General features: G+C 44.0%; 1 protein-coding gene across 1 annotated transcript; it reads left to right on the top strand.

The window, feature by feature from the left end:
• The first annotated feature begins 26,841 nt into the window (after window positions 1-26,841).
• LOC141221831 (acidic mammalian chitinase-like) lies at window positions 26,842-46,815 on the top strand. Its single transcript, XM_073666598.1, has 11 exons — window positions 26,842-26,934; window positions 27,153-27,182; window positions 29,204-29,405; window positions 29,569-29,625; window positions 29,704-29,869; window positions 34,798-34,922; window positions 35,112-35,235; window positions 38,134-38,319; window positions 39,232-39,348; window positions 43,673-43,802; window positions 46,412-46,815. The coding sequence occupies exons 1-11, from the start codon at window positions 26,910-26,912 to the stop codon at window positions 46,741-46,743; spliced, it is 1,494 nt and encodes a 497-aa protein (XP_073522699.1). The 5' UTR covers window positions 26,842-26,909; the 3' UTR covers window positions 46,744-46,815.
• Window positions 46,816-72,089: the final 25,274 nt, after the last annotated feature.

The raw sequence follows: 72,089 nt of genomic DNA, 5'->3' as shown, positions 1-72,089 counted from the left end.
GCTAGTAAAGGCTATGTATTCAGCTGGGGGCTGATATTAGTAGCCTGGGAAGCTCCGTGGGTATTACCCCCTTCCCAGGCTTCAAACATCTGCCCCAGCCGTCTGCTTAACCTCCGCTAGAGCCTAAAATTAAGGGGAACCCCACGCCAATTTTTTTTAATAATAAATCCTTTATTTTAATACTAAATGACAAGTACAGTAACCAACACTATCACTGTACTTCATATATATGTGACTGACATGTTTCTATCTATCTAATCTATGTGTGAAGCTCTATTCTGTCTGTTATAAATTGTCGGGTACCGCTGCTGAATTGCCGGCCGGCTTTTTTAAAGAGACGGTGCATGAAAACACTATTATTTTTTTTGATAAATCCTTTACGCTAAATGAGAAGTACAGTAAGCAACACTGTCACTGTACTTCGTATATATGTGGCTGACATGTTTCTATCTATCTAATCTATGTATGATGCTCTATTCTGTCTGTTATAAATTGTCGGGTACCGCTGCTGAATTGCCGGCCGGCTTTTTTAAAGAGACAGTGCATGAAAACACTATTATTTTTTTAAATAAATCCTTTACACTAAATGACAAGTACAGTAATCAACACTGTCACTGCACTTCTTATATATGTGACTGACATGTTTCTATCTATCTAATCTATGTGTGATTCTCTATTCCTTCTATTCTAAATTGTCGGGTACCGCTGCTGAATTGCCGGCCGGCTTTTTTAAAGAGACGGTGCATGAAAACACTATTATTTTTTTTGATAAATCCTTTACGCTAAATGACAAGTACAGTAAGCAGCACTTTCACTGTACTTCGTATATATGTGGCTGACATGTTTCTATCTATCTAATCTATGTGTGAAGCTCTATTCTTTCGGTTCTAAATTGTCGGGTACAGGTGTATGCCGCTGCTGAATTGCCGGCTTTTCATGTTTCACTGTTGGCACTGTTCCCATCGATTTGGGCAATCACTGTAATGCCACAACCACCATGGCTGTGGCATTACAGTGAGTGGCAGACAATCCCTGCATGATTGGTGCTCTAAATAGCGCCAGACATGCAGGACACGCTTTTGGTGCACGAACAGTTATCGAACATAACCTCGAACAGCCGAATTTTTTGCAAATCGTTCGGGTTCGTCGAACAACTCGAACACCGCCCAAAACAGCTCGAATTTGAGATTGGCGAACAGTTCTAGTCGAACACCGCTCATCTCTACTAAAGAGTATAATTATTTTGCTCACTTATATAGCACTATTCCACAGACATCACTGTCCCCATTGGGGCTCACAATCTACATTACTTATTAGTATGTTATTGGAGTAAACTGAAATACCCTGGCTTCAGAAATACATTACCAGAGGGCAACAGCCCCAGTAACTGCTGAAGGCCACATTCACAGTTCAGTATCTGGTCAGTATTATACATCAGTATTTGTAAGCCAAAACCTGGCGTAGAACAATCAGAGAAAAAGTATAATACTAACATTATAGAAACAGTATTTTTCACCCACTCCTGGTTTTGGCTTACAAATACTGATGTAAAATACTGACCAAATACTGAACGTGTGAATGTGGCCTGATCGGAATATAAGGGATTTTCAAAACTATTAAACAACTCTTAATAAATTAAACTTAAAACAAAACTTATTAAAATAAATACTAGACAACTGGTTGGAATATCAAGGCCGCAGTGCATTATTAAAGATATCATAAATCAACGAATAATATTTAATAATATATAACATAACTTATAATAACACATCAAAAAACAACACGACTCAGTCCTTACTTGACTCAAGTCGGTAATCCAGACCATTTATAAATTAATTAAAACCACACAGCCAGAAGGCTGAGTGTTACCTCCCTTCAATAAAGCAAAGCAACAGTAGAACTTGTAGTAAAAAGGGGTGGATGGGACCGGAAGCGTTCAAAAAGTTCTTCAGACAGACACCGCAGACAGCGCGCCTCAGTTTAAATACAAAGGATCGGACCCACATTGCTGAAGTAAAACACCAATCAGCTGGTCCTGTTTGAGCGGGTGGGAGAGGAGTGGGGGAGTGGGGGGAAGCATCACCAGGTCTGTAAATTCTGCCCTGCAACCTGTTCAGCTTTATCCTGCTGGCCTCATTAACCCTTAAATAAATCAAACAAGAAAAACAATAGTTAAGCAAAACAAGCTGATAGGTCACAAAAAACAGTAACTAGTCCCATGAGCCCCCTTTTCTCATTCTCGGGGGCTTTACATTCTGGTTAAGTTTTCCTTCTTGCAAAAGAATACGGAATTGTAGTAGTCTGTCCAATCAGGAGTTTCAGATATTGACCGAAGATTCATACAATTTATCTAAGATGATTGGATTAAATAGGCCATTAGATTTATAATGTTCAAATCTCTTAATCTTCTAGAGCCCACTCTAGCGTACTGTCCTCTTTGTTGAACTAATTCTGATCCCGCTGAATCAGATTCTCCTGTCCACAGAATCTTTATCAACAAGTATAGGCTGAATTTTTCGTTTTCGGTAAAGATGGCTTTTTGTGGTCAATTTGAAGTTCCTCTTCATTGGGTTTCTGCTTGCTAAGCCCCTTTGGTTGTGCTGCTGGTAAAGATGCATAGGTTTTTAACATTAACCTATTTTCACTTGGTCCTAATAGCAGCACAATTCTTCCATCCTAGTTTTTACTTTATAATAAACACAAGGGATGAGAAGCAAAAGCATCCTTTTATAAGACTGGGGCACTAGTTCATTAAAGTTTAATTCCTTTTAATTAAGGATTCCATCTGTCCTATTAGTTCACAGGGGCAGAATTACACTAAGGACGTGCTCCTGTTAGGGCTAAGAGAAAACACTTTTCTATAATCATTTTAAAGTATGTTTCTATATGAAATCAGATTTAAAGCACATATATGATTTCATATACTGTAGAACAGGGGTGGGTAATCAATTTTCCCAAGCGTCCACATGGAGACCGTGACTGTTGTGAAGGGCGGAACTAATAGGCTGAAATAAATTCTGCTCAATATTCATATTAGCATGTCTGTCTCAGATGCTGATTGGTGAAAGAAGGCAATGTAGAGGATGCAGGTAATGGTGACAGAGATGACAGACAGGCAGGGTAGGGCACTGTGCGGTCTAGGGGCCACTGTTTCAGCCTTGAGGCTGTCGTGGGCCGGACTGGCACAGTCAGAGGGCCGGATGTGGACCACGGACCGCACTTTGTTCAGGTATGATATAGACACACAAATAAAGAAAACTGTATTATAAATTAGTATGGATTGGGTGTAGTGAAATAGACGAAATCACAGAGGAGATATAATGGCATCAATGAAATACAAAAAAAGGTCACACAGACATTACACACTACCTTAAGCCTCCTTCACTTGTCTGTGTTTCCAGTACGTGTGGCATCTGTTTTTTTCATGGATATCACACTTACTCATTATGAAATATGGTGCAATGCACATGTCCGTATTCTTACATGGACGTTTTTTTCCAGCAGCACGGATGATAAGGGTCAATACAAGTCTATGGGTCCGTGAAAAACATGTACAGCACACGGATGGCATCCATATGCCATTCATGTGCTATCCGTGTTTAACATTGCAAAATATAGGAGAAATTTTGTAATGTAATTGTTTATTTATCCATACTGGAAAAACACTGATGACACACTGATGGTGAACACGGACATGCTGATGACATGCTGATTTAAACACATACACACTTATATAAAACACTGAATACATTTTTCACTTACATGTTTTATACGGATGTATGAAGGAGACCTTAGACAGACATCTGAGCTGTGGAAGATGGGCTGGGCAGCTTTAATGACATACAGAGATATAAACACACAAACAATATGTATACATTTCTCAATTTACTTCAGAAATGATATACTTTAAAAATCCAACCATGAATGAGACTAGTCCAGTGCTGCCCCTGACCCACTTCTCCCAGTGACGCTGGAGGGGATCTCCCATGGCAAGAGATCTATCAACCAGCTTGAGCAGCACTGGGAAGATGCAGCCTGGAGTGACGCTGGACTAGTCTGGTCTCTGACCGTGGTCCCCGATCAGTGAATAATATTCCTGGCTGCAATCGTGCAACCAGGATCTGAATTATACTTCCCGTTGTTTGGGCAGCATGAATCAACAGGTTCTTTTTAATAGGGTTTTATTGTGAAAGTGGGATTCCTCTGAAGAGATCTCCACTGATAAGGAGAATGTATGTTACCAATTGCAGTTAGAAGACTACAATTGGAAGGAGAAGCATGTGAGAGTTGACTTCTGACTTGCCCTCCCTGAGCGGTGGGGTTACTCGGAGCCGGGTCAGTGTAGATGTTGCGGGGATGGGGATGCAGTCATGGCCTCTACCCGTTCCGTGCCCAGGGCTGTCACATAAAAAATATGGGCTTTTGAGGATGAGTGGTTATTCGACTACGCCACCTGCGGTTCCTGGTGATGGCCACCAGCACTGTGACAGTCCTCTGAGGCCGGTGTCCTGGCAGCACAGTTGGTACTACTACCCACAGGCGGAGTAGGCCTCAGGGCAGTGGGTTGGAGGGCTATGTGGAAGTAAGGTGGGTGCAGTGCCGCGCAGGAATAAACAAGCGGAGGCGGTGTATGAAGTCATCCGGGTCTTTACTCACTTTAGATGAACTTTCAGCCGCAAAGCTTCTCTCTGCTACACACGGCGTACTGCGGCCACCGGGTAGGGGGTTCAGCACTTCCCAGGTAGATCAGGAGCACCTGTCGAGACCCCGCTGGTGTGTTCCTCTCCTTAGCAAATTCTCCCACTGAGTCTTCTCCTCACTGTGCGTGGTATGAACGTGGTGTAAGGCCGGGTCCCACTGGATAAACGCAGTGTGAGAGATACAGGTGGTGACTCCGCTCCGTCCATATCCCCCTGGGATCCACTAAGCCTCCGGGCTTTTCTGACTGAGACGTTAAGTGACAAAGTCAGATATCGGGGGCCGGTTACCCCTCTTGCAGCAGGAATCCCTCTGGCTAAGCCAGAGTGAAGAATACAGGTGGCGACTCCGCTCCGTCCATATCCCCCTGAGATCCTTTTGCCTGTGGAGCCTATCTCCTCTGCTCCCCTCCAAGGCCTTCTTAGAACAGGACCCTGACCAGGTAGAGACACTGGTTAACTCTGACCCGCTCCTCATCTCAAGGCCAGAGAACGAGGACCGCAAATCTTCAGCCAGCTATAGCCTCTTGCTGGACCCTGACAGAAGACCACAATCAAAGACCTTGAACTAAAGATGACCGGGTATTATATAGATTCTATAAGTGCTTCCTGTAAGTGTGTCCTCCACCCTCACCCGCTACTTGGTTCCCCCTATCTTTGGTTCCCCCCATCTCCTCTATCCCGGGGCGGGGCAGCACCCTGGTGCATTTAGGCCCCCTACAGGACAGGAGTGGTGTAGTGTTGAGTGATGAAGTGGGGTCCTGTGAGATGCTCCATCCATACCTGGAAGAGGAGATACCACACCTCAATCTGAGGTGCAGTACCCCTGTGGCGACTGAACCCTCAGGGGCGCCACACTTCACATACACGGGAGTCTCTTCATTATTGTCTATGGGAGTCAAGTCAAGCCGAATTGCAACCTCCTCTAACTTTTTTTTTTGTTAAGTGGAAGTATATTGGGTAAGACAATTTTTTTAAAGGTATAGCACTTTAGAATCTCAAACACAAAAAGTGTATATATAGAATTTCTCTTTGTGACATGCAATGATCTTTATTAGTGTTGAGCGAGCATGCTCGCCACTGCTCGGTACTCGCCCGAGCATCACGCTACTCGGGATGTTCAGCGAGCACCGAGCATTTCCGGGTTACTCGGGCGGAAGCTCGGGTCTCCGCCCTGCATGTTTGGCGCTCTTTACAGAGCCAATGAACATGCAGGGGTTGCCAGCCAGTCACTGTAATGTCACAATCATGTTGTTTGTGGGCATTACAGTGATTGGCTGGCCGCACAGCGTCACCTCGAGTATTTAAACTGGGCGCCGCCATCTTGGACACAGTCGCACCGGATCAGACAGTGTAGGGACAGAGCTGCTGATTTAGGGAGAGATATATCCTGCGAAATAGTTAGTGTAGGGTCTGTAAAGGCTGCCAGATCAAACAAACAGTCCTTCTCAGTAGAGATGAGCGTTGTTCGACTCGAACTGTTCGCCAATCTCAAATTCGAGCTGTTTTGGGCGGTGTTCGAGCCGTTCGGCGAACACGAACAATTTGAGAAAAATTCGGCTGTTCGAGGTTATGTTCGATAACTGTTCGTGCACCAAAATCATAACTGGATTTTTTCTCAGTAATGATGAAAATTAATGTTAATACGCAGTTTGAGTGTACAGCGGGGTGGGGGGAGGGGCAGGGGATGGATCTCTGCAGGAATAATGAAGATCTCCATTTTTTTTTCTCTTTCCCGCATTTACAGTGGGGAGGTGCAATCTGTCAGCCTATCAGCAGCGCACACACGGAGCGAAGTGCTTTTTTTCACACAAGCAAGGGCATGTGTCATTGGCAGTGTATGTCACATGTCCTTGCCCTATAAGACCAAGCCATTTTCCCCGTCGCCACCATTTTCTCACTGCTGCAGCTGCGTGTTAGACGGCACCGCTGTTGCTGTGTGCGCTATACCTTGTTAATTTCAAGCCAATTTTCGCACAAATCTACAGATAGCTTGGGAGTAGGGAATAGTTGTGATTGCAGTCCTTTTAAGGACTAGGTTACAGCATTTCCTACGACTTTTATCAGGCAGGTCTGTGCTCTTAAATAGATAGATTGTGGGAGTAAAGGCTAATTGTAATTGCAGTCCTTTTCAGGACTAGGTTACATCAGTTCCTATCAGTTTTTGCCAGGCAGGTCTGTGCCAGTGCTGTGCAAGTTTTTTTCACAGCATTTGGCTGAATCTAGCAAAGCTAATCCTTTTTGGCCTATTGCAGAGTGTGTTAGTCAGTGGAGTAGCCTATCTGTGTTGCAAGATATACCACCTGTGTATAGAATACCAATTTTTTTACTGCACCTAGTGAAGTAAAATCTTTTGGGCATAGCATCATTCTATTAGTCCATCTATACTGACCTCCATCAGGTTGCAAATTGAATATAATTTTTTTCTGCATCTAGCTCTGAAAAAATATTTGGCCTTCTAGCAGTGTGTGGGACTTGTTCTATTAGTCCATCTATACTGACCTCCATCACGCTGCAAATTCAAAATAATTTTTTGTCTGCATCTAGCTCTGAAAAAATATTTGGCCTTCTAGCAGTGTGTGGGACTTTCTCTATTAGTCCATCTATACTGACCTCCATCAGGTTTCAAATTAAAAATAATTTTTATCTGCATCTACCTCTGAAAAAATATTTGGGCTTCTAGCTGTGTGTGGGACTTGTTCTATTAGTCCATCTATACTGACCTCCATCAGGTTGCAAACTGAATATAATTTTTTTCTGCATCTAGCTCTGAAAAAATATTTGGCCTTCTAGCAGTGTGTGGGACTTTCTCTATTAGTCCATCTATACTGACCTCCATCAGGTTGCAAATTAAAAATAATTTTTTGTCTGCATCTAGCTCTGAAAAAATATTTGGCCTTCTAGCAGTGTGTGGGACTTTCTCTATTAGTCCATCTATACTGACCTCCATCAGGTTGCAAATTCAAAATAATTTTTTGTCTGCATCTAGCTCTGAAAAAATATTTGGCCTTCTAGCAGTGTGTGGGACTTTCTCTATTAGTCCATCTATACTGACCTCCATCAGGCTGCAAGTTAAAAATAATTTTTATCTGCATCTACCTCTGAAAAAATATTTGGCCTTCTAGCTGTGTGTGGGACTTGTTCTATTAGTCCATCTATACTGACCTCCATCAGGTTGCAAACTGAATATAATTTTTTTCTGCATCTAGCTCTGAAAAAATATTTGGCCTTCTAGCAGTGTGTGGGACTTTCTCTATTAGTCCATCTATACTGACCTCCATCAGGTTGCAAATTAAAAATAATTTTTTGTCTGCATCTAGCTCTGAAAAAATATTTGGCCTTCTAGCAGTGTGTGGGACTTTCTCTATTAGTCCATCTATACTGACCTCCATCAGGTTGCAAACTGAATATATTTTTTTTCTGCATCTACCTCTGAAAAAATATTGGGCTTCTAGCTGTGTGTGGGACTTGTTCTATTAATCCATCTATACAGACCTCCATCAGGTTGCAAACTGAATATAATTTTTTTCTGCATCTACCTCTGAAAAAATATTTGGGCTTCTAGCTGTGTGTGGGACTTGTTCTATTAGTCCATCTATACTGACCTCCATCAGGTTGCAAACTGAATATAATTTTTTTCTGCATCTAGCTCTGAAAAAATATTTGGCCTTCTAGCAGTGTGTGGGACTTTCTCTATTAGTCCATCTATACTGACCTCCATCTGGTTGCAAATTAAAAATAATTTATATCTGCATCTAGCTCTGAAAAAATATTTGGCCTTCTAGCAGTGTGTGGGACTTTCTCTATTAGTCCATCTATACTGACCTCCATCAGGTTCCAAATTAAAAATAATTTTTTGTCTGCAACTAGCTCTGAAAAAATATTTGGCCTTCTAGCAGTGTGTGGGACTTTCTCTATTAGTCCATCTATACTGACCTCCATCAGGTTGCAAACTGAATATATTTTTTTTCTGCATCTACCTCTGAAAAAATATTGGGCTTCTAGCTGTGTGTGGGATTTGTTCTATTAATCCATCTATACAGACCTCCATCAGGTTGCAAACTGAATATAATTTTTTTCTGCATCTACCTCTGAAAAAATATTTGGGCTTCTAGCTGTGTGTGGGACTTGTTCTATTAATCCATCTATACAGACCTCCATCAGGTTGCAAACTGAATATAATTTTTTTCTGCATCTACCTCTGAAAAAATATTTGGGCTTCTAGCTGTGTGTGGGACTTGTTCTATTAGTCCATCTATACTGACCTCCATCAGGTTGCAAACTGAATATAATTTTTTTCTGCATCTAGCTCTGAAAAAATATTTGCCTTCTAGCAGTGTGTGGGACTTTCTCTATTAGTCCATCTATACTGACCTCCATCAGGTTGCAAATTAAAAATAATTTTTATCTGCATCTAGCTCTGAAAAAATATTTGGCCTTCTAGCAGTGTGTGGGACTTTCTCTATTAGTCCATCTATACTGACCTCCATCAGGTTGCAAACTGAATATATTTTTTTTCTGCATCTACCTCTGAAAAAATATTGGGCTTCTAGCAGTGTGTGGGACTTTCTCTATTAGTCCATCTATACTGACCTCAATCATGCTGCAAATTCAAAATAATTTTTTGTCTGCATCTAGCTCTGAAAAAATATTTGGCCTTCTAGCAGTGTGTGGGACTTTCTCTATTAGTCCATCTATACTGACCTCCATCAGGTTGCAAATTAAAAATATTTTTTATCCGCATCTACCTCTGAAAAATATTTGGGCTTCTAGCTGTGTGTGGGACTTGTTCTATTAGTCCATCTATACTGACCTCCATCAGGTTGCAAAGTGAATATAATTTTTTTCTGCATCTAGCTCTGAAAAAATATTTGGGCTTCTAGCTGTGTGTACGACTTGTTCTATTAGTCCATCTATACTGACCTCCATCAGGTTGCAAACTGAATACAATTTTTTTCTGCATCTACCTCTGAAAAAATATTTGGGCTTCTAGCTGTGTGTGGGACTTGTTCTATTAGTCCATCTATACTGACCTCCATCAGGTTGCAAATTGAATATAATTTTTTTCTGCATCTAACCCAGCCAATAGTTTTGGCCTAATACCACAGTTTGGCCACTCAGCTCTGCTCGGTTCCCATCCATTGTTTTTTTGTGCAAACAACTCCAGAGTTGTGAATTAGTTAACCACAAAAATGAGTGGAAAAAGGCCTGCTGCTGGTGGAAAGGGGAATAGGCGTGTTGGGAAGGGGAAAAAAGGTTGTGTCCGTGGGGTAGGTGTTAAAGCAACAGTAACATCTGCAGAAGAAAGACCATCTTCCAGCCAAACTAAAATGTCTACTTCTTTTAGCGGACAATGTGATAAGATCCCTTTCTTACGGCCACGCCAATCGCTACAAATTCCAGATGAGGCACAAAAACAGCAGGTGCTTCAACGGATATCAAGTGCTCCTTTAAGTGGGCTCTCCTCCACATCAACTTCAACATCACAAATACTCCAGTCCTCAAAGGTGTCACCCCAATCGCACTTGCTTCCTCACAGCTCCCAAATCTCCAGCTGCCCGTCTGAGTATGAGGTAGAACAGATGGTTGAGTCTGCAGAGCTGTTTACTCATACTATAGCCTGGGAATCAGAGGTCGACTCCAGCGCTTCTGTGAATCCAGACGAGGAAATGATCTGCACTGATGCCCAGAATCTTTATGAGTCGGATCCAGGACCAGACGCAGAAGGTTCTGACCATAATGTAGACCCTCATTCCCAAACTGTAACTCCTGTTGGTGGAGACAATGAGGAAGACGATGATGAGACTCAAATACCTGATTGGAGCGACAACTTTAGTTTTTTGTCAGGGCAGGAACAGGTTGGCTCTGAGGACGACGGGTGTGATAACGCACAGGGTGATGATGATGAGGTTGGAGATCCCACTTACTGTCAACCCACAGTCAGCCAAGAGATGAGGTCAGCAGAGGAGGTGGAGGAAGATGCTAGTGACGACGAGGTCAGGTTGCACCTTCCTGGACAGAGACGTAGTACTGGAAGCACGTCAACAACTGCATCCTCAAACACAACTCTGCCTCTCACCACAAGTCGTGGTGGCTCTTCAGGTCGCATGGGTGCTAAGCCTTGCATAGCCTGGGCATTTTTTCAGATCGATAAAGATGACCCAACTCGTGTTATCTGTAACATTTGTCAACAAAAGCTAAGTAGAGGCCAAAAAATACATAGTTTGAGTACTTCATGCATGAACCGGCACATGGACATGAAGCATAAGTTGCAGTGGGAAGCTCAGTGTGCTACAATGCGGCCTAGCCGGCCGGGCCAACCACCGTCTGCCATATCTTGTGCATCCGCGGCCTCTTCATCCTCTGTGACTGGGGGGACAGCAGTCACACCTGTTTTGGGGCGCAGACCTGCCACCTCTTTACCCGCAACAGCCAGCGTGATTGGCAGGTCATGATTTTCTTTGGAGGTGGTAACACCAGCTGGTGTTGAGCGCTGTCCGACATCGATAGCACCACCTTTGGATCAAGGCAACCTAACATGTCCGCCTGCATCTTCCTCACAGACCGGCAGTTTGCCGGGGACACCCTTATCAACCCCGTCTAAGCACAATAGCCAGCCCTCGGTCCCTCAGATGTGGACAAGTAAAAGACCATTTCCTCCTAGCCATGAGAAAGCTAAGAGGTTGAATTTCACCATCTGCAAGCTCTTGGCTACAGAAATGCTGCCTTTCCGCCTGGTGGACACAGAGGATTTTCGAGACCTTATGTCCGTCGCAGTGCCCCAGTACCAGATGCCCAGTCGGCACTACTTCTCAAAGAAAGGTGTGCCTGCGCTCCACCAGCATGTCGCACACAACATTACCGCTTCTTTGAGAAGCTCTGTGTGTGACAGGGTGCATTTCACCACAGACACTTGGACGAGTAGGCATGGACAGGGGCGTTACATGTCGCTGACTGGGCACTGGGTAACTATGGTGACAGCAGGACAAGGGGCTGCTGTCCAAGTCTTGCCGTCCCCACGAGTTGTGCGTCAATCCTCTTTATTTCAAAGTTCCTCCACTGCTTCTGCCTCCTCAACCTCCTCTCGGTCTTCCACCTGCACCCAAAGCCTGTCTGGTCATGCCACAAGCTTTCTAACTGCGCAGAAGGGATCCTGCACACCTCCTTACTATGCTGGCAGTAGGGCTCAACGTCATCAGGCGGTTTTTACTTTGAAATGTCTGGGAAATGTGAGTCACACAGCTGAGGAGTTGTGGTCAGCTCTGGAGAACCAATTTCATGAATGGTTGTCTCCACTGGACCTGAAACCAGGAAAGGCCGTGTGCGGCAATGCTGCAAACCTGGGTGCGGCCCTTCGCCGGGGCAATGTCACACACGTGCCTTGTATGGCTCACGTGTTGAACCTGGTTGTCCAGCAATTTTTAGCCCACTATCCCAGACTAGATGGCCTTCTGCAGAGGGCACGGTCGCTGTGTGCTCACTTCCGCCGTTCTCATCCCGCAGCTCAGCGACTTACATCTCTACAGAAGTCGTTGGGCCTGCCACTTCACCGGCTAAAATGCGATGTGCCTACCCGGTGGAATTCAACTCTGCACATGTTGCAGCGACTGTGGCAGCACCGACAATCCCTGGTTCAATACGTTCTGACGTATAGCCTGGGCCAACGAGATCCAGAGGTGGGGCAAATCACGCTGGAGGAGTGGTCTCAGATCAGGGACCTATGCACCCTTCTGCACAGTTTTGAAATGGCGACGAAGATGTTTAGTGCTGACGATGCCATTATCAGCATGACTATTCCGGTGATTTACATGCTGGAGCACATGTTAAACAGAATTCGGAGTCAGGTGGTGGCACAAGAGGAGGTGGAGGAAGTAGAGGAGGAGGAGTTGTATGCGGAAGGGCTAACATCTGCAAGGTCCAGATGGTCGGCAGCACCAAGGCGGCAGGCATGTGAGGGTGGGGGAGATGGTTTTACCAGGGCGCATGGTAGCAGCCAAACTAGTGAGGAAGGTGCAGGAGCCCAGGAACAGGTGGAGGACGAACTGATGGAAGACTCATCAGATGAAGGAGACCTTGATCACATTTCTGTTGTGCGAGGTTGGGGGGAGAGGACAGAGGAGGGAAGCATGATTGTTACCTCGCCACCAACACAACAGGGACTTGGTGCTCCTGGATGTGCAACACACATGAGTGCCTTCTTGCTGCACTACCTGCAACATGACCCTCGAATTGTGAGAATTAGAAATAATCCTGACTACTGGGTTGCCACACTGTTAGATCCCCGGTACAAAAGTAAATTTGCAGAAATTATTCCTGCCATAGAAAGGGATGCACGCATGCAGGAGTATCAGCAGAGACTGTTGCAGAATCTTACATGTGCTTTTCCAAAAAACACCAGTGGTGCACGTAGTGAATCTCACAGTTCCAACTTGCCAACCGTGGGACCGTCAAGTGTTCAGCACTCAAACCGTAACAAAACCACAGTATCTGCTGGTAACATCAATTTTGCGGAATTATTTCACCACTTTTTTAGCCCATCCTTTGCAAGGCCACAGGAGACAAGAAGTCTGACACATAGTCAACGCCTAGAGACGATGGTACAGGAGTATCTCCAAGTAAACATTGAAGCCATGACTGTGTCACTGGACCCTTGATCTTTTTGGGCTTCCAATCTGGATAAATGGCCGGAGCTAGCCACTTACGCCTTGGAGATCTTGTCATGCCCCGCAGCCAGCGTTCTGTCTGAACGTGTGTTCAGCGCTGCTGGTGGTGTGCTGACAGATAAGCGCACGCGGCTCTCCACTGATAATGTAGACAGACTCACGTTCATAAAGATGAACAAATCATGGATCCGAAACGACTTTTCTACCCCTGTGTCATCCTGGGGAGAGTAAAAGCTTGATGATTGGTTAAAATCACCCTACCAACCGTTTTAAGCTTTCAAATTACTAATCATGTTTATCTGTATCTTGGCTGGAAAATAATTTGGGCTTTGTAGCAGTGTGCAGCACTGATTCTATTAGGCCATCTATACTAAAGCTCCACCAGATTTAAAATTACTAATCATGTTTATCTGTATCTTGACTGGAAAATAATTTGGGCTTTGTAGCAGTGTGCAGCACTGATCCTATTAGGCCATCTATACTAAGCTCCACCAGATTTAAAATTAATAATAATTTTTAGCTGCATCTAGCCCGGAAAATAATTTTGGGGCTCCGAGATGCGCAAGACACATAAGTGCCTTCTTGCTGCACTACCTGCAACATGACCCTCATATTGTCAGAATTCGAAGTAATCATGACTACTGGGTTGCCACACTCTTAGATCCCCCAAACTTTTCGATCAACCTTTTCATTTTAATAAAGACCAAAAAAATGGTCATTTTTGAAATTATAAGCATTAGCAGGTTATTAGAAACTGAAATCAAACAGTTTTCAACTCAAAACTTTATTCTAGGTGATGTTACATTTTCACATAGGACCCCTTGTTCGAAAGGAGCTTCTGAACTCTCTCGTCCATTGAATTTGTCAGGTTTTGGATGGTTTCTGATTCAATTGTTTTGCATGAGGACAGAATACCCTCCCAGAGCTGTTGCTTAGATGTGAACTGCCTCCCGCCATCATAGACACTCCTTTTGATGATGCTCCAGAGGTTCTGAATGGGGTAGAGGTCAGGGGAGCATGGGGGTCACACCATAAGTTTGTCCCCTTTTATGCTCATATCAGCCAGAGATGCAGATGTTTTATGTGCAGCATGAGATGGTGCATTATCATGCAAAAAAATGATCTTGCTGTGAAATACACGGTTCTTCTTCTTGAACCATGGCAGGAAGTGCTGTTTGAGAAAATCCACATACATTATGGAGTTCATCTTTAGCGCCTTCAGGGATCCTAAAGGGGCCGACAATCTCTCTCCCCATGATTCCAGCCCAAAACATTACTCCACCTCCTCCTTGTTGGCGCTGTAGCCGTGTTTGCGTGGGGTGTCCATCAACCAGCCATCCTCCACTCCATCCATCTGGACCATCGAGCGCTGCACGGCACTCATCCGTGAACAAAACAGTTTTGAAATCAGTCTTCATGTAATGTTTGGCCCACTGGAGCCGTTTCTGCTTGTGTGAAGTGGATAGAGGAGGTCGACAGGATGGCGTATGCACAGCTGCAAACCTCTGAAGGACCCTGCATCTTGTTGTTCGGGGGACGTTGGAGGCACCAGCAGCTTCAAAAACTTGTCTGCTGCTATGACAAGGCTTTTTTGCCGCTGCTCTTTTAACCTGACGTAATTGCCTGTAGAAAGAGTCCTCAATTTGCCCTTATCAGCACGCACACGTGTGTACTGTGAATCAGCTACATACTTCTTGATTGCCAAGACACTTCATCCTGATCATCGCACAATGTTGATTGTAGTCATGCCTTGACCTAAACACTCCACAATTTGTTGCTTCTCAGCAGCCGACACATCCTTTTTCTTTCCCATTTTGGCAGAAAATGTAGGCTGCTTAATAATGTGAGACAGCCTTCTTAAGTAGTCTTGCCTTTCATTGGACACACCTGCCAAACTAATTAGCACAGGTGTCTGCAATTGCTTACAGTGATATAAAGAGCCCTGACACACATCACCATCAATGAGTTTAACTGACAAACAAACAAATTCTTCCCTTATCACTCCTAAACACTTTTTGCATAATAATTTGGAACACAGTGTACATGTGCTTTTCCACAAAACACCAGTGGTTCACGTAGTGAATCTTACAGTTCTAACTTGCCAACCGTGGTCTGTATGGAGTTGTTCAATAAAGGGCCCAAAATTAAGATAACATAGATGGGAGAGGTCTCTATGAATAGGAATTCCTAAGTATTTGATACCCTGTGAGGGCCAGGCAAAGGGAAAGTTGGACTGGATGGAATCCTATATGGATTTGGGGAGGGAGACATCAAGGGCCTCAGACTTCGCTGCATTGATTTTAAAATTTGACCATGTAACAAAGTGATCTATTTCAGCCATAACAGCATGGATGGATATATGTGATTGAGTGATATATACTAGGACATCATCAGCAAATAGAGAGCACTTGTACTCGGTGCCTCCCACCTCAATCCACCTAATATTGGGGTTATGGCGAATTGATGAGAGCAGGTGCTCCGTCACTAGGATGTATAAGAGAGGGGACAGAGGACATCCCTGCCTTGTCCCATTGGTGATTGTGAAAGGTGATGAAAATGTTCTGATGCACCCCCTGGGCCTTGGGACACCTGGAGCCGGACCCTTTTTGGTGGTTGCTGGTGGTTGTAGTCTTCGTGGCGGCGACCCGGTTCCGTGGCTCAGGGTGGTCAAACCAGTGGCGGAACTATTTATGTGGTTTTGATGTTTAAATGTCCGACTACGCCACCCGTGGATTGCGGTCAGAGTGAACCGCCGCTGCAGGGCAGACCGCTGAGGCTGGTGTTGTGGGTGCAGCAGAGCGTAGCATAACTCCCCACGGGAGGAGTATAGCCTCAGGGCAGTGTATGCGGAGGATGGGGGTGATGGTGCAGGGCAGCAGCAGTAACGACACGGAGTCAGTGATGCAGTCCAGGGCCTTTACTCACAGTTCTTATTATCCAGACCACGTCTGCAGGTAACGGCTGCCCACGTCGTACTGTGCTCACCAGGTGAGGGGCTCAGACAACTCCCAGATAACTTTGGAGCGCTTCACAGGACCCCCTTTGTGTGTCCTTTGTCTGGCCTTTCTTACCAACCCTTCTGTCCGGCTGCCTCGGGCCTCCTCTTGGTAAACTTGGCGCCAGTTTCCCTGACCCTATGTGGTGCCTTCCTAGCGGGTGTAGCGAGGGGCTGCGCCACATAAAATGTCACAGCCTCCGGTTTCTAGCTGAGGGTCATTTCCTGCCTCCACTAGTTTCGGGGACCGGTCTCCCCCTTTGGCCTGACCCCTCCACGCAGGTGGATTCGGGCGTGCGGTGGCGACTCGCCCGTCCGCACCCCTGGGATCCCTTCATTCCTCGTTCCTGGAGCCTTCTCCGCTCCTCTTCTTTCCTTCTCCCTCTTCCAGGCCTGGGCCTCTGTTACTAGGCCCGCCTCCGGAGCAGAGCTCATGCAGAGCCCCTGCTCCCTGCCACTTCTGCTCAGACTTCTCTGCACTGAACTAAGATGGTGCCCACCTTTTATACTCCCTTCTCAATGCACCCAGGAACTGCTTCCTCCCTGCTCCTGCACTACAGGGTTCCCCTTCCTCAGTGTTCCCTCCCCCCACTCCAGCCAGGGACAGGGACTGTCGTGCCCATCTCAGAGGCATATTGGTCGCCCTGCCCCACGGCAATGTGGTGTAATGCATGCAGGCATCGGGTCCTGATCCACACTCCATCCTTACCTGAGAGTGAGATATCACACCTCTGGGTGAGGTGCAATACCTCAGTAGCAACCGAGCCCTCAGGGTGCTACAGTTCCATTTATCTTCAGCCTAGGTGACGTATTGTGATACAGGGCCGTGATTTTGGCTATAAAAGGGTCCCCTAGACCCCTACCCCAAGCTTTTTAAGAGAATCATATATGGCGTTCCAGGAGACTCTATGGAATGCTTTCTCAGCATCCAACGAGAGTATCTAATTACAAATTTTTAACTGCATCTAGCCCAGGAAATACTTTGTGCCTAGTAGCAGTGTCTGCTAGTCAGTGGATTATCCCGGCTGTTAAGCAAGCTACACCACCTGTAGTTTGGACACTTAATTTTTTCAAAGGAAATGCTTCGGGACCACGGGATACTCAGTGAAGAGCATCAGGAGGCACCCCAAGGCATAGGGGCTGGGACTGGCAGTAGGATGCCTTGCGGTGGACAGCCGAGCTCAATCCTTATAAAAGCTTTTTAACTGCAGCAGCTTTAGTGGACGCTACTGGAGCTGGAATTACGCGGCTGCTGGCATGAGACTTGCCCTCCAATAGATCCTTGTAAATGGATTTAAAGTGTATTCATTCAAATTAGAGAGACAATTTAAATTAAAAAGCTTAGAGCTGCCTCCACCACAGGGGGGCTCGCTCGACCCACCAGCGGACAGGCACCAGTATTGGGAGAGGGGGGCTGGCCGTCACGGTTCACCGCGGCTCTGGCACAAACCCGGCGACACGGAGGTGGCACGGGCAGGAGCGGACTGAACGTGTCGGCTTCTCACTTTTTGGATTTTAGAAGGGCATGACATGCCTATATCTGTGTCTCCCCCTCCTTTTACTCCTCCACCTCTTTTCTTTTCGCATGACTATATGTACTTGTCACTTTTCCATGTGTTAGTTGTGTCTTCTGAGCAGTTTGTCAGCTTTTGGACACCTTTGAAGGTGTTTTCTATGTGTTTCTATGTGTTTTTGTTTGCCTGCTATTGGTTTTAACGGTGTTCGAAGGTGTTCGACGAACAGTTCGACGAACAGTTCGGCGAGCACACGGGTGTTCGACGAACCGAACCGAACTCGAACACTACGGGGGTGGCTCAACACTACTTCTCAGGACTAATATCCATCCCAGATAACAGGCAGGCAGGCAGGCTGTATAGGAGACGCAGTGGTTATACCAGCAAACGCTGCATTACAGTCCTGTGTGCTCCTGTTGCTGAAATTGCTGGACTTAGCTCCAGGTCTCGGGGGCCAGGAAAAATCTATTTTTTTCATCTAAATCCTCTTTTTTTTCCCTCCTTCACACTGTACAAATACCCGTCTTATTAACCTTTTGGTGTCCCCCCCCCCCTAAAAAAAAAGTGTGTCTCTGATTCTTCAGACACAAATATATCTGTTGAAAATAGTCTGGTGTAGGTCAGAGAAATAGAAGTGTGGTTTTGCAGTTCCATGGGCCATTTGTATCTAAAAAAAACAGTTTGAGTGTGTCGTTCACTGTTCAGCCGCAAATATATATATTTAAAAAAGTCTGGTATACACCAGTAAATTATAACTGTGGTTTTTCTGTTCCACGGTAAAAAATCTCTATTATCCTGTTTTTGGCATTTTTTGCCGTAAAAAAAAAATAATAGTGTCTCCCTGATTTTTCAGACACAAATATATCTGTTTAAAATAGTCTGGTGTAGGCCAGAGAGACAGAAGTGTGCTTTTGCTGTTCCATGGTAAAAAATCTCTACTATCCTGCTTTTGGCATTTTTTGCTGTAAAAAAAAAATAATAGTGTCTCCCTGATTTTTCAGACACAAATATATCAGTTGAAAATAGTCTAGTGTAGGCCAGAGAGACAGAAGTGTGGTCTTGCTGTTCCACGGTAAAAAATCTCTATTATCCTGCTTTTGGCATTTTTTGCCGTTAAAAAAAAAATAATAGTGTCGCCCTGATTTTTCAGACACAAATATATCTGTTGAAAATAGTCTGGTGTAGGCCTGAGAAATACAAGTGTGGTTTTGTAGTTCCACGGGTCAAATCTCTGTATTATCCTGCTTTTGGCATTTTTTGCCGTAAAAAATAAGTAATAGTGTCTCCTGATTTTTCAGACACAAATATATTTGTTGAAAATAGTCTGGTGTAGGCCCGAGAAATACAAGTGTGGTTTTGCAGTTCCACGGTTCAAACCTCTGTATTATCCACTTTTGTGCCATTTGTATGTAAAAAAAACAGTTTGAGTGTGTCGCTCACTGTTCAGCCGCAAATATATATATTTAAAAAAGTCTGGTATACACCAGTAAATTATAACTGTGGTTTTGCTGTTCCACGGTAAGAAATCTCTATTATTCAGCTTTTGGTATTTTTTCTGTAAAGAAAAACAGTAATAGTTTATCCCTGATTGTTCAGATTGTTTAAAAGAGTTGGGTGTAGGCCAGAGAAATAGAACAGTGGTTTTCCTCTTCCACGGATCTAATCTACTTTTTATTACCCTTTTTCCATTGATAGTGCGAGTGTAAGCTATTTTACTTCCTTTACAATGGGCAAGGCGCGTGGCAAGGGACGTGGAAGTGGACGTTCTGGTGATGGTGCGAGCAGAGGACGGGGCCGTGGCCAAGTTGAAAATGTGCCACAACCAACAGCCACATCTTCTCGCTCCCACTTCTTGACCGAATTACTAGGGAAGCACAGAACAACACCAGTATTGCGAACTGATCAGTGTGAACAGGTTATTAATTGGATAGCAGATAATACTTCCAGTTACCTGGGCACCACCACCTCCGGCCTGTCTTCCACATGGTCGACTCTTAGTAGCCGTGAGTCTCGATCGCATACTCCTCCTCACCCTGATACTCCTTCCTCCCACCATGCCGAGTGTCGTCAGACAGCAACTGATCCCACACTTGGACACTCTGAAGAGCTGTTCACTGGTCCATTTCCAGATTTGTGCCCCTCGCCTGCTCCGCTTGAAGTGGTGGAGGAGGAGATCCCATGTAGCGATGCCCAAATATTTGAACAGCCACGGCCACAGGAAGTTGATGCTGGCAATTTGTCTCAAGAGGTTGACGATGACGAGACACAATTGCCAGGAAGTGAGGAGGAGGATCGTGGTGCGCAAGTGGAAGAGGAGGAGGTGGTGGATGATCTAGTAACTGACCCAACATGGCAGGAGGACATGCAGAGTGAGGCCAGCAGCACACAGGGGGTGGGAGGCAGAGTACCCCAACAGGCAGGAAGAAGCAGTGTGGTGGCCGCACACAGAAGGCGGGCAACCGTTCCCTGTAACAACAGCACGAGGGACATTGCCAGTACAAGCAGTAGGTCTTCCAGAGTCTGGAATTTTTTTAAAGACTCTGCTGATAACCCCAAAGAGGCCATTTTTACCACCTGCCATGCCAGCATCAGCAGGGGTGACAAAACTACCAGCCTGACCACCACCAGCATGATCAGGCACATGGCAGCAAAGCACCCGACTTTGTGGGGCGAACCCCAGGGTCCACGACCTGTGTCAGCGGGTGTCACCACTGCTTCTTCCGCTGTTGTGCGTGCAATAGAACCCCCTGTTTTGTGTGCAAGGCAATCTCCTGTCCATACTGCATGCAAAGATGCCCCCTCCTCTCAGTCTTCACTTGTTATGGCAGTTTCTCAAGAAATTGCATCAACGTCCACGTCCACGTCCCACCGCAGCGTTCAATTGTCCATATCCCAGTCCTTTGAACGAAAGCGGAAATTCGCAGCTAACTCCCCACAGGCCACAGTCCTAAATTCGCACATTTCTTGGCTGCTTTCGTTGGAAATGCTGCCTTTTAGGCTGGTGGAGATGGAATCCTTCCGCAACCTTATGGCGGTGGCCGTCCCTCGGTACTCGGTCCCCAGCCGACACTATTTTGCCCGGTGTGCCATCCCCGCACTACACAAGCACGTGTCCCAAAACATCTGCCGTGCCGTCAACAACGCAGTTACTGCGAGAGTCCACCTGACAACGGACACGTGGACAAGTGCTTGCGGCCAGGGATGGTACATCTCCCTGACGGCACACTGGGTAAACATAGTGGAAGCCGGGACCCAGTCGGACCTTGGGACGGAACACATCCTCCCCACACCGAGGATTGCGGGCCCTATGTCAGTCAGAGTTGCCCCCACAGTGTACAGCTCCTGCGCATCATCCTCCTCCTCCTCCTCATGTTCAGCCTCCATCTCAGATATCACCACATCAGTTACAAGCTGGAAGCACTGCAGTACTGCCTCCGCCAAGCGGCAACAGGCTGTGCTGAAACTCATAAGCTTAGGTGAGAAACCTCACACTGCTTGTGAGTTGTGGACAGCTGTGAAAGAGCAGGCAGATCTGTGGCTGAGACCGCTGAACCTACATCCAGGAATGGTCATGTGTGACAATGGCCGTAACCTGGTGGCGGCTCTGAGGCGAGGCGAGATCACACACGTACCATGCCAGATCTGCTCGTCAAAGTACGCCGCCTGTCAGCTCATTCTCGCAAGTCGGCTACAGCTTCCGCCGCCCTTGCTGTGTTGCAGCAGCGTTTGCAGCTTCCGTCACACCGACTGGTGTGTGATGTCCCCACACGTTGGAACTCTACCCTTCACATGTTGCAAAGGATTTGTGAGCAGAAGAGAGCAATTGTGGAGTACCAGCTGCAACAAGGCCGTCGATATTCAGGTCAGACTCCATACAAAAGACCTCAGGAGTGGACCTGGATGTCTGACATCTGTACCATCTTGACAAACTTTGAGGAGTCCACGAAGATGGTGAGTGGCGATGACGCCATCATTAGCATCAGTATTCCACTTGTCTGTCTTTTGCAACGCTCTCTGCAGAGAATTAAAGAGGAGGCATTGCAGCCAGAGTATGATGAGATGGATCAAGAAGCCGTAGTGGTCGATTACACACAGCCCAGCCTCATCTCATCCCAACGTGCATTGGGGGACAATGAGGGAGAGGAGGAGGAGGAAGAACAGGAGCTTGTATCATGCGCTGTAGACGGTAGTACCTGTACAACTGTCATACCGTCGTGGTGGGTGGCCTGAGGACAGGGGGGAGGAGGAGGACGAGAAGAGCATGGTCAGTCGTCATCTTGGTGAGGACACGGAAGTCTTGCCCGTTACCAGTCTGTTATGCATGGCTGACTTTATATATAGCACATAGGTCACCAATAATACTTCCAAAATACACGCCCCCATTGAGGAAGCATCGGCGAAACGGCGTCGTCGGGGTGACTCCTATGCTGAATACCTGTTTACTTGTAAGTATTATCCCTTTAGCGGGCCCTGCACTATGCTCTGATATATTGTTTTTTTATATACTATTGTGACTAATTATCTGACCGTATCTTACAACTTGGATATAGTTCTATCAAATGGGTCTGTATTGACATTTATGTTACTTGTTATTGATGGCTTTTTATAATTGTAGCTACCCTTCATAATATTTTGATAAGAATTATTCTTATATTTACCAAATTGGTCTGAAGCCCATTACCAAATACATTTATTATATGGGCCGCTCTTTTTAGGGTACTTTCTATTGTTACATATGTGGGTTATTTATACCTAAGGTCTCAGCAATTGGAAGTGGAAGGTTTCTGTTTTTTAATATTGTTTTTATACTATGATACCTTTTTAAATTGCCTTAATAAAAATATATTTTTTAATATGTATCTTCCTTGAGCTTGAGTTTATTTAGCTCTAGTCTCTATGGCTGACTTTATGTTACACTGCCTTAACCGTGACCCTCGCGTTGTCAAAATGTTGGGTGGCAGTCATTACTGGTTGGTGACACTTTTAGACCCCCGCTACAAGGAGAACTTTCACTCTCTTATTCCTGAGGTGGAGAGGTCTACAAAAATGGGGCAGTACCAGAAGGCCCTTGCTGCAGAACTGTTAAAAAAAATTCCCATCTGAAGATGCTAGCGGCAGAGGTCACAGTTCCTTGACCAACCAAGGAGTACAAGCGAGAGAGAGGCATCTCCAATCCAGCAGAGGCAGGGGAACACTGTCACCGTTCTGGGACAGTTTTCTGAGACCAGCCCAGCTTACAGGCCCTGAGGCGCAGGGTACTCTCACAAGGAGTGGAAAGTTTCAAAAGATGGTGAGGGAGTACCTTGCCGACCGTACCAGCGTCCTCCGTGATTCCTCTGTGCCTTTTAATTATTGGGTATCCAAGCTGGACACTTGGAATTAACCTGCTCTGTACGCCTTGGAGGTCCTGGCCTGCCCTGCCGCTAGTGTGTTATCGGAGCGTGTTTTTAGTGCCGCTGAGGGAATTATAACTGATAAGCGCACTCGCCTGTCAACTGGCAATGCTGACAAGCTGACCCTTATCAAAATGAACAAGGGCTGGATTGGGCCAGACTTCTCATCACCACCAAATGACAGCAGAGTAACATAAAGTCAAATCCACTGTGTTTTTTCGGGAGGTGTATTCACATGCACCGCTTCACACCCACACATGGGTATACGCTTCCTCATTTCGGCTGTTTTATGTTCTTCTCCTTATCCTCAGCCTCCACCACCACTATACCACCAGGGTGACCGTGGTCCGTGTCGCCATTATTGAAAGTTCCGTCCTTATTTTTGGCAGCTTTTGCTTGGAAGGCATAAGCCAAGACTGTGGGAGACCCATTCCCCAATAATGGGAAAAATATTTTTAAGATGCTGTACTGTATGGCTCTTGTAAGGGGCATTAAAAGCGTCTTGTTAAGCTACTGCGACCTCCACCACTTTTCCGAGGGGCATTAAAAGTGTCTTGTTAAGCTACTGGGACCTCCACGTCTCTTCTGAGGAGCATTAAAAGCATCTTGTTAAGCTACTGGGACCTACACGTCTCTTCTGAGGGGCATTAAAAGCATCTTGTTAAGCTACTGCGACCTCCACCACTTTTCCGAGGGGCATTAAAAGCGTCTTGTTCAGTTACTGAGACCTCCACGTCTCTTCTGAGGGGCATTAAAACGGTCTTGTTAAGCTACTGCGACCTCCACGCCTCTTCTGAGGGGCATTAAAAGCATCTTGTTAAGCTACTGGGACCTCCACGTCTCTTCTGTGGGGCATTAAAAGCATCTTGTTAAGCTACTGGGACCTCCACGTCTCTTCTGAGGGGCATTAAAAGCGTCTTGTTAAGCTACTGCGACCTCCACCACTTTTCCGAGGGGCATTAAAAGCGTCTTGTTAAGCTACTAGGACCTCCACGTCTCTTCTGTGGGGCATTAAAAGCATCTTGTTAAGCTACTGGGAGCTCCACCACTTTTCCGAGGGGCATTAAAAGCGTCTTGTTCAGTTACTGGGACCTCCACGTCTCTTCTGAGGGGCATTAAAACGGTCTTGTTAAGCTACTGCGACCTCCACGTCTCTTCTGAGGGGCATTAAAAGCGTCTTGTTAAGCTACTGGGACCTCCACGTCTCTTCTGTGGGGCATTAAAAGCATCTTTTTAAGCTACTGGGACCTCCACGTCTCTTCTGAGGGGCATTAAAAGCGTCTTGTTAAGCTACTGCGACCTCCACCACTTTTCCGAGGGGCATTAAAAGCGTCTTGTCAAGCTACTAGGACCTCCACGTCTCTTCTGTGGGGCATTAAAAGCATCTTTTTAAGCTACTGGGACCTCCACGTCTCTTCTGAGGGGCATTAAAAGCGTCTTGTTAAGCTACTGCGACCTCCACCACTTTTCCGAGGGGCATTAAAAGCGTCTTGTTAAGCTACTGGGACCTCCACGTCTCTTCAGAGGGGCATTAAAAGCATCTTGTTAAACCACTCTGAACTCCACAGCTCTTCCAAGGGGCATTGAAATGTTGTTTTTAATTACCTCTAACCTCCACGACTCTTCCAACGGGCATTGCATTTCCTCCTAATTTTAGTCAGCTTTTGCTTTTCAATGCAAAGGCGAAAACTAAGGGAGGAACATTGCAGTTCCTCATAATTTTTGGAAAGCCTTCCATTCACTGCTTAGGCCAACAGTGTACAGGAGACCCAGTTGCTATAAATGGAAAAAACGGTTTAGTTAAGGCCCTCTGAACTCCATGTCATTTCCAAGGGGCATTGGAGTGCCTCAAAATTTTTGGTAGGCATTGCACTCACTGTATGCCCTATAACTGTGTAGCCGAACCGCTCCTTTTGTTACAGAAACATTTCCTACAAGACATATGTGGTTGACTGGCCTGATATTGATGTGAATGGTCCCTGTTCCTCCTGCTCTTTCTCCTTTGCCACTACCTTATCCATCATTTATCACCTGAAGCTTTGTTTTAACGGGAGTCATAGAACTGGGATAGTAGCAGGAAAACATCCAGCAATCCTCGGAGGAGGTAGGATATGCGCCAAAACGTTGACCACCTCAGGCTTAGCCGCTGCTACATACATGCGCTTGCATTCCAAGAAAACAAAGCAGATGCTAACTTCTATCATCATCATCATGGTCCTCACCTTGGCACTCTCAACTCCCCTGATGGAGAAGCCAGGGCCCACCAGAGGAGTCTGGTTCTCTGGTGGGCTCGTCCAATGCTGCCCTAAAGCAGGCCGGGGTAAGAAAAGTGTGTGGGGGGATGTTCCAAGGAGAAATAGGGATGGCTGGGGACAGAGTATGGACACCCGTCCGCCCCCTGGCGGCTGGGGACCGAGTGTGGACACCCGGCCGCCGGGCGGCTGGGGACTGAGTATGGATACCAGGCCGCCAATGCAGCCATGACGTGGTGGCCAGATTCCGCCTCCACATGCCTAAAAGGCCCAATTTCAAGTGCAAGCAAGCAGTATGGTATTGCAGCCTGGGGGTGGGTGGGTGGTTGGCTGCATATTTGCGCTTGCATTGCAAGGAATGGGGGAGGTACAATTGAACACTGCCCTGGGACAAGTACTTGCACGGGGATAGTTGCAAGTCTGCATCTTCTGATGCGGCAAGGATGACTTCTGATGGGCACACTTTTAGGCAGTGACCTGGGTGTCAGAGATGCTTCAAGGGGTCTTCCCCATGCTGTTCCCATGTCTTTTCAGCACTGTATGCATGTGTCACACAGCACATGTCCAGATAAGATTGTAAAATGTTAAAATGACATTTCCCGGTGAATGCATTTGTCACGGTTGAAAGCAATACAAAAGTGCAAAAACGCATAAAAAATGCTACTTGTGAACATAGCCCAAGGTGTGGAGGAGTATTTTTTGGGGGGTTATTTATTTTACCTTATACGCAAGTCTTTACCCTGGAGAAGAACTTCCTTAACATATTTCACAGGAAAACAGTTTCAGTTTCGTTTTTGAACGTTTTATTGTGAGCCCTTAAAAGTGGCTTAATACTTCTGACCACGTTGTTGACAGCAGTGACCTGGGGGTCAGAAATGCTTCCTGGGGCGATCCCCATGCTGTCCCCATGTCATTTGAGCACTGTCACTATCTTTTTGGGCACTTGTTAGACTTTTAAAAGACTGCCGGGGGTGCCACCGCAAAAATGCTCGGGTCTCCCATAGACTAACATTGGGCTCATTTCTCAGGTCGAGCACCCGAGTATCACGGTGAGCTCGGCCCGGGCTTTGAGCACCCGAGCATTTTAGTGCTCGCTTAACACTAATCATTATATAATTTTAGATTTGAATGCCCTTGATTGTAGCCTTGAACTGTGTTTTTGTAATGGCTGCCCTTGCATATTCAATATCACCCTACCTTAATCAGCCTTTGTAGTTTCAACATGTTTTCCAGCGTTCCCTATCCAACATCCAGGTGCTTTTACTTTTATGCCAAAATTATGTTTTTATTTTTTTATCACTGATCCACCTGTACAGTTCCCATACTGATAGTGGGCATTCTTACCCTATAAAGTGCTATCGCCAACCTCTGGGCATTGCTGAGTCAGACGGAGACATGAGGAAGATGCTGCTTTGGGCGGGTAAGAACTATTAATAATGTTACGAAATGTCCATTGATGTGTACACATCAGGTTTGTTAGATTGATACATACCGCACTTAACCTTCAGTATCTCTGCAATTATTATTAAGATCTTTCATCCTTTTGCATGAACTCAGTTTTGAGAATTTGTCATTGATTTCATGATGTAATTTCTTGGCATTCATATCAAATGAAGTTTATGTGCTTTTATGACACAGGTCTATTCCTGCTGCTGCATGTTCAGCTAGGTAAGATATTAACTTATTTGCTATGGAATTATCAAATTGTAAAAAAAGGCCAAAATAAAAATAATGTAAATAATAAACCTAATATAGTGGAAGAACAAGTGAATAGTATAAACAAGAAATAGAAGGAGATAGGATTGTAAACTGCATTTTAGATATGTAATGGCTGATGCAGGTATTTGTACTTCATCCATTCATGACATATGATGAACTGGTACATCATTGGTCAGGTCTTTATCTTTGATGCAAGCTCAATAGTTGGTCCTGCATCATTCCCAGCAGCTAGTGGCTGTGTCATACAGCCATCATCTGCTCTTAACATCAGCGAGTACAGTGGAACTCTGTCCACCGCTAACTCCTTAAATGTTACTTGCAGAGTGGTAAGTGGGCTGGCACGCTGTTCCATTTGCCCTTTTGCTCCCCCGTTACACGATCTCAGGGTGTTGATGGGTTGCCATGTCAGCTGGAGGCCTGTGGAAACATGTGTCTGCCATGAAAGTACTAATGTGATGAGCAGCCTGTGGCTGGCATATATAGGAGATCGTGATTTTAAACTATATATTGCGTTACTGTCATATTGCAGTATGTAAACGAGATTGTGTGATTAAAGGTTCAAATCCTCTAAGGGGGCTAAAAAATAAAGACATTTTTTTTTAAATATAAAAATTTGAATCACTCCCCTTTTTCCCCATTAAAAATAAATGAATAAAATATACATATTTGGTGTCACCACATCCATGAAAGTCAGATCTAACAATTAATTAACCCAACCTGTAAATTGAAAAAAAACTGAACTTCGGGGGTTTTATTCGGTCCCTGGAACATTGCAAAAAATTGCAATAAAAATGCAATAAAAGTGATTAAACTTACATAAGTGCCCCAAAATTATATCAATTAAAACGTCAGTTTTCAACAGAAAAAGCCCTCACATAGTTCCATCAAATGAAAAATAGAAAACATCATGGGACTCGGAACATGGCGACACATTCAAATTGTTTTTTTTGCTCATTTCTGACTTTTTTTTTTGCCATTTAAATAAAAAAAAATATTTGCTAACATTAATAGCATTGCTAGAGATTCATATTACCAGTTCTCAGACTTATCCAATTGGAGTAATACTAAAATACAACTTTTAAGGGTTATAGATTAAAACTTCATCAAACACTATTATAACATTAAAAATCAGTGATTAAGATTTTTATCACTGTGGATTAAAGTCACTATGGGGTGTTGTTAATAACAGTCAGATTGCCATAAATATTTTTACCCTGACACAGTTTTACATATAGGGTGTTAGAATCCACTAAATAGCAACTAGATTAGACACCTGTGCATATTAGCACCTGAAGGGATAAGCCCTAGCACAGCCATCTGACATAGGAGTGTCGAATATTTGTCCTGATCATCTGGGGATCTGTGGTGTATACTATGGGCACTATATAACCATCTAGTGGTCACTATATCACACTCAAACAGTGATCAGGACAATAAATTACTGAGTATCTAAAGACCATTAATACTAAGTAATCTCAATATTTTTTGCCTGATTAATCAAGTGGTCAGTGTCAGAACTGTGTTGATTCTACAGTTAGAACTTACCAGATAAAATATTCTGAAGTGCCAAAATACTTATGGCAACCTGACTGTTATTAACAACACCCCATAGTGACTTTAATCCACAGTGATACAAATCTTAGTCACTGATTTTTAATGTTATAATAGTGTTTGATGAAGTTTTAATCTATAACCATTAAAAGTTGTATTTTAGTATTACTCCAATTGGATAAGTCTGTGAATTAGTATTATTTTCTATCTTGGAGATATATTTATATTTGCTATAAGGTGAAGAATCATATTACCAGGTTATATTTACCACAATGTAATGTACTCTGTAGACACAAAACCTAAAAAAACACTTGATTTTTTTTCTCTCATTTTTCAGTTCATTATATGGGAAAAAAGAATGGTGAAATTCCAAACTACATTGCATTCAATATAAAATTCATGTTTCTATACATTTTCAGGTTCTACCTACAAACTGGTTTGTTACTTTACAAACTGGTCACAGTACCGGCCTGACCAGGGAAAGTACATGCCAGGGAATGTCGACCCGCAGCTCTGCACTCATCTCGTATATGCCTTTGCCACCATGAATGAGCATAAGATTGCACCTTATGAGTGGAATGATGATGTCCTGTACAAGCAGTTTTGTGACCTAAAAAAGATGTTAGTATTTACTCACAAGCTTTGATAGTCTGTTTTTGTGAATTTTTCACTGCTATTTTTATTCTAGTCCTCCAATATAGGCTATAAAAGGTCCATGCAGCTCATATATCCTGTACAACCCAAACACATTATGTTATGATTTGCTTTTGTTCTCTTCTTTCAGCAATTCAAAACTTGTGACATTACTGGCAATTGGTGGCTGGAACTTTGGGACACAGAAGTAAGCATATGCTCATACACGTATATATGTGCTAAAGTCATAGACCTTCTTTATAACTCTTTCATTTCTGGCATTTAGGTTCACTGATATGGTTGCTACTCCTGGGAACAGGTCAATTTTCATTAAATCAGTGATTGCATATCTCCGCCAACATTGCTTTGATGGAATTGACCTTGATTTTGAGTACCCTGGATCTCGAGGCAGCCCTCCAGAGGATAAGAAGAGATTTACTATACTGATAAAGGTGGGGGATCTCTCAAATCTGCTGATATAAATCTGTTGGCGCTTGGTATGAAGCCTCCATGCATTGCTTTACGTGCTCCATTAGACACCATATGTATATGTGGCATTTCATGGAGTATGCTGCATATAAAATGTCAGATTGCATGATGGATTTGATTTTATAAAGGTTAAAAGTTGACCAGCAATTTCTCATTTTTTTAACAAAATGTATAAAATCATTTTTTAGGGACCACATCACAGTTGAAGTGACTTTGGAGGGCCTTAATGACAGAAAATACCCAAAAGTGACACCATTCTAAAAATTGCACCCCTCAAAACCACATTCAAGAAGCTTATTAACCCTTCAGGTGCTTCACAGGAACTGAAGCAATGTGGAAGGAAAAAAATTAACATTCAACATTTTTTCACAAAAATGTAACTTGAGACCCAATTTTTCTTATTTTCATAAGAGTAGCAGGAGAAAACTGACCCCAGTATTTGTTGTGCAATTTATCCTGAGTATGCCAATACCCCATATATGGGGGAAAACCACTGATTGGGTGCAAGGCAGGGCTTGGAAGAGAAGGAGCATCATTTGACTTTTTCAACGCAAAATTGGCTGGAATCGAGACCATGCACCATGTCCCATTTGGAGAGCTCCTGATGTGCCTAAACATGGAAACCCCCCATTTTGTAAACTAGACCCCTCAGGGAACTTATCTAGATGTGTGGTGAGCACTTTGAACCTCCAGATACTTTACAGAAGTTTATGACGTAGAGCCGTGAAAATAAAAAAATCACATTTTTTACACAAAAATGATATTTTAGCCCCAATTTTTTTATTTTCACAAGGGTAATAGAAGAAAAAGGACCATAAAAGTTGTTGTGCAATTTCTCCTGAGCAAGTTTATACCCCATGTGTGCACTAAAACCACTGTTTGGGCACATGGCGGGACTCTGAAGGGAAGGGGCACCATTTGACTTTTTGAACACAAAATTGTCTGGAATCAAGAGCGGACGCCATGTTGCATTGCACTGATGTGCCTAAACAGTTGAAACCCCCCCACAGGTGACACTAGTTTGGAAACTAGACCCTTCAAGGAACTTATCTAGATGTGTGGTGAGCATCTTGAACCCCATGGCGCTTCACAGAAGTTTATAACATAGATCAGTGAAAATTAAAAAATCACATTTTTTCCACAAAAATTATTTTTCAGCCCCAATTTTTTATTTTTTCAAGGGAATCAGGAGAAAACTGACCCCAAAAATTGTTTTGCAATTTCTCCTGAGTACGGCGATACCACATATGTGGGTGACAACCACTGTTTGGGCGCATGGCAGGGCTCGGAAGAGAAGGAGCACTGCTTGACTTTTTGAACACAAAATTGGTTGGAATCGAGAGCGGACGCCATGTTGCATTTGGAGAGCCCCTGATGTGCCTAAACAGTAGTAAACATGAACAAATGACTCAATTTTGATAACTAAACCCCTCAATGATTATATCTAGATGTGTAATGAGTACCTTGAACCCCCCAGGTGCTTCACAGATGTTTATAGCGTAGAGCCGCGAAAATAAAAAAATTTAATTTTTCCCACAAAAACTTTCTTTTAACCCAAATGTTTTACAAGTGACCCCATTTTGGAAATTATACCCCTGCCAAACATGTGGACTCTAAATGTGGTTTAGGCATACTGGGGCTCAGGAGGGTGGGGAGCCTTTGGATTCGGGAGCACAGAATTCGCTGAATTTCTTTATGGAAGCGAGGAGCCATTTAGCTTTTTCTGAGCCTTTGTACTACCAGTAATGTGGAAGCCCCCTATATTTCCGTTAACAGATGACAGACCTGAGTGGGGGCTAGCTTTTTTTGTGGATTAATGTGAAGCTTTTGTTAGGAACATTTTACATAACATTTTGGATCACATTTATCCTGTGATCTATGCTGAGCGCTTATATTGGGGTTTCTATCTAAATCTCCGAGTGACGTGATTCAGGTGAAACCCCCGAGGAATCCATTCATTATAATGAAGCAGCAGAGTTACTCTGGACTCTGTCTGGACTCTGTTCAGCATTGTCCTTCTTTTCAGAGTTGCACAAAACTGTGGCCAATGGCACTTTTATGCTCACCTAATAAAAAGACGGACTCCGCCGGATCATAGACCAGACAGCATCCGCAGTGCCTCCATCTGCCTCATTATAGGGGTTCCGTCTGAATCACGTATTTCAGAGATTTACATGAAAACCCAGGAGTAAGCGCTCAGCGCAGAGCGCAGGATAAATATGAGCTGAGCCTTACTGCGATCTTTGGAAGGCAAAATGAACAAATCAATAATAGGTGAAGAATTGGTTTTACTTATTTTTTTATGCCATTTCTTGTTCGGTATAAGTGATTAGATGACTTTATTCTTTGGGTCTGTATGATTACAGCGATACCAGATTTGCATAAAATTTTTATGATTGGCAGCTGTCACACACAAAAAGACACTTTTTATTGTAAAAACAAGTTTTTCCATCGCCATATTTTGATAGCTATAATTCTTTCATATTTTGTCTGACAGAGTCAAAAACAGAACCAGTCTCGGACTGGAGTGCCAAGGGCCCACCAGTACCCAGCTCCAGGACCCCACTTTTCAACTACATGCTTGTATTTTGCGGGATGAGTTGACTTTTTTATTGGTACCATTTTCGGGCATGTGACATTTTTGATCGCAGTCTATTCCAATTTTTGGGGAGTTAGAATAAACAAAAAACAGTTATCCAGGAATTGTTTTTTTTTTTTTTTTTTTTTTAATGCCGTTCCCCGTGTGGTAAAATTGATAAGGCAGCTTTATTCTTTGGGTCAGTACGATTTCAGCGTTACTACATTTATATTGTTTTTTTTATGCTTTGACGCTTTTACACAATAAAAACGTTTTTTGAAAAAATAATTATTTTTGCATCAATTTATTCTGATAGCTATAACTTTTTTTTTTTGGCTGATGGAGCTGTATGGCAGCTTGTTTTTTGCAGGACAATATGACATTTTCAGCGGTACCATTTTTATTTATATTCGTCTTTTTGATCTCATTTTATTCCACTTTTTTCCAGCGGTAAAATGTTTTTTTACGGCGCTCACTGAAGGCATTAACTAGTGTGACTCTTTTATAGATCGGGTTGTTCTGGATGCAGCGATACCAAATAAGTGTACTTTTTTGTTTATTTTTATTTTATTTCATAAAAATGTATATTTCTGTAATTTTTTATTCTTTTTTTTAAAAAATGTAAATATTTTTACAATTTTTTTTTACTTTTTTACCTAATCGCTCTATGGGACTTTCACTTTTTTCACTTTTTTTCACAGGTATAATGCACTGCAATGCATTATACCTATACTGAGAACCAGTGTCGGACTGGGGTGCCAAGGGCCCACGAGTACCCATCTCCAGGACCCCACTTTTCAACTATATACAAATGTGACATTATCCTCAATCACAGTTTTATATAACAATGAACTGGGTAGATTGTTAAATGAATAAGATGCTGCTTTTGTCTGTACATAGTAAATCAAGTGTATTGTGTCAAGTACTGCTCATATAAGAGGGTGGTGGTCCACTCCTGAATAGGGGCCCACCGGAGGATTCTCCTGTTCTCTTGTGGGCCAGTCGTCCAAGCCTGTAGAGAAATTCTTAGATCATGCTGTGAGCCTGGTCTAAGGAGACCTCCTGTCCCTCTGCCTGCCTCTTGAATGTTCCGATCGCCCGCGATCAAAGCATTTAGGGGGTTAACAGCCAGGGGCGATGCTGGTACCACTCCTGGCTGTTTCGTACAGTGGCTCAGCCACTAGCAGTGCTGAGCTCCTGCTCTGATTGGGCAGGGAGTGCTGATATTTCAGCATCTCCTGTGCGATCATGCTATGATCGGTCAGTCAGATTGACTGACCAATCACAGAGATCTGGGTGCAGGGGCCAACAGCATTGGTCCCTGCACCTCTTCCCGTGCCTCTCAGCTGTCACTGACAGCTATCGGCACTGAACAGTGACAGTTTAAAGTCATGACGAGCATAGCCCATCATGATGCACAAACTTGCATCCGGTCATGACGGGCTATGCCCGTCATTGGACGTAATGGGGTTAAAGAGGATGTGTCACCAGGTGAAAGTGGCCAGGTTTTGCTCTTATTTTATTCCCTCTGCTCCTCTGAATATGCTGTTTCTGTGTTTTTTTTATTTTTTAAATCTACCATATGGTTACACAGAAATGGGCTTTTTAGTTAGTGTTGAATTATATGTCCTTTACTAAGGGGTGGTGTTCACAGGGTAATTATGAAGAGCAACCTAAATAACTGCCCCAAAAAATCCTAGGTGCGAAGCCCACTTGGTAAAGACCATAAAAATTTGCATTAAATAAAAAGACCCTTATCTCTGGAACTGTAGGGTGGATTAAAAAAAATAGTATCCACCATACATAGTGGATACAGTTCCAGATTAGTGTTGAGTGAGTATGTTCTATTAACCCTTTCGCCGAGTATGCTCGGGCCGAGCTCCGAGTATTTACAGCTGCTCGGTGATATGGTTGAATCGCTCCCGTGTGCATGATTTCCAACTGTTTGACAGCTTTATTACATGTGAGGAATCTGTAAGAAATAGACATTCCTCACATGTGATAAAGCTGTCAAACAGTTGGAAATCATGCACACGGGAGCAATTCAACCATATCACCGAGCAGCTGTAAATACTCGGAGCTCGGCCCGAGCATACTCGGAACAGAACATACTCGCTCAACACTATTCCAGATTGATCCCAGTCTGGTTTATGTGGCAGTCTGACTGCACCCTAAGTATAAGTAACATTATCAGTATGCTTAGTAATTAAATACAAGCTTTATATTCATTACTGATCAGATAGCTAAACATCGGCCTTTTAGTAGTTATCTCCTCTTACTTAAACCATGTTGTTTTTCCCTTTCCTCTATTAGGAAATGCTTGATGCATTTAATGAAGAAGCGAGATCCTCAGGTCTTCCACGGCTCCTAATCACAGCAGCAGTGTCTGCAGGAAAAGGCACCATAGATGCTGGATATGAGATAGAAGAGATCGGACAGTGAGTATGTAGAAATAAACTGAGAAGCTACCGTGAAGTTCTTGAGGCTCTAATCTTCCGCAATATGACCAGTCTGTCATATTCGGTGGTTTTCATTATGTAATAGAAGATCACAAGATGAGTGTGACAGTTCCATGATGTACAACATTGAGAAAGAAATTAGGAATGACTTTGCTTGTTTCTCCGTAGATTGCTGGATTTCATCAGCGTGATGACTTATGATTTCCATGGTGGGTGGGACACTCAGTCTGGACACAACAGCCCCCTGTGTAAGGGTTCTACAGACTACGGAGATTTAGTATACTTTAACATTGTAAGAAAATTATTTCATTTAATTATTAATATTTCTCTAAAAGCCTCACTTACATATGTGTCTGTACAGTATAATAAAACAACCAATCCCCCTCCTCCCCTTCATCCTCTAACTATAGATAAGGATGGTGTTCTCTAATCCTCAGCCTCCCGGGAAATGTGTAAAATGCTTGACTTCTGCACATTTTGCAGAACAGACGGCCCTGTGTCCACGTTGTACATTTGTGGTGGGCTACAGGGGAGGCACCAGATGTTGCAGAAGGGCCAGCTGGGATATGTAGTCTCACTGGCAACAGATAATTATGTCACAGTAGCTGAAGTGGGTCGCTGGACCCCTCAACGCTTCCCTCGTGTCCACAACAATTTCAAAGGTGGGAGGTGGCCCTGGGGGCACTCCTGTAGCGGTGGTGGCTGGAAGCAAAACAGGATAACCAGCATGCAGGAGAGCCCATGTACAGCGTTATCTCTCCTGACTGGAAAAAGCTTCACTCTTTTTGTGATGGAGATTATGTGAGGAAAAATGTCCCCCCAGGGTGGACTGGCATTGAAGAACTCTTCTCTGAGAGAATAGTGTCTCTCCTATATCTTCCTTAGGCAGCTTGAACCGCCGACAACTGGTTTGTAGCAGTGCTTAGTCAGTGTGTGCCTTGAGCTGGGAGGCTCCTCCCAACCATTTCTATGGCAGCTTGTTGTGAGGAGAATAATCACTTAACTTTCATATACACACATCGGCCAGTAGATGGCAGGAAAGTACAATTTACAATGCAATGTATTATATCTCCTAACTCAGTACCCACAATGGAACAAATCTACTGTCACACGACAACTGTCTCATTTAGCAGCAGTAGAACGGGTACTGGGATGCCACACATTGCTTATATAATATATATACAAATGTTTGCTACTTTATTTTTACATTTATTTTTGGAGTATTTTTATACTTTTTTATGATATTTTAAGGGAAAAAAAGTTCTACCAAGGCCAATGTGTTAATTAGAAGGTTTTTGCCATAATAACCTTTAGGATCTCTGCTGTACTTGGTCACTGGCTCTGGAGTTCAGCTCCTTCACTGTCGCAGTCTATACGCCTGTGGAGTGAAACTTTGCTCATATTGATGTCATGTGAACAGACCAACCAATTATAGTCTGTCGCAGAAGTATGTAGTCAATAGTGATGTCACCGCAGGAGTTGTGACTGATTGGCCCACTAATGTGACGTGTGATCCCTTTGCACAATAACACAGGCCTGTAGAGAGAAAATCAGTTGTCTGCAAGGAAGCAAAAAAAAACCTAAAGCAAACAATATATTAATAATTTTTATTTTTGCCAGTAAAGTCATTTACATTTCACAGGCTAACTCAGTACCTCACTATTTTTTGATGGATATCAATATAACTTAAAACAATTTAAAGAATATGAATTTATTTGACAGAATATTTTATACTTCAATCCATATATGCTTGGCTAAAATTTATTTTTGCAATTCGGATTGATTAAAAATTGCACACCTCAGTGTAGCACTGTCTATTGCTGGCTGCAGAATGATCTAACTGAGAATCCCTCAGAGAGCTTTTCTGACAGAAGAGCCTATAATGCTTATATTTCTCTTTCTGAGGACCTCTCAGCTGATTTGAGCTGCTACTTTTTATGATTCTTCTTAGCCGTGCCTCCTTTCCTACACACTTTTCAGAACTGTGAACTGAGATGTAAGACATATCTAAAATACTAAGAGGCCAATGATGTAATGTGTGGCAAAAGCACTTCTTATTAAATTTGGCTCATCTTACAGTTGCTGGGCAACAACGTAGTATTCAGTAGCTGACTGGAGGACACTCCTGTCATAATTTAATCACTTTGGGGAGTAAATTATGATGAATTTGGGGAGTAAATTCTGATGAATTTGGAGAGTAAATTATGATGAATTTGTCGGCCACTCCGTCTCCCTGTTAAGCTCTGCCCATTTTCCAAAAAGCTGGCAGAGCTTGCATAAAGGCTACAAAAGCACTTCGATGCATCTGTTGTATTGCATGTACACCACTTTTTTGTCAGATTGTACTATTGTAAATCTCCCTTCTAATCTTGTTTTCAAGGCCCTATGTAATTCTGTACATCATAGATGTCAAACTCAGGCCCGTTGGCCAAATCTGCCCCACAGGATAATTATATTTGGCCCACGAGAAAATACCACATGTTTACTAGATATTTGGTAGACAGCGCATGCACTGCTAATATTATGTATCCCGTGCTTCCGATCCTGCACGCTCCCTGGTTAACACAAGACTGTTTACAACACACCCCATAGTAACGTCCTCCCTAGTTATGACACACTTCCTAACCGGCATTCACCTCAGTCGGAAGTTCCCTCCTCTTCTCCCTACATCAGCTCTCCCATACATTTACTACCCTCTCCTCCACAAGCTGAGCACAGTTATGCTATTGAGCCGGTGCACTCATGCCATGATTTATTTTATTGCTGTGTTTGGTCATGTATTCTCCATTTTTTTTACATTGTTATATTTTCCCTATGCATTAAGATCTTACATTTTGTTCACTCTCTACCATCTTGACTCCGCAAATATTATTGTTTTAGTGCTATTAACGCATTTCTGATGTTCTCTTCTTCCCTATATTTCCTTGTATTCGAGAGTCACCACTCCTTTTGCATTCCCCTGTCTACTGCTATCTATGATCCCCACAACCCTAACTTCTCCTGCAGTATTAAGGTTCTTCCCACAATAGGCAGATTCCCCCAACTTATTTTCCCCCCTCATTACAACCCCCTACCATCTTTTGTCATGATTAATGTTATAAATATCAAGGTGATTTTGGCCCACTGTGTATTTGAGTTTGATATCCCTATCAATGTAATCCCAAGCATCATATGGTTACTTTGTTCCTAGCATTATGCCATGAATTATTGGAAAAACAATGGAGCTCCTGCAGAGAAACTACTTCTTGGATTCCCAACATATGGCCGAACATTCAGAAACCCAAACCCTAGCAAGTGCGATGTAGGTATCCCTGTGGCTGGAGCCGGATCAGCTGGACCATATACCAGGGAGGCTGGTTTCTGGGCCTACTATGAGGTAGGATTCAATACTATTATTTTACTTTGAACAGAACAGCACAATGGCTCAGCGAGTCACTATTATGGGATGTGTGTGTACATTTATAAATGATTGTCTACTTCACCTCTGCATGGGCCGTCATTTGTTTGTATTTTTTGTTAATATTTTGCCCAAATAATAGATTTCAGTGGAAGGAAGGGGAAAATTATTTTTCTCTGTGCTCTGTTGGTATTTATTCCTGCTTTTAGCAAAATATATGGAGGGAGTGAGAGAGGTTTAAATAATTCCATGTATGCCTACACCTTGTCCTGGCCTGATGTTATGTGCTGGCCTCTAGTGGACTCATGGACTGCGCTTCCGGTCCTTCCGATGTCCGTGAAGCTGATATTGGACACAATTATATGTGGTCTTTGCACTGAATTGGCCTTAGGTGGCCTAACCACAGCTGCGTATATTGGGCCTAACTGCAGCCAAATTAATATTTAGGGTTCAGCCTTTTCAGGCATTTCATTATGTTGATGTGTTGGGGTGCAGACTTTAATTTCTACCAGCAGTCGTTCCTTCTCTGATTGCCTTCTGCTGTATGTATTTTAGCCTGGTATAGTGCTAAAAAGCGTAACGTTTAAAAAAGGTATCCAAATATTTCTAACTGTATTTCATTAATATACACATTTTTCATGTTCAGACTATATTTAATATTATCAATAAATGTAACAAGTTTTTAGAAAATTAATATGTTCATAATTATATTCATAAATCATGCAGTTCATTTACAATGATTTTTAATACCTTTATGAGCTCACATTGCATAATGTTAATGAAACTTGTTTATGGTGTTAATATATCCATGTAACATTACACAAAAACTATAACAAACCTGTTTGTAGTACTTGGCTGACTGCAACATTATGCTCAATATGTTCTTCTTAGATCTGCACTTGGCTTAGAGGGACCACAGTGAAGTGGATTGCTGATCAGCGGGTGCCATACGCCTGCAAGGATAATGAGTGGGTTGGATTTGACAACCAACAAAGTTATGAATGCAAGGTAAGTTGGTGGTTAAATAAATTGTTGCAAAATCTTCTATATAACAGCTGTTAAATCTGGAATTGTCTATCTATAGGGCAGACAATGAGGTGTTAAAGAATGTCATATTGGACACATATTGATTTTTTTATATCTTTAGCACAGATCTATATATTTACCTGACCTGTTTTAGCTGGACACAGCATGTATGTGCTTCAGTATCAGTTACAGTGGAAACCACCCTCAGGCTATACCAAATTCTGTTTTTCTGTTCCATCGAATGGACAGAAAAATGTAATTCATAGCTGTCATTGATCTGGGAGTTCACTTTTCAATGCAAGTCTATGAGAACCTCATTCTGGCTTTCATACACTTGCACTGAAAGCTTGTGACCGTTATCTCTGACTTCCAGTCAGTCAGAAGTTGCAGTCACAAGATGGTGGAGCGGGATCAGAGGAGAGCCAATGACTGACAAAAGCCTGGGATGTGCTGAAATGTCTTGAGTGGATTATGTGGAATAAATTAAGTAACTACTAACACTTGAGTGTCTGGGCTTGTTTCTGTTTTACTGCTATTTCCCCATGTGCGCCACCACTACCACAGGAACAGAGTGTAGACTATTTTATATTATATCTGTCTCTGGTAAAGCCCCATCTCTGGTAAAGCCCCGTCTCTGGTAAGGCCCCGTCTCTGGTAAGGCCCCATCTCTGGTAAAGCTCCGTCTCTGGTAAGGCCCCGTCTCTGGTAAGGCCCCGTCTCTGGTAAGGCCCCGTCTCTGGTAAGGCACTGTCTCTGGTAAAGCCCCGTCTATGGTAAGGCCTTGGCTCTGGTAAGGTCCTGGCTCTGGTAAGGCCTGTCTCTGTTAAAGCCCTGTCTCTGGTAAGGCCCTGGCTCTGGTAAGGTCCTGGCTCTGGTAAGGCCTGTCTCTGGTAAAGCCCCATCTCTGGTAAGGCCTTGGCTCTGGTAAGGTCCTGGCTCTGGTAAGGCCTGTCTCTGTTAAAGCCCCGTCTCTGGTAAGGCCCTGGCTCTGGTAAGGCCCCGTTTCTGGTAAGGCCCCGTTTCTGGTAATATCCTGTCTCTGGTAAAACACATTCTCTGGTAAGGCCCTGTCTCTGTAATGTATGCCACACCCGAGTAGTAGGGTCAGGAGGCACTATTAGGCCCAGACGTAGGTGCTGAGAGGTGATATGGTTATTTTGCGGTGTTGTGCAGCTTGGGGTGTCACCGTGATACTAACTGGTTTCTGGGTACATCTAGATGGTTTAGAGTTAGGTAAAAAAAAAGGCATACCAGACCTTGGCATGAACAGTTCAAACAGTTTACTGGATAACAGATAAATGATTCACAGTTTTTTCAACATATATCTGCAACGCTGGCTCTCCATACAGGTCCCGGCTGGATGGCAACGGGACTGATACTCTGATATAGATTTGCCATAACTGAGGATGGCAAAGGAAAACTCTGGAAACACAGGCTTGTCTTTGAAAAAGTCTTGTATTACTTCATACAAGTAGTTTAACAACAGAAAAGTCACTGGCGCTGGTACAAATGTAGGGATTACAGCAAGCAGGAATAAACCCTCAGTTCGGTAAAAATTCTCTCTTACTTTCAGTGCAGAGCAGATATTAGAGCAACCGGGTTCTTGCATGTGTCCCAAAGTTCCATTGCAAAAAGACAGCAGAGATAGAAGGTCCAAGGCTTCAGGAGACCAAACTACAGACAGGTTGCAGGCATCATTCAGAAGCACTGATTACACAGCTGAGGCGGCTTACATAGGCAAGTGGAAAAGGACTGGGCGGGAACAAAGAGGCTGAGAACTCCATACTGAAAGAGGGCAAGATGATGCAGCATGATAGAAAGAAAAAGAACTAAATTCAAACAAAAAATGATATCAGATATAGCAGAAGAGTCTGAGAACCTCACAAAGTCCAAAAGATGAAGTAAGTGACAGGAGTCTGGATGCTGCTGACTGGCGGGTGTCAGTGGGGATGATGAAATTGCCCATGATGATGAGAATGTCAGCAGAGAGAAAGTGTAGAAGCCAGGTGAAGAATTGGTCAATAAAGGTAGTGACCGGGCCCAGAGGTCAGTATATGATGACCACTTAGAGGTTGGAGGGAGAGTAGATGCGGACAGGGTGGACTTCAAAAGAAGGGAGAATAAAGGAGGGTAGAGGTGGGATTGGGTTAAAGTTGCAGTTGGTAGTGCAGTTAGTAGAAAGGAGAAGACCCACTCCTCCACCATGTCTTTTATGTCTTTTACCAGGGCAAGGAGTGTGGGTGAAGTGGAGGCCACTGTAAGACAACACAGCAAGGGAGGCAGTGTCGGAGGGTATCAGCCATGTTTCGGAGATTCCCAGGAAGGAGAGATTATGCAAAGGTAAAGAGGTCATGAATAACATGGAGCTTATTGCAGACAGAGCGGGCGTTCCAGAGTGCTCCAGAGAAAGGGAGCAGGGGGGTGGGCATCAAGGGCCCTGATTTATTGTAGGAGAGATTGCAGTAGTTTATATTTGGTTGGGAGCAATAAGAGGGCGAATGGGTGTAAGGTGTAAGATGTGGGGTTCAGGATTGGGAGATATGTAGCCAGCAGTGAGAAGCAGAGAGAGGGAGAGCAGGTGGGAGGAGGACAGTGACCGGCTTGATTTTTGTTTGAGTATAATAGATCTGAAGTTAAGGAGCAGTTCTGCAGATGAAGTCAGGTGGGGAGGTAAGAGGGAAGGAGAGATGATTAATTGGTTAGAGGGTGCTGAGGTTTGGGGACAGTGAAGAAGATTGAGGATTAGTGGAGCAAAAACTGTAAGAGCATAGGTAAGCATAATGAAAGATTAAGTATGGGGAGAATAGAGAAGCTAAGTACATTTAATAAATAGTTATTCGTACCTTCTAGTCACTTCTAGCTCATTTCTGGCATATTTCTGCTACACACTTAAGAGACATACTTATGAGACAAACCAATTATCTAATGGATAATTCATCAGTATTATATGCACAAACAACCCTTTTAAGGTATTGTTTTTATCTGCTGTTTGAGTAGCACTCATTGCAGACTCCATTATTTTTAAGAGAGAAACCAAAGACAAGAAAAATACCCAAATAACTGAAAGTAAATGTATAAATCGCACAGTGCAAAAATAATGATAAATAATAAAGGGTATTTAGTTAACATAATTTTGATCAAAATAATGTGAAAGCCATCCCGCCACTTCACGGCAACCCTTATGGGACAGTCCTAACTCTAATATTAAAAACCTTACCATTTGTCAAGTGACATACATATGGACAAGGGCAGAGAGACTGGATCCCTAGTGTGAGCATAAGACCGGGGCAGAATGGGCGTCTCAGCCCAGTCAAAGGGCGGCCACACCCTTTTATATGCACTAAGCATACTGACTGCAAAGAAAAAACCTGAAGGTCTGAACTGAAACATAAGTAGATGTGCATGCAAAACGTAAATGCATGTTCACACAAGGCCATTAAACAGAGAGAAACCAAAGACAAGAAAAATACCCAAATAACTGAAAGTAAATGTATAAATCGCACAGTGCAAAAATAATGATAAATAATAAAGGGTATTTAGTTAACATAATTTTGATCAAAATAATGTGAAAGCCATCCCGCACTTCACGGCAACCCTTATGGGACAGTCCTAACTCTAATATTAAAAACCTTACCATTTGTCAAGTGACATACATATGGACAAGGGCAGAGAGACTGGATCCCTAGTGTGAGCATAAGACCGGGGCAGAATGGGCGTCTCAGCCCAGACAAAGAGCGGCCACATCCTTTTATATGCACTAAGCATACTGACTGCAAAGAAAAAACCTGAAGGTCTGAACTGAAACGTAAGTAGATGTGCATGTCCATTATTTTTTAAGGCGAAAATTACAAGCAGTGCTATTTTTTATGTTAAAAAGAAAACTCTGTGGAACCTTAAAGGCTCCTTTGCAAGTCACTGGTTGGTCAGTCACCAATTTGCGACAGATCTGTCACAGAATTATGGCTCCCTCTATAATAATAAGACTATGGTATAGATCATTAGAGCTTTTTTTAAGTCACCGTTTTATCTTATCAAATTCTTCAAAATGGAGCACGTGGTCTATGGATTTTGTACAAAATATAAAATCATCTTTATATTTGTCGTTAGTGTTTTTTGTGACTATTTAGAGAAAAAAGCTGCATGTTTCACAAAAAATGTAGCATAAATTGTGCAAAAAATGTTTTGGCATACATAAGATCACCCTACGTGGTTTTGGACTGCGTTTGCCATCAATTTTACAACTTTTTGAAAAATAAAGGAAAAAATGTAGTAATGAATCTAAACCTATACCCTTTCTTATTTCAAGGTGAAGTTCTTAAAAGAAAGTGGGTTTGGTGGTGCCATGGTTTGGGCCATTGACTTGGATGATTTCCGAGGAAGCTTTTGCAATGAAGGAAAATATCCACTGATCAACCACCTAAAGTCCTTGCTGGAAGGTAAGTGACCATTTTACAGAGATGAGGCAGCTATTAACATGATGCAGTATCATACCTACACTGCAAAAGATGGACATATACGTTGTGTTTTGAATTACATCTGCTGGCAGCTTAAATGGGAATTAACACTTTACATTTTTAACACTAGAATTTGTACTCTCTCTATTTTCTGCATATTACCTGCACTTAGCAATCAGCTATTTACCTTATGATTTTTTTTAACCTAAATTCTTAAGTAGAGATAACATGCACTAATTAGCTGAACTTGATGTGCTTCACCAGGACAAGAAATCACAGCAAGAAAGTAGATTCTATTGGTACTAATCAATCTAGGGACTCACAGAAATTGTACCTTTTATAAACAAATTTTTAAAATATACCTTTTAATATATATCATAAAATATTACCAACACTTAAAACAACAACCCACATTATCAGGGCACAATCAAAGATGAAGGGAGGGGGATTGTGCCTTGCTCTGTTATGGCACTACCTGGCCCTACCTTGCGGCGGAGGTTGGCACCCTATATCCTGTGCAATGGCGACCCTGCTCACCGATGACTCTCCCTTTTGCCCCTATATCACCCTATAGTGACAAAAATGGGGTTAAAAGTGCAAAGTGCAAAAATTGAGGTAGTGATAAAGTAATTTTGTAGCAGCATATGGTATATAAATATATCTGCAGCCCTGATCAGTGCAATTTGGCTGCAGATACTATAATCCAAAAGAGGGTGCAAAACAACCAATACTTAGGTCCAAAACGGATCTTACAATCAAGCAAATAAGCAAATTCACATTATTGACATGATTCTAGATTTCATGATATTAACATGATTTCAGATTTTATAATACATGCAGTTCACTCTAATAGCATAGTAACTTTCCATTATCTTTATGTTTATAAATTACTGATTTTAGCAAATATTACCATCACCTAAAGCCCCATTTAAAGACATTGCCTTACCAACTCATATACAACTCCACGCATTTCTCCTTTACCAAGTGTGGCAAGACGACTCGCTCGGCTCTCCTGGAGGCAGACTCAGGACACACGTTCCCAGGTTACCTTTCTGCTGGTTTATTATCAGCCATAAACTCATGCAGGTTTCGCAGGAAAAACAAACATGACCCCTCTGGGTTAATCGGAAAAAAAACAAAACAAAGTATAACTTAGTCCATAGATGAGCGGGTTCCGCCCGCTCTCGGTAGCATAAACTGCACTGCTAAAGTCCTTGTGAAAAGCTCTGCAGCTTCCACAATACTGTCTGGAGATTTCCCTCTCCAGACCACACTCCACAGGAAAAAAAACAGGACTGAGCTTTTACACATTGCTCAGCCACACCCTGAGGGGAGGTAGGGGGAATGGCGTCCCGCCCTCTTTGCCATTCCCATAAAACCGCACACCCTTTAACAGAGTAAATCTACCAGCATATAACACGCTGGCAGAAAAATAAAGTAGGTCATAGTTCACACAGGAGAGCATCCTGAGTGACACATACCTCCCCTCACATATAAAACCAGTGACACTGTCACACAAGGTTCATCAGGAGTAGTTTAATCGGCAGAGTTATTGTATATATTACCAAAAAATTACTTATCTGGATCCTGCACTCATTATGACCCAGATTCGCAGAGCCCCAATCTTATAATAGAGCATTCCAGGAGTCAGAGGAGAGTCCCCTGCGATATCAGTGTTCAGATGACGGCAATATCATGAAATCTGGAATCATGCTTCACCAGGACAAGCCACAAAGCCAAAAACCTCTTATCAAAACTGCAGTAATTTGCGCTACAGCTTTATAGCTGTATTCAACTTTGAACATACAGTATATGGGCACTTTTTTACACTTAGGCCTCATTTAGACATCAATAATTTTCTTGCATGAAAAAAATTGCTTATCAAAGGACGGGGGCATTTTTTTCCAACAACGCTTTGTGAAAAAAAGAAACTTGAAGCTAAGCAACAATAAAGTGGAAAAAAAATCTTTAACTCTTTCATTCCACTTTGTGTTAATTACTGTGAAGTACATTGTCAAGTTAAAAAATAAATAAATTACTGAAGCAGCATTGAATACTTTTGAGGGGTGCTGTTCCTAAAATGGGTTAATTTATGGGGGAGGTGTTTTCTGATGCCCTCAAAATATCTTTATAATCATGAAAAATTGCTGATAAACTTCTAAGTCTTCTACCATTCTAAAAAATGAAACTATGTTAAAGGTAACCTGTCACAAGTTTTTGAGTCTCTGAACAAATGTTATCACCTTTATCTGCTCCTATGCTGCATTCCACAAACGTGTCTATCATCTCTTGGCTCCCCCTGTATACCCCCAAAAATACTATTGTAATTGCTCCTGTGCTGTATGTAAATGAGGATGGTCCAGTCAGATGGGTGTCCTCCCTGCAGTGTCTGTGCTTTTCCCGAAGGAGAGTGAAGCCAACGCTGATCGGAGGTGAGTATAGGTATTATTATTTTACAAGGGAGAAACATAGGGATTGAGAAGGCGTAGTCAGAGTAGTAGACAACCTCTTTAAGGATTTGTTTTAGTTCAGCAAGTTTTCCTGTAGATAAGGAAATTTTTCATGGAATGTTTTCTCCATAACCTATTTAGGTTCAACAGTGAACTGCCCTGGGGAGGTATGTGGTGGCATCAATATTCCGCCAACTCCGGGTACAACAACCACCACTGCGACAACCACAACAGCCAATCCTGGTGGAGACAGCACACCAGTGCCTCCAGTCACTCCTCCAGTCACTCCTCCACCTAATCCTCCTGTTGATGATGTTGACCTAAACTTCTGTGTTGGTAAAGTTGATGGCCTTCATATAAACCCACTAAACTCCAACAAGTTTTACATATGTTCAGCTGGAATTACCTATTCAATGAAATGTTCTGATGGCTTAGTATTTGACATGAGTTGCCGCTGCTGCAACTGGCCGTAAAGACCCATCTGTCTCCTCTAATCTGAAACTATCAATGTATATGTCCTAATAAATGTTCTTTTCAGTCTGCTATTGTGGTGTATGTGTGTGTATTTTCATTTATCAATTTACATATATCTACATAAAGCATTGTTGCATTTCCACACTCTTATAATTGCTGAAGGGTATAAATTGTTCACCTTCAATACCAAACCCCCCTGGTTTGAGTTCCTCTCGCAACTATGCCAGCGATAGATGGACCATAGAAGATTGTAAGGCCCAGACAGATTGTGGAACAGTATTGGCTACAAATGCCATGTAAACAGGGTTACAAGCCTAATATTCAAGTTTTTCTGGAAAACTAGCCCAAAATTCACAGTCTAAAATGTTTATGGATTTTTGACATGCCCCTGATAAAGACCACGCCCTTTAAGATGTCCAGAATAAGGATGAACACTGAGACTCAATGTCAGCATATAGACAGTGTGTGTGTTTGTGTGTGTATATATGCAGATGTTTCTTATGCAACCCGTGGTACTGTGTGTCCTGCGAAATCTGATTTATGGCCCCTGCCATCTTTAATCCCTTTACCACCTTGGGTTTTTCCATTTTTGTGTTTTCGATTTTTGCTCCCCTTCTTCCCTTGTGAGGGCTTATTTTTTATGAGAAAAGTTGCACTTTTGAACGACACCACTGGTTTTACCATATCTTGTACTAGAAATCAGGAAAAAAATTCCAAGTGCAGTGAAATTGCAAAAAAAGTGCAATTCCACAATTTTTTTTTTTTTTACCATGTTCACTAAATGCTAAAACTGACTTGCCATTATGATTCTACAGGTCATTACAAGTTCGTAGATACCAAACATGTATAGATTCTTTTTTATTTAAGTGGTGAAAAAAAAATCCAAAGTTTGTAATAGAAAAAAAAAATGGCACCATCTTCCGAGATTCACAGCGTCTCCATTTTTCGTGATCTGGGGCTGGATGAGGGCTTATTTTTTGAGTGCTGGGTGGACATTTTTATTGATACCATTTTGGGATAGATGCGATGTTTTGATTCCCATTATTGCATTTCAATGCAATGTTGGGGTGACCAAAAAAACGTAATTCTGGTATTTTGATCTTTTTTTTCTCGTTATGACGTTTACCGCTTGGATTAACTATTTTTTTATATTGATAGATCGGGCGATACTGAACGCGGTAATACCAAATATGTGTATATTTGATTTTTTTTTAAATGTTTTATTTTGAATGGGGCGAAAGGGGGGTGATTTGAACTTTTACATTTTTAATATTTTTAAAAATATATATATTTTTTACTTTACACTTGCTTCAATAGTGTCCATGGGATTTTCTGATTGCTTGTGTTACACAATGCAGGGCAAAAGTGCTCATCTGCTATGAACGCCGACCGCTGGCCTCATAGCAGATAGGCTATGACAACCACAGGGTCTCCTCCAAACCCTGCATTGTCATGTCAACCCATTGGCGAAGCACGGTCATGTGACACGGGCGCTGATGGGTGGGTCTTATGACGTGCTTTTGGTGCGTGCATGTTAAATACCGCTGTCAGATTTTGACAGCGGCGTTTAACATGTTACCAGCCATGGGTGGATCGCGATTTCACCCGCAGCTGTTAGTGGCACATGACAGCTGATCACGGCAGCTGTTAGTGGCACATGACAGCTGATCACGTCAGCTGTCATGTGCCTGGAAAAGTGCGGGCTCATTGTCAGAGCCCACGCAAAAGAGGGGGATGCGACCTTGCATGTATGAGTACATACAAGTTCGGAAAGGGCTTAAAATTCTAAAAATGTGCACAAGGTAAAGCATACAAACATCCTCCTAGGTGCCATATGAGCCCGCACACAGCCCCCCTATATGTCGCATGAGCCCACACACAGACCCTATATTTGATAAGAGCCCACAAACAGACCTCTACATACAGTATGAGCCTCCACATACCCCCCTATATGCAATATGAACACCACATAACCCCTTGTAAGGCAGCACTAGTCATCATAATGGGGGATACTCGCTGCACCGGGTAAATCAAAGCACACCAGCTATGTCCTTCCGGTATTTCACAATGCTGCAGTTTATTGCACTTCATAAACCACAGTTCACCGGGTCCAACTCAGTGGCACGCCGACACACATATATATATAATGTTCACGAGCCAAGTGGCAGACCGGCCCACTTGCTCCAGGTACAGCCTTCAGCAAGGTAATAACATAGCAATGTCCATATTAATGTCCATATAACACAGTGTATTACCTTTGCCGGGTTTAGCTGCTGCAGTCCATTAGGCTTGCCACCACTGTGGCTTTGTGGCTTCCCAGGTAGGGGTCTCCAGCCGTCGTTCCCTCAAAGGCCACTGACATCCACACAGGATCCAGGCTCTGCCTTTCAGGACTCTTCATCAAGCCTCTACCTTCCAAGGCCACTAGCATCCACACAGGATCCAGTCTCGACCTTTCAGGCACCAGGCTTCACTCGGCCTCACGAGGCCTCACACGGTCGGTGTCCCACACACACGGGAACAGGCCTTACGCCTCTCTCACAGAACACACCTGTCTCCCATCAAGCAGGGTTTATATATGCATCCCGTGCACACACACACACACACACACACACTTACAGGACCTTGCTGATGTCACAGTCATGTGATCAGACAGACATTCTGTGCGCGCAGGACCTGTGCTATGTCACAGTCATGTGACCAGTCACCTGAGGGGGAAGGTACATGATCAGGTAAAACACATCCTGGACCATTACCGTAATGCCAGCAAGTCGCTGCATTACACCCTCTATATACAATATGAGCCCCACATAACCCCTCTATATACAATGAGACCCCACATACAGTAGTAGCCCCATCTGTATAGTGTGAGCCCTCACATAGCCTCCTATATACAGTAAGAGTCCCCACAAAGCCAAATGTATATAGTATGAGACCACACATAGCCCCTCTATATACAGTATAAGCCCACACATACAGCACAGAAAATAAGTATTTGATACACTGTCGATTTTGCAAGTTTTCCCACCTACAAAGAATGGCGAGATCTGAAATTTTTATTGCAGGTACACTTCAACTGTGAGAGACAGAATCTAAAAAAAAAAAAACTGAAAATCACATTGTATTATTTTTAAATAATTAAATTGCATTTATTGCATGATATAAGTATTTTATCACCTACTAACCAGCAAGAATTCTGGCTCTCACAAACCTGTTCATTTTTCTTTCAGAAGCCCTCCCACTCTGCACTCATTACCTATATTAGTTGCACCTGTTTGAACTCTTTATCTGTATAAAAGACACCAGTCCACACACTCAATCAATCACATTACAACTAGTGTTGAGCGATACCTTCCGATATCAGGAAATATCGTATCGGATTGGATCGGACCGATACTCAAAAAGTATCGGATATCGCCGATTCCGATACCGGAAACCAATGCAAGTCAATGGGACACTAATATCGGAATGAAAATAAACCCTTTCTTTCCTTGTAGGTTAATTCTACATGAAGTAAAACAACTAAGAATAATGTAGAATGTATGCGAAAAGCCGGCAATTCATCAGCGCATACACCGGTACCCGACAATTTACAACAGAAAGAATAGAGCTCCACACATAGATTAGATAGATAGAAACATGTCAGTCACATATATATGAAGTACAGTGACAGTGTTGCTTACTGTACTTGTCATTTAGTGTAAAGGATTTATTTAAAAAAATAATAGTGTTTTAATGCACCGTCTCTTTAAAAAAGCCGGCCGGCAATTCAGCATCTGTACCCGACAATTTAGAATAGAAGGAATAGAGAATCATACATAGATTAGATAGATAGAAACATGTCAGTCACATATATAATAAGTACAGTGACAGTGTTGCTTACTGTACTTGTCATTTAGTGTAAAGGATTTATTTAAAAAAATAATAATGTTTTCATGCACCGTCTCTTTAAAAAAGCCGGCCGGCAATTCAGCACCGGTACCCGACAATTTATAACAGACAGAATAGAGCTTCACACATAGATTAGATAGATAGAAACATGTCAGTCACATATATATGAAGTACAGTGACAGTGTTGGTTACTGTGCTTGTCATTTAGTGTAAAGGATTTATATAAAAAAATAATAGTGTTTTCATGCACCGTCTCTTTAAGAAAGCCGGCCGGCAATTCAGCAGCGGTACCCGACAATTTAGAATAGAAGGAATAGAGAATCATACATAGATTAGATAGATAGAAACATGTCAGTCACATATATATGAAGTACAGTGATAGTGTTGATTACTGTACTTGTCATTTAGTGTAAAGGATTTATTTTAAAAAAAATTGGCGTGGGGTTCCCCTTAATTTTAGTCTCTAGCGGAGGTTAAGCAGACAGCTGGGGCAGATGTTTGAAGCCTGGGAAGGGGGCAATACCCACGGAGCTTCCCAGGCTACTAATATCAGCCCCCAGCTGAATACCTAGCCTTTACTAGCTATTAAAATGGGGGACCCCCCAAAAAAAATGACGTGGGGTCCCCCCTATTTTAATAGCTAGCAAAGGCTAGGCAGACAGCTGGGGGCTGATATTAATAGCCCAGGAAGGGTACCATGAATATTGGCCCCCTCCCAGGCTAGAAACACCAGCCGTCAGCCGCCCCAGAAATGGCGCATCCATAGGATGCGCCAATTCTGGCACTTAGCCTCGCTCTTCCCACTGCCCTGTAGCGGTGGCAGTGGGGTAATAGGGCTGGGGTTGATGTCAGCTTATAATGCCAGCTGACATCAAGCCCAGGTTAGTAATGTAGAGGCGTCTATAAGACACCCCCATTACTAACCCCATAGTGAAAGTTAAAAAAAAACACAAACACCCAGAATAAAGTCCTTTAATTGAAATAAACACACAATTCTTTATTGTTCTAAATTAAACCATACTTACCGTCACGCCCATTCCAGCTGAAGCCAACGATCTCCTGCAATAAAAGAAAAATAATAAAGCAACCTCATCCTTACCTTTCCATGGTTCCCACGACGGCTCCAGCTCTGCTACATCGAGATGACAGGCTGGACCGCAGCAGAACGCTGTCATCCAGCCTGTCATCCCGCAGACACTGAGAAGCGCAGGCTTGCTTGCGCTCCTCAGTGTCTCTCTGTGACGGCATCCAGATGAGCCGACAATGAACTCGGCTCACCTCATGCACGTCACTGACAGCGTGGGAGAATTCTCACTCTGAAGCGCTGAGTGCAGGAGAATTTTCCCACGCTGTCAGTGACGTGCATGAGGTGAGCCGAGTTCATTGGACATGACCTCACCTCATGCACGTCACTGACAGCGTGGGAAAATTCTCCTGCACTCAGCGCTTCAGCGTGAGAATTTCCCCACGCTGTCAGTGACGTGCATGAGGTGAGCTCATGTCCAATGAACTCAGCTCACTTCATGTACGTCACTGACAGCGTGGGAGAATTCTCACGCTGAAGCGCTGAGTGCAGGAGAATTTTCCCACGCTGTCAGTGACGTGCATGAGGTGAGCTGAGTTCATTGGACATGAACTCGGCTCATCTTTATGCCGTCACAGAGAGACACTGAGGAGCGCAAGCATGCCTGCGCTTCTCAGTGTCTGCGGGATGACAGGCTGGATGGCAGCGTTCTGCTGCGGTCCAGCCTGTCATCTCGATGTAGCAGAGCTGAAGCTGTCGTGGGATCCATGGGAAGGTAAGGATGAGGTTGGTTTATTATTTTTCTTTTATTGCAGGAGATCGTTGGCTTCAGCTGGAATGGGCGTGATGGTAAGTATAGTTTAATTTAGAACAATAAAGAATTGTGTCTTTATTTCAATTAAAGGACTTTATTCTGGGTGTTGTGTTTTTTTTAAATACTTTACTAGAAATTCATGGTGGTCATGTCTAATATTGGCGTGACCCCATGAATTTCGGGCTTAGGGCCAGCTGATAATGCCAAGCTGGCCTTAACCCCTTTATTACCCAGTGAGCCACCGCACCAGGGCCCTGGATGAGTTGGGTACAGCGCCAGAAGATGGCGCTTCTATGAACGCGCCATTTTCTGGGGCGGCTGCGGACTGCAATTTGCAGCGGGTGGGGCCCAGAAAGCTTGGGCCTCCCTGCGCTGCAGATTCCAGCCCCCAGCTGCCTAGTTGTACCTGGCTGGACACAAAAATAGGGCGAAGCCCCACGTATTTTTTTTTTTAATTATTTCATGAAATTCATGAAATAATTAAGAAAAAAAGGGATTCCCTATATTGTTGTGTCCGGCCAGGTACAAATAGGCAGCTGGTGGTTGGGGGCAGCCCGTTCCTGCCTGCTGTACCTGGCTGGACACAAAAATAGGGCGAGCCCCACGTATTTTTTTTTTAAATTATTTCATGAAATTCATGAAATAATTAAGAAAAAAAGGGCTTCCCTATATTGTTGTGTCCGGCCAGGTACAAATAGGCAGCTCGTGGTTGGGGGCAGCCCGTTCCTGCCTGCTGTACCTGGCTGGACCCAAATATAGTGCGAAGCGCCACGTCAATTTTTTTTTAATTATTTCATGAAATAATTTTTTAAAAAAAGGGCTTCCCTATATTGTTCTGTCCGGCCAGGTACAAATAGGCAGCTGGTGGTTGGGGGCAGCCCGTTCCTGCCTGCTGTACCTGGCTGGACACAAATATAGGAAGCAGCCCCACATAAATTTTTTTTAAATTATTTCATGAATTTCCTGAAATAATTAAAAAAAAATTGACGTGGGGCTTTGCACTATATTTGTGTCCAGCCAGGTACAGCAGGCAGGAACGGGCTGCCCCCAACCACCAGCTGCCTATTTGTACCTGGCTGGACACAACAATATAGGGAAGCCCTTTTTTTCTTAATTATTTCATGAATTTCATGAAATAATTAAAAAAAAAAAATACGTGGAGCTTCGCCCTATTTTTGTGTCCAGCCAGGTACAACTAGGCAGCTGGGGGCTGGAATCTGCAGCGCAGGGTGACCCAAGCTTTCTGGGCCCCACCCGCTGCAAATTGCAGTCCGCAGCCGCCCCGGAAAATGGCGCGTTCATAGAAGCTGGATGCTGTACCTGGCTGGCATACAATAATATAGCAAAGCCCACGTCAAAATTTTTGGGAAAAATTAATTAAAAAATAAATAATAATTTAGGGACTGCATCTTTATTAACTCCTCAAATGTCATTTAGTGTTAAAATAAAGGATTTATTTTAAAAAAAAATTGGCGTGGGGTTCCCCATAATTTTAGTCTCTAGCGGAGGTTAAGCAGACGGCTGGGGAAGAAGTTTGAAGCCTGGGAAGGGGGTAATACCCACGGAGCTTCCCAGACTACTAATATCAGCCCCCAGCTGAATACCTAGCCTTTACTAGCTATTAAAATGGGGAACCCCCCCAAAAAAATGACTTAATAGCTAGCAAAGGCTAGGCAGACAGCTGGGGGCTGATATTAATAGCCCAGGAAGGGTGCCATGAATATTGGCCCCCTCCCAGGCTAGAAACACCAGCCGTCAGCCGCCCCAGAAATGGCGCATCCATAGGATGCGCCAATTCTGGCACTTAGCCTCGCTCTTCCACGCTGCCCTGGTGTGGTGGCAGGGGGTAATAGGGCTGGGGTTCATGTCAGCGCCAGCTGCCATGAAGCCCAGGTTAGTAATGATGGGCGTCTATAAGACACCCCCATTACTAACCTACAAAGTGTTAAAAAGAAAAAACACACTACACCCAGAAAAAAATAATTTATTTGAAATAAAACACACAATTTTATTAAATTCTTAGTTTACTAAAAAAAAAATAGTTACCTGTCCACGTTCCTGCGCTGATCTCCCATGCACAGCTGTCACATCTGGAGATGGTGACAGCTGTGCATGGCTGCTGTAAGTTCACACTGCCGGGAACACGTCCGCTCCCGGCAGCGGGAGCCACTGACTGAGGTCACCGGAGTGCATTCAGTCAGCGCAGCTCCGGAGACCTCCTTTACGGCACTGCTGTACCGTGGGAATTTCTCACGATACAGCAGGGCCGTAAAGGAGTTGACCGGAGCAGCGCTGCCTGAACTCCGGTGAACCCGCTTATGCAATGACGGGGCTGCTTTACGGCCCCGTCATTCTAGCGGCGGCAGCGGTTCAGAGCGGTCACATTCTATGTGGCTGCTCTGAACTGGATATCTTCGTGGGACACTCGTGGACTACTACGGAGGGGTAAGGATAAGGTTGTGGTTTATTATTTTATATTTTATTACAGGAGATCGAAGGCTTCGGGGAATTAGGTGTCTAGGTGAGTATAGGTGTAGTTTTTTATTTTTTACTTTATTTTAGGTGGCGATCGGCGGGGACAGGTAATGTATGAACTAATTCATTGTAGGTAACCACTGGCCACCAATGACATGTATTTAACATTTATTGGGGACACAGTAGGGCAATTTAAATAGCAGGATCAGGCTGATGGGAACTACTGCTCCCATCGAGCTGATCCTGCTGGCACGAGTGGACGGGGGACAGACATAGGCCGATGGGAGTAGTAGTGTCACATCGGCCTATGTCTGCCTGCACGCACACACCCGCACACATCGCACAGACACCGCGCACACACACCTGCAGACATCGCACAGACACCGCACACACCCGCTGACATCGCACAGACACCGCACACACCCGCAGACATCGCGCACACCCGCAGACATCGCACAGACACCGCACACACACCGCGCACACCCGCACACATCGCACAGACACCCACACACACCAATCATGACGGGTCTGGGAGGTGAGGCTGACCTGTGCGACCGTGGGAAAGTTCATGTGAGTTCATGCAATGCAGTCAAGCATGAACTCACATGAACCCTCTGAGGGCACTGCGGCGACTTCAAATGAACAGCTGATCGGCATCACCTGATACCGCAGCTGTTCATTTGAAATAACCGGCGGGAAAGCGCAGGACAGAACGGGAAAGCCGGCGGTGAAGTCTTTTCACTGCCGGCTTCCCCGCCCGGGTCCTTCGCTCCCCGCTCCTTGGTGCTGCGCTCCCCGCCCGGTCCTAACTTACGATCGGGATGGGAGGTGGCGAGGGGAGCGGAGGATCGGGGTGGGAGGCTGCAGGGAAGCAGTATGGGGCCGTGTGATTGTTTAAAAGCCAGCGGCTTTTTACCGCGCGCCGGCTTTTAAACAATCAGGAGAATTCTCCCACGCTGGGATGGCATTCTGATGACAGGCTGGATCTCAGCTGAGCGCTGCCATCCAGCTTATCATCCTTCAGAGACACTGCAGAGCGCAGGCATTATGGGAACTTCCGATTCCGGTATTCGATATTGTAAAAGTATCGGAATTAAGTATCGGAATTCCGATACTGCGAATATCGGCCGATACCCGATATTTCAGTATCGGAATGCTCAACACTAATTACAACCTCTCCACCATAGACAAGACCAGCCAAGACCAAAGAACTGTCTAAGGACACCATGACAAAATTGTAGACCTGCATAAGGCTGGGATGGGCTACAGGACATTAGGCAATCAGCTTGATGAGAAGGCAACAACTGCTGGCACAATTATTAAAAAATGTAAGAAACACAAGATGACTGTCAATGTTCCTCAGTCAGGGGCTCGATACAAGATTTCGCCTCAAAGGGTAACAATGATTCTGAGAAAGGTGAGGAATCAGCCCAAAACTACATGGACCTGGTCAATGTCCTGAAGAGATTGTGAACCACAGTCTCAAACATTACTGTTAGTAACACACTACACCGTCAAGGATTCAAATCCTGCAGGGCACGCAAGGTCCCCCTGCTCACGCCAGCACATGTCCAGGCCTGTTTGATGTTCACCAATGACCATCTGGATGATCCATAGGACGCATGGGAGAAGGTCATGTGGTCAGTGGAGACCAAAATAGAACTTTTTGGTATACACTCCACTCGCTGTGTTTGGAGGAAGAAGGATGAGTACAACCCCAAGAGCACTGTTCCAACTGTCAAGCCTGGTGGAGGAAACATCATACTTTGGGGGAGCTTTTCTGCAAAGGGGACAGGACGACTGCACTGTATTTAAGGGAGGATAGATGTATCGCAAGATTTGGACCAAAACCCTCCTTCCCTCAATAAGAGCATTAAAGATGAGTCATGGCTGGGTCTTCGAGCATGACAATGACCTGAAACACACAGCCAGGGCAACTAAGGAGTGGCTCCGTAAGAAGCATTTCAAGGTCCTAGAGTGGCCTAGCCAGTCTCCAGACCTGAACCCAATAGAAAATCTTTAGAAGGAGCTGAAACTCAACACAACGACAGCCTCGAAACCTAATAGATCTGGAGAAGATCTGTATGGAGGAGTGGGCCAAAATTCCTGCTGCAATGTGTGCAAACTTGGTCAAGAACTACCAGACACGTATGACCTCTGTAATTGCAAACAAAGGTTTCAATACTAAATGTTAAGTTCTGTTTTTCTATGGTATCAAATACTTATTTCATGCAATAAAATGTAAATTAATTATGTAAAAATCATACAATGCGTTTTTCTGGATTTTTTGTTAAGATTCTGTCTCTCACAGTTGAAGTGTACCTATGATAAAAATTACAGACCTCTCCATTCTTTGTAGGTGTGTATGAAACACTTATTTTACCCACTGTAGCTTCCTATATACAGTATGATCCCCCACATAGCCTCTTTATATACAATATGAGCCCCACATAACCTACCTAGGTACAGTGTAGCACCCATATAGCCTCCTATATACAGCATGAGCCCCCAATATCCACACTATATACAGTATGAGCCCCCACATAGCCCCCTATATACAGTGTGAGCCCTCACATAGCCTCCTATATGCAGTATGAACCTCAACATAGCCTCTTATATATATGTAAAAATCCCATACATGAAAAAAAAAAAGCAACACATACTCCCCTCTCTCCCGTTCCTGAGGCTCTCTGCTCCTGTCTCCAATGCACTGAATATTCACACAGCAGATGCGATGAAGTGATGTAATCACATCTAGTGGCTCAGTTACACACACTGATTAGTGGAAGAAGGAGCCGGTGGCCCCTACTCTACCAATGTATTCACTGCCGAACGGGTGGTGGGCGACTGCATGATGTGGCTCGTAGGCTGTCTCGGTCTGCAGGCCGGATTGGAACAGCCAGAGGGTTGGAAGTGGCTTGAAGCCCATAGTTTTCCCAGCTCTGTTCTATATTATAATCTATACTCATTTACATACTATATACACAGTTCCACACCATATAATATAGTATATAGTGTGGAATTCCGTTTATAGTATAGGATATCATGTGGATTCCATAATGTGTATACGGTTAAAAGTGTAGACCTGTGCTTATACATTGGTGTGAAAAAGTATTTGCCCCTTCCTGATTTCTTATCCTTTTGCATGTTTGTCACACTTAAATGTTTCAGATCACAAAACAAATGTAAATATTAGACAACGATAACACAAGTAAACACAAAATGCAGTTTTTAAATTAAGGTCTTTATTATTAAGAGAAAAAGAAATCCAAACCTACAGGGCCCTGTGTGAAAAAGTGATTGCCCCCCTAAACCTAATAACTGATGAGCCACCCTTAGAAGCAACAACTGCAATCAAGTGTTTGCGATAACTGGCAATGAGTCTTTTATAATGCTCTGGAGGAATTTTGACCCACTCATCTTTGAAAAATTGTTGTAATTCACCCACATTGGAGGGGATGCAAGCATAAACCATCTTTTTAAGGTCATGCCACAGCATCTCAATTGGATTAAGGTCAGGACTTTGACTAGGCCACTTCAAAGTCTTAATTTTTTTTTCATCAGATGTTGACTTGCTTGTGTGTTTTGAATCATTGTCCTGCTGCATAAGCCAAGTGCTCTTCAGCTTGAGGTCATGAACAGATGGACGGACGTTTTCCTTCAGGATTTTTTGATAGACAGCAGAATTCATGGTTCCATTTACCACAGCAAGTCTTCCAGGTCCTGAAGCAGCAAAACAGCCCCAGACAATCATGCTACCACCACCATATTTTACTGTTGGTATGAGGTTCCTTTTCTGAAATGCTGTGTTACTTCTACACCAGATGTAATGGGACATACACCTTCCAAAAAGTTGAACTTTTGTCTCGCCAGTCCACAGAGTACTCTCCCAAAATTGCGATCATAAAGATGTTTTCTGGCAAAACTGAGACAAGCTGTTATTTTTGCTCAGCAGTGATCTTTGTATTGGAACTCTGCCATGCATGCCATTTTTGCCCAGTCTCTTTCTTATGGTGGAATCATTAACACTGACCTTAACTGAGACAAGTGAGGCCTGCAGTTCTTTGGATGTGGTTATGGGGTCTTTTATGACCTCCTGGATGAGTTGTTGCTGCGCTCTTGGAGTAATTTTGGTTGGCTGGCCACTCCTGGGAAGGTTCACCACTGCTCCATGTTTTCGCCATTTGTAGATAATGTGTCTCACTGTTGTTTGCTGGAGTCCCAAAGCTTTAGAAATGGCTTTATAACTAGTGAAGGGCACACCCGTTACTGTTCAGGTTCGGCTAATTCAGCTGATTGCCGGACATTTTATTAAAAGTTCCGGTTCGGGTTCCAGAACAGTGTCCGAACCTGAACACGTACCCCATTCATATGAATGGGGGACCCGCTCATACTTGGTTTCCCGCGCTGTCACCTGCGTGACAGTGCAGGAAACACAGGCTCTGATTGGGGGTAACATCGTTACCACAGTCAGAGCACAGTAGGATCATGTTGTCAGGTGTCAGCACGATCCCACAGCTGTGACAGTGACCTGCGGTAAAATGCTTTCCGTGGGTCATAGGCGCCGGCTGATGGGACTAATACCACCATCATCCAGGTGCCGGCTGATGGGACTAACACCATCATCAGCCGGTGCCTGCTGTCATTGGAAATAGCGAGCACAAGCGCCACTGGATGGGAGTGGTAGTCTCTCGTCAGTGGCGCCTGTGCTGAAAGTAAAAAAAAAATTTTTTTAAACTAATGAAAAAAAAACATATTATACTCATCTACACCTTGTCCCCGATGCCCTCGTCCCCTAAAAAAATAAAAAAACACCATATGCTCACCTTAACACCTAATCCCCGATGCCAATGTCTCCGAAATAAAAAATAATCAACCACCATAATCCTCACCTGTCCGCCGTAGTCCATATACAGGTGCATCTCACTAAATTAGAATATCATCAAAAAGTTAATTTATTTCAGTTCAATACAAAAAGAGTCATTACAAACAGAGTGATATATTTCAAGTGTTTATTTCTGTTAATGTTAATGATTATGGTTTACAGCCAATGAAAACACAAAAGTCATTATCTCAGTAAATTAGAATAATTAACAAAAAACACCTGCAAAGGCTTCCTAAGCGTTTAAAAAGGTCCCTTAGTCTGTTTCAGTAGGCTCCACAATCATGGGGAAGACTGCTGACTTGACTGATGTCATTGAAACACTCTACAGGGAGGGTAAGCCACAAAAGGTCATTGCTAAAGAAGCTGGCTGTTCACAGAGTGCTGTATCCAAGCATATTAATAGAAAGTTAAGTGGAAGGAAAAAGTGTGGTAGAAAAAGGTGCACAAGATTGTTAAGAAAAAGCCATTCAAAAATTTGGGGGAGATTCACAGGGAGAGGACTGCTGCTGGAGTCATTGCTTCAAGAGCCACCACACACAGACGTATCCAGGACATGGGCTACAAGTGTCGCATTCCTTGTGTCAAGCCACTCATGACTAGGGATGAGCAAGCACTAAAATGCTCGGGTACTCGTTCGAGTTGAGCAAATTGGAATGCTTGAGTGCTCGGTCCGAGTAACGAGCCCAATGTAAGTCTATGGGAAACTCGAGCATTTCTCTGGCAGCCCCCCTGGCAGTCTGCAGAGGGCCTAAAAATTGCCCAATTCGATGGGAACAGTGCCCAAATGGCATGGGAACAGCATGGGGAAGACCCCAGGAAGCATTTCTGATTCCCAGGTCACTGCTGTCAACAATGTTGTCAGAGGTATTACGCCACTTTTACGGACTCACAATAAAACATGCAAAAACTAAATCAAAATGGATTTTTCTGGGAAATATGTTAAGGAACATCCTTTCCAGGGTAATGACTTGTATATAAGGCAAAATAAATATACAAAAAAAATGCTCCTCCACACCTTGGGCTATGTTCACACATAGTGTTTTTGATGCGTTTTTGCACTTTTGCATTGCTTTCAACCAAGACTAATGCATTCACCTGGAAATGTCATTTTAACATTTAACAACTTTATCTGGCCATGTAATGTGTGAGACATGATCAGACACATGCATACAGTGCTGAAAAGACATGGGAACAGCATGGGTAAGACCCCTGGAAGCATCTCTGACTCCCAGGTCACTGCCTAAAAGTGTGCACATCAGAAGTGATCCTTGGTGCATGTGAAGATGCCTTCCGCCATGCACCTGTCATTGCAGACTTGCAACAATCACCATCCACATCCTTGTCTCAGCGCAGTGTTCAGTTGTCGCTACCCCATTCCTTGGAATGCAAACGCAAGTATGCAGCCAGTCACTCACCCACAGATCGCAATAGTAAACTGCCAGATTTCTGGGCAGCTGCTTGCACTTGAAATGTGGCCTTTTAGGCTTGTGCAGGCAGAAGCTGTCCACAACCTCATGGCGGCGGCCAGGTGTCCATATTCGGTCGTCTCCGCCTTCCACAAGCACCTGTGCCCTCCCCAGTGGACTTAAGTGGGAAGGACCGCCTAACGACAAACACATGAACAGGTGAATGTGGCCCGGGACAGTACATCTCACTAAAGCCAAGTCCACAGTAAAAAAGCTGCCATAAAGTGTACGGGAACCTTCCCACACACTTTTGTTTGCCAGGGCTGCTTTTCGGCAGTGTTGGACGAGCCCACCAGAGAGCCAGAAAATCCTCCGGTGGGCCCTGGCTTCTCCTTCAGGAGAGTTCATAGTGCCAAGGTTGTGATGATGATAGAGATTGTGATGATGATAGAGGCCACCATCTCCTTAACTTGCTGCTGGTACTTTTCTATGGGAATCAGCTTGGCTCCAACCAGCCTGGAATATTTCCAATGAACTATGGCACGACGCCATTGTATTAGCAGTGCCCCCAATACCAGTAGCAAAGCCATCCACAATTTCCTTTTCTTCTGCCAAAATACATTAGTTTCTCAAAAAAAGAGCTGAAGATACTGAGTGGCCCACACAAACAGCCATAGAGTGTCCGGGAACCTTCCCACACATTTTTCTTAGCTAGGGCTGCTTCTCAGCAGAGTTGGACGGGCTCACCAGAGAACCAGAGAATCCTCCAGTGGGCCCTGGCTTCTCCTTCAGGAGAGTTCATAGTGCTGAGGTGAGGTCGTGATGAAGGTAGAGGCCACCATCTCCTTAGTTTTCTGTTACTTGGAATGCAAGCGCAAGTATGCAGCCAGCCACCCACCCACAGGCCGCAATACTAAGCTGCCACATTTCTGGAAAGCTGCTTGCACTTGAAATGTTGCCTTTTAGGCTTGTGGAGGCTGAAGGTTTCCAAAACCTCATGGTGGCGGCGACCGGGTCTCCATACTCGGTCTCCAACCGCCACTATTTCTCCCAGTGTCGTCCCTGCCTTCCACAAGCACGGGTCCCAGAACCTTACTGCTGGTACTTTTCTGTGGGAATCTGCTTGCCTCCTACCAGCCTGAAATATTTCCAGTGAACTATGGTACAATGCCATGTTATTAGCACTGTCCCCAGTACCAGTAGCGAAGTCAGCCCCAATTTCCTTCTCAGGAATTTTATTTGGTAGACTGAGTGGCTGCCCAAATACATTAGTTTCTCACAAAGGAGCTGAAGATACAGAGTGGCAGTAGGTGCAAGTTTCTCCAGCCTATTAGATATCAGAGGATGAACGGCAGCACAGTGGCTCAGTGGTTAGCACTGAAGCCTTACAGCGCTGCGATCCTGGGTTCAAATCCCAGCAAGGACAACATCTGCAAGGATTTTGTATGTTCTCCCTGTGTTTGCGTGGGTTTCCCCTTCAGTAAAAAAAGCAGCCATAGAGTGTCCAGGAACCTTCCCACACACTTTTCTTAGCCAGGGGTGCTTCTTGGCAGGGTTGGATGGTCCCACCAGAGAATCCTCGGGTGGGCCCTGGCTTCTCCATCAGGAGAGTTTATGATAGCGCAAACTTTGCAGCTGCTTTGGGGCTCTTGAGTGGGGGAGAAAGGTGGGCCCTCAGAATCAAATTCTCTGGTGGGCTCAATGTTTTTCAGTCTGACACTGCTACTCAGTGAGAGTTGTATTTCACCACAACCATATTCTTTAGCTCGGTGAAAGGACTAGCATAGAGGGAAACCGTATCTACTCGGGCTGTCATTTTTCTGACACCAGGTTCTGCCCATTGTTACACCCAACCATGCCTGGCTGTATGTTCAGCGGTGAGAGCCACAGATCAGGCTGCTGTGTTACATCTTTCAACAACTCCGCAGCAATAGGCGGTTTGTCACTTAAGCATTAAGCATGTTATCTTCAGCACAGCCTGTTGCTACTTGGCCAACGCAGTGCTGTAATGCTTTCAGCTTGTGACTGATGTGGTCATTTCGGAGATGGAGATCGAACTGGAGGAGGAGGTGCAGGAGCTGAACAATGTGATTACATTGAGGCTACATTGGCGAGTCTGGTTTTTATACTAAAGAAAGATCCTACTGTGTTTTTATTTTTTTTTACGCCTCTTCAAATGTGTATTGGAGTTCGTCCTAATTTTTGGCAGCCCTTGAAATTGTGGCATATGCAATAACAGTATAGGAGACACACTCCTTAATAATGGGAAGGACGTTTAAAATAGATTCTATATTCTAGAATATTAACTGTCTTATCTGAAATTCTTTTACAGGTGAGGTATCGCAGTATGGATAGCGTATTACATCTATCCAGCCAGGTATTATTGCATAATACTGCATGCTGTTGGTGCTGCCAAATTTTTTTTAAATCTATTCTATTCCCTATTGATAACGCTATTAGATGCATTCACAATAAGAACAGGTGCTGCTGCTAGGAGGTATCATCACCAGCTACAGATTAGTGTTCATTCTGGTCGCATAAATGTCTTCCACAGTCCATAACTTTATTTATTTTTTGTCATTTATTTGGCCTTATGTACAAGTCATTACCCTGGAAAGAATGTTTCTTAACATTTTTTCCATTTTAGCTTGTTTTTTGTATGTTTTTTTGTTGTCAGTCCGCAAAAGTGGCATAATACTCAGATAACATTGTCCACAGATATGCTATTTGTCAGCGGCCAACTGAGAATAGGTTTGAACCCTCAACTGCAATACTTTAAATGGAGTGTAATATTTGACACGCTCACAATAATTGCTGGATTATTAGGGCAGTCATATGGGATAACGTCTGATGGCCACAGTTTCAGTCGCCTAGTAGTATGGTATTTGTCAGCAACCAAATGTCAATTGCATCATGTGCGTCTGATCATTGAAAAAAGTTCCTCTGCTTTCACAATACAGTAATATGAATAAAACTAAAAAAATCTGGCTGTATTCTGCAAACAAGCAAATGGAGCTGTAAAATTGTGTATACTGACACACTGCTACAATCTATAAATGGAGGACAAAATTTTCCACGTTCTCTACAAATGGCTGGATTTGAACCGCAGTTATATGTGATACATCTAACAGATAACCACGGTTTTAAATAGCAGGCCTGTAATTTACTAATATTATTCTACACAGAGACCTAGTGTGAATAGCTTGACCGATACACTGCAACAGAATGGAAATGGAAGAAATGTTTGATTTTGAAACAGTCTTATAGGTGATATGTCTGACAGAGAACTACAGTTTTAAGTAGCAGGCCTGTAATTTACTAATACTATTCTTCACATACACCTATTGTGAATAGCCTGGCCGACACACTGCGACAGAATGGAAAAGGAGGCCAATATTTTCCACGTTCAGTTCAAATTTCTGGATTTTTATCGCTGAAATATGCAACAGATCTGGCTTTATTCTGCAGTGAGAACAAGCAAATGGAGCAGAAAAAATGGTGTACTCTGGATTGCTTTTTAAGCAAATAACCAGAACTAAGATAAAAAAAAAATTTGCCCTGGCCCCTGATATCTGGGGCTATGTCTACAAATATCGGTAATTGTTACAGCAGCAGCAGACAGGACATTCAATGGACCCTCTTGTGCTGTATCACACACTGCAGTCTGCCACATACACTGCCTGCCTGCCTAGCAGTGATTATATGCAGCTGGATTAGTCCTCAGAAGAACTGTTAGTTCAGATGAATATATATATATATGTTTTGGAATACCTATACTAACAGGACGTTCAATTGACCCTCTTGTGCTGTATCATGCACTGCTGTCTGCCACATTCCCTGCCTGCCTTACTAGTGCTATCACCACTGAATATATGCAGCTGGATTAGTCCTCAGAAGGACTGTTAGTTCAGTTGGATATACAGTACAGACCAAAAGTTTGGACACACCTTCTCATTTAAAGATTTTTCTGTATTTTCATGACTATGAAAATTGTACATTCACACTGAAGGCATCAAAACTATGAATTAACACGTGGAATTATATACTTAACAAAAAAGTGTGAAACAACTGAAAATATGTCTTATATTCTAGGTTCTTCTAAGTAGCCACCTTTTGCTTTGATGACTGCTTTGCACATTTTTGGCATTCTCTTGATGAGCTTCAAGAGGTAGTCACCAGAAATGGTCTTCCAACAATCTTGAAGGAGTTCCCAGAGATGCTTAGCACTTGTTGGCCCTTTTGCCTTCACTCTGCGGTCCAGCTCACCCCAAACCATCTCTATTGGGTTCAGGTCTGGTGACTGTGGAGGCCAGGTCATCTGGCGTAGCACCCCATCATTCTCCTGCTTGGTCAAATAGCCCTTAGACAGCCTGGAGGTGTGTTTGGGGTCATTGTCCTGTTGAAAAATAAATGATGGTCCAACTAAACGCAAACCGGATGGAATAGCATGCCGCTGCAAGATGCTGTGGTAGCCATGCTGGTTCAGTATGCCTTCAATTTTGAATAAATCCCAACAGTGTCACCAACAAAGCACCCCCACACCATCACACCTCCTCCTCCATGCTTCACAGTGGGAACCAGGCATGTAGAGTCCATCCGTTCACCTTTTCTGCGTCGTACAAAGACACGGTGGTTGGAACCAAAGATCTCAAATTTGGACTCATCAGACCAAAGCACAGATTTCCACTGGTCTAATGTCCATTCCTTGTGTTCTTTAGCCCAAACAAGTCTCTTCTGCTTGTTGCCTGTCCTTAGCAGTGGTCTCCTAGCAGCTATTTTAACATGAAGGCCTGCTGCACAAAGTCTCCTCTTAACAGTTGTTGAAGAGATGTGTCTGCTGCTAGAACTCTGTGTGGCATTGACCTGGTCTCTAATCTGAGCTGCTGTTAACCTGCGATTTCTGAGGCTGGTGACTCGGATAAACTTATCCTCAGAAGCAGAGGTGACTCTTGGTCTTCCTTTCCTGGGGCGGTCCTCATGTGAGCCAGTTTCTTTGTAGCGCTTGATGGTTTTTGCAACTGTACTTGGGGACACTTTCAAAGTTTGCCCAATTTTTCGGACTGACTGAAATTCATTTCTTAAAGTAATGACGGCCACTCGTTTTTCTTTACTTAGCTGCTTTTTTCTTGCCATATTAAAATTTCTAACAGTCTATTCAGTAGGACTATCAGCTGTGTATACACCAGACTTCTGCACAACACAACTGATGGTCCCAACCCCATTTATAAGGCAAGAAATCCCACTTATTAAACCTGACAGGGCACACCTGTGAAGTGAAAACCATTTCCGGTGACTACCTCTTGAAGCTCATCAAGAGAATGCCAAGAGTGTGCAAAGCAGTCATCAAAGCAAAAGGTGGCTACTTTGAAGAACCTAAAATATAAGAAATATTTTCAGTTGTTTCACACTTTTTTGTTAAGTATATAATTCCACATGTGTTAATTCATAGTTTTGATGCCTTCAGTGTGAATGTACAATTTTCATAGTCATGAAAATACAGAAAAATCTTTAAATGAGAAGGTGTGTCTAAACTTTTGATCTGTACTGTATATACACTGCTCAAAAAAATAAAGGGAACACTTAAACAACAGAATATAACTCCAAGTAAATCAAACTTCTGTGAAATCAAACTGTCCACTTAGGAAGCAACACAGAGTGACTATCAATTTCACATGCTGTTGTGCAAATGGAATAGACAATACATGGAAATTATTGGCAATTATCAAGACACCCTCAATGAAGGAGTGGTTCTGCAGGTGGGGACCACAGACCTCATCTCAGTACCATTGCTTTCTGGCTGATGTTTTGGTCACTTTTGAATGTTGATGGTGCTTTCACACTCGTGGTAGCATGAGACGGACTCTACAACCCACATAAGTTGCTCAAATAGTGCAGCTCATCCAGGATGGCACATCAATGCGAGCTGTGGCAAGAAGGTTTGCTGTGTCTGTCAGCGTAGTGTCCAGAGGCTGGAGGTGCTACCAGGAGACAGGCCAGTACACCAGGAGACGTGGAGGGGGCCGTAGGAGGGCAACAACCCAGCAGCAGGACCGCTACCTCCGCCTTTGTGCAAGGAGGAACAGGAGGAGCACTGCCAGAGCCCTGCAAAATGACCTCCAGCAGGCCACAAATGTGCATGTGTCTGTAAAATTGGTTAAAAACCGACTCCATAAGGGTGGTGGGAGGACCCGACGTCCACAGATGGGGATTGTGCTCACAGCCCAACACCATGCAGGACGCTTGGCATTTGCCACATAGCACCAGGATTGGCAAAGTCGCCACTGGCGCCCTGTGCTCTTCACAGATGAAAGCAGGTTCACACTGAGCACATGTGACAGACGTGACAGAGTTTGGAGACGCTGTGGAGAGCGATCTGCAACCTGCAACATCCTTCAGTATGACCGGTTTGGCAGTGGGTCAGTAATGGTGTGGGGTGGCATTTCTTTGGAGGGCAGCACAGCCCTCCATGTGCTCGCCAGAGGTAGCCTGACTGCCATTAGGTACCGAGATGAGATCCTCAGACCCCTTGTGAGACCATATGCTGGTGCGGTTGGCCCTGGGTTCCTCCTAATGCAGGACAATGCCAGACCTCATGTGGCTGGAGTGTGTCAGCAGTTCCTGCAAGATGAAGGCATTGAAGCTATGGACTGGCCCGCCCGTTCCCCAGACCTGAATCCGATTGAGCACATCTGGGACATCATGTCTCGCTCCATCCACCAACATCACATTGCACCACAGACTGTCCAGGAGTTGGCGGATGCTTTAGTCCAGGTCTGGGAGGAGATCCCACAGGAGACGATCCGCAACCTCATCAGGAGCATGCCCAGGCGTTGTAGGGAGGTCATACAGGCACGTGGAGGCCACACACAATACTGAGCCTCATTTTTACTTGTTTTAAGGACATTACATCAAAGTTGGACCAGCCTGTATTGTGTTTTTCCACTTTAATTTTGGGGGTGACTCCAAATACAGGCCTCCTTTGGTTAATAAATTTGATTTCCATTGATGATTTTTGTGTGATTTTGCTGTCAGCACATTCAACTTTGTACAGACCAAAGTATTCAATGAGAATATTTCATTCATTCAGATCTAGGATGTGTTATTTGAGTGTTCCCTTTATTTTTTTAAAAAATAAAGGGAACACTCAAATAACACATCCTAAATCACACAAAAATCATCAATGGAAATCACATTTATTAACCAATGGAGGCCTGGATTTGGAGTCACCCCCAAAATTAAAGTGGAAAAACACGATACAGGCTGATCCAACTTTGATGTAATCCATTGGTTAATAAATTTGATTTCCATTGATGATTTTTGTGTGATTTTGTTGTCAGCGCATTCAACTTTGTACAGAACAAAGTATTCAATGAGAATATTTCATTCATTCAGATTTAGGATGTGCTATTTGAGTGTTCCTTTTATTTTTTTGAGCAGTGTATATACAGTACAAACCAAAAGTTTGGACACACCTTCTCATTTAAAGATTTTTCTGTATTTTCATGACTATGAATTAACACATGTGGAATTATATACTTAACAAAAAAGTGTGAAACAATTGAAAATATGTCTTATATTCTTGGTTCTTCAAAGTAGCCACCTTTTGCTTTGATGACTGCTTTGCACACTCTTGGCATTCTCTTGATGAGCTTCAAGAGGTAGTCACCGGAAATGGTTTTCACTTCACAGGTGTGCCTTGTCAGATTTAGTAAGTGGGATTTCTTGCCTTATAAATGTGGTTGGGACCATCAGTTGTGTTGTGCAGAAGTCTGGTGGATACACAGCTGATAGTCCTACTGAATAGACTGTTAGAATTTGTATTATGGCAAGAAAAAAGCAGCTAAGTAAAGAAAAACGAGTGGTCATCATTACTTTAAGAAATGAAGGTCAGTCAGTCCGAAAAATTGGGCAAACTTTGAAAGTGTCCCCAAGTGCAGTTGCCAAAACCATCAAGCGCTACAAAGAAACTGGCTCACATGAGGACCGCCCCAGGAAAGGAAGACCAAGAGTCACCTCTGCTTCTGAGGATAAGTTTATCCGAGTCACCAGCCTCAGAAATCGCAGGTTAACAGCAGCTCAGATTAGAGACCAGGTCAATGCCACACAGAGTTCTAGCAGCAGACACATCTCTACAACAACTGTTAAGAGGAGACTTTGTGCAGCAGGCCTTCATGGTAAAATAGCTGCTAGGAAGCCACTGCTAAGGACAGGCAACAAGCAGAAGAGACTTGTTTGGGCTAAAGAACACAAGGAATGGACATTAGACCAGTGGAAATCTGTGCTTTGGTCTGATGAGTCCAAATTTGAGATCTTTGGTTCCAACCACCGTGTCTTTGTACGACGCAGAAAAGGTGAACGGATGGACTCTACATGCCTGGTTCCCACCGTGAAGCATGGAGGAGGAGGTGTGATGGTGTGGGGTTGCTTTGCTGGTGACACTGTTGGGGATTTATTCAAAATTGAAGACATACTGAACCAGCATGGCTACCACAGCATCTTGTAGCGGCATGCTATTCCATCCAGTTTGCGTTCAGTTGGACCATCATTTATTTTTCAACAGGACAATGACCCCAAACACACCTCCAGGCTGTGTAAGGGCTATTTGACCAAGAAATAAAGTGATGGGGTGCTACGCCAGATGACCTGGCCTCCACAGTCACCAGACCTGAACCCAATCGAGATGGTTTGGGGTGAGCTGGACCGCAGAGTGAAGGCAAAAGGGTCAACAAGTGCTAAGCATCTCTGCGAACTCCTTCAAGATTGTTGGAAGACCATTTGCGATGACTACCTCTTGAAGCTCATCAAGAGAATGCCAAGAGTGTGCAAAGCAGTCATCAAAGCAAAAGGAGGCTACTTTGAAGAACCTAGAATATAAGACATATTTTCAGTTGTTTCACACTTTTTTGTTAAGTACATAATTCCACATGTGTTAATGCATAGTTTTGATGCCTTCAGTGTGAATGTACAATTTTCATAGTCATGAAAATAAAGAAAAATCTTTAAATGAGAAGGTGTGTCCAAACTTTTGGTCTGTACTGTATATACTGGAGGGTGGAGTTAGGCAGGCAGTCTAGAGAACAGTTTCCTCAGGGGACAGAGTTAGTTCCAGTTCCTGCAGAAGATGAGCCTGAAAGAGGTCAGTCTGCAGTGGAGCTCAGTCAGTTCCTCTAGAGAGAGTTCAGACTCAGTGAGCTCAGATTAGTGAGCCAGGAGCGTGCCGACGCTCAGAGAGCGGCGAAGCGTAGCGAGGCCTACTGCCCGTTTGAAGCCTAGTGAGGGCCCCGAGCATGGCCGAAGGCGAGTGGAGTAAGCAAGCAACATAGGGGGCAGAGGAGCTTAACCAGCTCACCCCAAAACCATTTACCGGACACCGGGTCCGCGGCTACAGGGGGGCCTATATCCCCAGCAGGAATAACCGGAACCCCTGGAGAACTATACATCCCAGGTTCACCAGAAGCTGACTGTTATACCAGGGTCAGGAGTCAAGGAGGCCCCAGAGACCAGGGAGTGTGAACTCCAACAGAAGGCCCTACCACCGGGTCAGCAGGTGCAAGACAGAGACCAAGTTAGGCCTAGCTCCAGGCAGGTCAGAAACTTATCAAGGAAAGGCAAGGAACAGGAGGCCCCACACCCACTCACTGGGGAGAGTCCTGATATGCACCCTTCACCCTGAAGTACCCTGGACCGTGCCAGAAACACCACCAGTAAAGGTACTGAAGTGAACTGTTGTGTGTGTGCCTATTCTTCCTCTGACCCGGCTGTGTCCCTTCTCTCCTGCATCCCTACACTTACGCTGCCCTGAGGCCCCGCTCCACCTGTGGGGAGTCGTACCAACTAAGCTGCCTAAACACCGGCCTCAGAGGACTGTCGCAGCGCTGGTGATCCTCACCGGACACCACAGGTGGCGTCACGAACATCCCTATCCCATACAACTTCCCCCCTTCTTTTAAGAGTGACCCCAGGGTACGGGCCCGGGAGCCGACCACCATGACATCCCCCAAGATCAGGCAACAACATGGCCCGGGCGCCGAGTCGTCCCCAACCCCTGGGCGCGTCAACTCTCCCTGGCGTCAAGAACAGGATTCCGTGCCCGCTGCAATGACGGAGTGTTTTGCTCGTTGCCACCGGGTACTGAGCGCCTTTAATAAAAACTGTGTTTTTAACTGTGGTGAAGATCGTCGCCATTGTTGTGCCGCCGAGCGGGAAGAAGGGCGTAACCGCGGGAAACTGAGAGGCGTACCTGCTGAAGCGCGCGAAGCCCCGGACACCCCCCACGCCTCGACGTCAAACCAGGAAGTGCCAGGTCCTGGAAGGAGCGCCGGTGAGCGCTCTGATGTAGGACGCAAGCGACGCAAGGTCCTGAAGGAAGACCGTCACCTGCGGAGCTGCAGCCTACCAGAAAAGAAAAGAAGGTAGGCCACGGTAGGTGCCAGAATGTCCGAAGACCGGTTAACGGCCCTGATGATCAACCCGCGCCCGGCGCCGAGCAGGCCAGAGCAGCCGCTCCACCAGCAGGGCTTGTAACCCCTGTCATACCCATGGCCCTACCGTACATCCCTGGAGTGAAGTTGCTCCCTCAGTACAGCGGCAAATCAGATACGCTGTCTGGATTCAAAAGGAAAATATGCGGTATACTGGACATGTAGTCTATGACAGGCAAGCAAAGAGCCGCTGTTGTATTGGGACAATCAACTGGTGCTGCAGAGCGAGAAGTAGAAACCTAGTCGGCCGCAGACCAGGAGTCAGTGTCCGCAATCTTTAAAAAGTTACAGACTGTCTTTGAGAATCGTACTGAGACAGACCTCCAGATGAGGTTCTACAACTGCTCTCAGCAACTGGAGGACAGTGTT

This window comes from Phyllobates terribilis, unplaced genomic scaffold (genome assembly GCF_046119375.1).
Source record: "Phyllobates terribilis strain yellow unplaced genomic scaffold, ASM4611937v1 Scaffold_2__4_contigs__length_985480577, whole genome shotgun sequence".
Lineage (NCBI taxonomy): Eukaryota > Metazoa > Chordata > Amphibia > Anura > Dendrobatidae > Phyllobates > Phyllobates terribilis.
This window is presented reverse-complemented; position numbering and strand designations above follow the sequence as displayed.

Excerpts from the sequence above, each read along its gene's own strand:
- LOC141221831 (XM_073666598.1), top strand. The coding sequence starts at position 26,910 with ATGAGGAAGATGCTGCTTTGGGCGG. Across the intron at positions 29,870-34,797 it reads GATTTACTATACTGATAAAG|GAAATGCTTGATGCATTTAA; the intron begins GTGGGGGATCTC and ends TTCCTCTATTAG. Across the intron at positions 43,803-46,411 it reads CCTAAAGTCCTTGCTGGAAG|GTTCAACAGTGAACTGCCCT; the intron begins GTAAGTGACCAT and ends TAACCTATTTAG.